The sequence below is a fragment of the Bolinopsis microptera genome, chromosome 5 (genome assembly GCF_026151205.1).
Source record: "Bolinopsis microptera isolate Bmic1 chromosome 5, MBARI_Bmic_1.0, whole genome shotgun sequence".
Lineage (NCBI taxonomy): Eukaryota > Metazoa > Ctenophora > Tentaculata > Lobata > Bolinopsidae > Bolinopsis > Bolinopsis microptera.
Window position 1 is genome coordinate 1986931 of NC_087076.1, and position 70945 is coordinate 2057875.

General features: G+C 39.5%; 7 protein-coding genes and 1 long non-coding RNA gene across 10 annotated transcripts in view; 3 read left to right on the forward strand and 5 right to left on the reverse strand.

Moving 5' to 3' along the window:
* Positions 1 to 12083: 12083 nt before the first annotated feature.
* On the reverse strand, positions 12084 to 14386 carry LOC134815330 (uncharacterized). The gene is made up of 3 exons (XM_063823846.1): positions 13229 to 14386; positions 12959 to 13066; positions 12084 to 12603 (listed from the first exon to the last, which is right to left on the reverse strand). The coding sequence occupies exons 1-3, from the start codon at positions 13701 to 13703 to the stop codon at positions 12509 to 12511; spliced, it is 678 nt and encodes a 225-aa protein (XP_063679916.1). The 5' UTR covers positions 13704 to 14386; the 3' UTR covers positions 12084 to 12508.
* A 426-nt stretch (positions 14387 to 14812) lies between these two features.
* On the reverse strand, positions 14813 to 17705 carry LOC134815584 (uncharacterized). Its single transcript, XM_063824132.1, has 3 exons — positions 16339 to 17705; positions 16082 to 16189; positions 14813 to 15571 (listed from the first exon to the last, which is right to left on the reverse strand). The coding sequence occupies exons 1-3, from the start codon at positions 17456 to 17458 to the stop codon at positions 15477 to 15479; spliced, it is 1323 nt and encodes a 440-aa protein (XP_063680202.1). The 5' UTR covers positions 17459 to 17705; the 3' UTR covers positions 14813 to 15476.
* Positions 17706 to 18972: 1267 nt separating this feature from the next.
* On the reverse strand, positions 18973 to 30364 carry LOC134814610 (uncharacterized). Its single transcript, XM_063822740.1, has 20 exons — positions 30249 to 30364; positions 29926 to 30040; positions 29191 to 29743; positions 28827 to 28988; positions 28363 to 28543; positions 27681 to 27783; positions 27350 to 27439; positions 27077 to 27145; positions 26498 to 26591; positions 25746 to 25910; positions 25448 to 25638; positions 25145 to 25281; positions 24822 to 25025; positions 24311 to 24705; positions 23951 to 24168; positions 21292 to 23679; positions 20594 to 20744; positions 20234 to 20369; positions 19903 to 20041; positions 18973 to 19714 (listed from the first exon to the last, which is right to left on the reverse strand). Exons 1-20 carry the CDS (start codon positions 30335 to 30337, stop codon positions 19370 to 19372), a joined length of 5925 nt encoding a protein of 1974 aa, XP_063678810.1. The 5' UTR covers positions 30338 to 30364; the 3' UTR covers positions 18973 to 19369.
* Positions 30365 to 31090: 726 nt separating this feature from the next.
* On the reverse strand, positions 31091 to 32417 carry LOC134814815 (migration and invasion enhancer 1-like). The gene is made up of 2 exons (XM_063823101.1): positions 32243 to 32417; positions 31091 to 31281 (listed from the first exon to the last, which is right to left on the reverse strand). Exons 1-2 carry the CDS (start codon positions 32415 to 32417, stop codon positions 31091 to 31093), a joined length of 366 nt encoding a protein of 121 aa, XP_063679171.1.
* On the reverse strand, positions 31641 to 34971 carry LOC134814598 (signal recognition particle subunit SRP72-like). The gene has a single exon (XM_063822724.1). It carries the CDS (start codon positions 34959 to 34961, stop codon positions 33033 to 33035), a length of 1929 nt encoding a protein of 642 aa, XP_063678794.1. The 5' UTR covers positions 34962 to 34971; the 3' UTR covers positions 31641 to 33032.
* Positions 34972 to 43796: 8825 nt separating this feature from the next.
* On the forward strand, positions 43797 to 44801 carry LOC134814817 (uncharacterized). The gene has a single exon (XM_063823103.1). The coding sequence runs from the start codon at positions 43797 to 43799 to the stop codon at positions 44799 to 44801; it is 1005 nt and encodes a 334-aa protein (XP_063679173.1).
* Positions 44802 to 45140: 339 nt separating this feature from the next.
* Positions 45141 to 46666, forward strand: LOC134815871 (uncharacterized). The gene is made up of 3 exons (XR_010160319.1): positions 45141 to 45318; positions 46055 to 46271; positions 46379 to 46666. It is a non-coding gene; the product is annotated as an uncharacterized LOC134815871 (long non-coding RNA).
* Positions 46667 to 54054: 7388 nt separating this feature from the next.
* LOC134815640 (uncharacterized) overlaps positions 54055 to 70945 on the forward strand; it is a 21780-nt gene continuing 4889 nt past the window's right edge. For 2 of the 3 annotated variants that reach the window (XM_063824190.1, XM_063824191.1), the window contains exons 1-10: positions 55382 to 55731; positions 56748 to 57004; positions 58715 to 58812; positions 58997 to 59084; positions 63347 to 63417; positions 64723 to 64843; positions 67660 to 67710; positions 67941 to 68018; positions 70516 to 70569; position 70945. The exon at position 70945 is cut by the window's right edge and continues 127 nt beyond it. In XM_063824190.1, coding sequence (XP_063680260.1) covers positions 55596 to 55731; positions 56748 to 57004; positions 58715 to 58812; positions 58997 to 59084; positions 63347 to 63417; positions 64723 to 64843; positions 67660 to 67710; positions 67941 to 68018; positions 70516 to 70569; position 70945 — 955 coding nt within the window. In that variant the 5' untranslated portion in view covers positions 55382 to 55595. Of the gene's footprint in view, positions 54127 to 55381; positions 55732 to 56747; positions 57005 to 58714; positions 58813 to 58996; positions 59085 to 63346; positions 63418 to 64722; positions 64844 to 67659; positions 67711 to 67940; positions 68019 to 70515; positions 70570 to 70944 lie in introns of those variants that run through there. The other variant, XM_063824193.1, reaches the window with a different exon arrangement.

The window sequence follows — 70945 nt, forward strand, 5'->3', positions numbered from 1 at the left end:
ATATTAGTGTCATCAGCATAAAGTACAAATTTCACCTCACTGTCTGAAAAGCATTTTACTATATCGTTCATATACAATAAGAAGAGTAACGGCCCTAGAATTGACCCTTGTGGTACTCCAAATTTCACGTCCATTGTTTCTGATGGTACATCGTTATACATAACATACTGCTTTCTGTTAGTCAAATAGCTTTTTAGTAAGGTAAGTGCTGTGCCCCTAATACCGTAGGAATTTAATTTGCATAAAAGAATATCGTGATCAAGAGTGTCGAAGGCTTTGCTCAAGTCAATGAATATCCCTAGGACATGTTTATTGCTTGCCAGAGACTTAGTAACGGAGTCTATAGATTTGTGTAGAGCATGGGTGGTAGAATGGCCTTTTCTAAATCCAAACTGTGAGTCTGTTAGTACACCTTTAGATGTGAAGAAATTATAGAGGCGTTTATAAATGACCTTCTCGAAGATCTTTCCAAATAAAGGTAATATTGATACAGGCCGATAATTTTCAATGCATTCCTTATTGTCTTTCTTGTAAATAGGAATAACTTTACCAGTTTTAAAAATACTTGGGAATGTACCACTTTGTATACATGTGTTGTAAAGCCTAGCCAAGGTACCAGCAATGAGCTTGGCCGGTTTTTTAACAACAACTATAGGAATGTCACTCGCCTTACCATTTTGAAAATCCCTGATCACCTCTATAATTTCTTCTTCATTAGTTTCTTCCAGGTATATGGAGTCAGATACCGAATTAGACATAAACTGAGCAAATGATTCTACTGGTTCCAGAGAAATACTATTGTTTGACAATACATTTTTATTGAGATTACTTGCAAGAGATGTAAAATATTCACAGAATTTGTTAGCAATTATTCGTCTGCAAGTAACTCTCTGGCCATCTATAACAAAATCGTCCTTACATCTAGACAAATTTTTGCCACGGAGTTCATTTATAATTTCCCAAGTCTTTTTTGAGTTCATGCTGTACTTCTCGAATTTTTGAGTATAGCACATAGCCTTTGCCATCTTTATTGAGCTCTTGAGAAACTTGTCGAATTCCTTGTAGTAGATGTGCTTGTTTGGATCCCCATCAGGTAGTTTTAATGTACAAGTCTTCTTCCATTCGAAATACAACCTAGCTTTCTTGTCGATGGAGTTAATGAGGCCCTGGGTGATCCAAGGGTTGGTTATGCTGTTACGTTTAGTGGTTCTAGGAGTTAGAAGTTTGCAAGACAAATCTATCTTTTCTTGAAATAACTGCACGAAAGAGTCAAATGTGTTACAGCTGTGGTGGAACCTATCTATATCGTTTTCTATTTCAAGACAGAGCTTCTCTAAGTTAGCATTACTATAGTCGTAGTGTATAGTAATTTTGTCTGGTGAATCAGGTGTTGGCACAGTAGTAAGGGGAAAAGTGGCATTCCGTTGGATCGGTTTGTTCACGACGATTTCTCAACGGAATATGGTAGTTAAGACCCTTACGAACATAATTAGACTTGTTGCCAATTTTGTATCTCGCCGCCACACCCTTTTTTTGCCACGCCCATTTTGAGGGTCTCGCGTGTAGTGAAAATCAGAGTTTTTGATAATTTTGGTCGAATTAGTCATGCTATATATCAAACTAGGGGTATTAAGACTCGAGAAACACGTTGCAACTATCTATTTTAGTCTAAAACAATTCAAAATCAACATTTCGATAAATTTTATTGAATTTTGATCTTGAAAACAGGAATAAACAAAGTTTCCCATCTCAAGGTACTGAAATGATATTTAAAACAATCAAATCTAGTATCATTGTTGGACTGAAAAATACTCAGAATACCATAGGCATTTGGTATAATAGAGAAACATCATAAAACAAACTCCTCGCCAAGTGTAAACACGCTGGCAGTGAAATAAACAAGGTACAATATACTGACGAAATATGGTACAATTCAAAATTAAAGTGCACTTCATAACCAAAATATCCATATATATTGTGTTGATGCATTTTGATCATAGTTCATTAAAATTTGTTCATTGTGAAGCACTTCATTTAAAGCTAGTCGACGGTTTCAAACATACTATCTTCGTTATCGCAGTCTATGCATAAACAGGCTTCTGAACACCTTTGATTGTTTTTGTGGCAACCACATTGGTTGTTCACGCACTTGTTCTTTTTACATTTGCAGGTTATCATCTCTATACAAAATTCCGGTGCAGGTAAAATGTCCGTCATGACAGCTGCCAATCTGCCATCTTCAATCTTCCACCCCTGGTCTACAGAACAATCGGGAAGTGTGGGATGAAAGCTTAAAATTGAACGTTTCCACATGAGTGTGACGTAGTTTGCTCGTTTTATATGGAATTTAAGTGCTGCTTCCGTTGGAGGCAGGACTTCTCCATCTTCCTGATGTTTGGAATATAGCTCCCATCTCAAGGAGCCAACGTCCTTGACATTAGAGTATCTATTGAGATCGTCTTGTCTCTTTATATACAGTTTTACAGTGAACAAACTAAGACAGTCAATCACATCATGTGCGATTTCTTCACCTCCACCGAACAGTTTCAGGCCTCTCATCATAGCTTCGTCATCGGCAAACAAACGAAGTGTTTTTAACGCCCTTGATTTGGTGATTTTGTTGAACCTGCCTGTGTAATCACATCCCGTGAAAATGTAAGCTCCAAGGAGGGCCTCGCATAAACTTAATCCAAGAGAATTCACCACCGACTTTATTGGGACTACTTTTCTTCTTTTACTCGTTATCAGCTCAAATATTATGTCCATACCAGTTACCTGCGTTGTAAGATATATAGCTAGTATAAACACATCGGTATCTGGAGATACTATCCGAAATGTCGGAGGGTTCACAGCATCAGAGCTAAGCTGCCTGATAATGCACAGCAAAAGTGTATCAGCTTCGTGCTGGCTATGTGTTTCAATTTCCCACTCTGGCATATTTGATAGTATCTCAGTTCCTTGCACAATGATAAACAACTTGTGCAAGGAACCTAATTCAGCCATGACCATCTTTGAGAAAAACTGACACATGATTTTTTTGTTCTCTGGGTGAGACATAAGCTCCTTAAGTTTGATGTTTTTGATAATGGTCCGCTCTGACAGTTTGTATTCAATTTGATTTTTGTGTCTGTCACACCATGTCTGTTTCTTCGAATTGGACAATGATTGGTCGTAACGATCAAATACTAAGACAACCTTTGGATACAGAGAAGTTTCGTCAATAATCCGTTTAGTAAATTGTTTCGAAAGATCTTCTAGTGTAACAATATCTGGAGACATTTTCAGCTGGTTTGCAATACCCATACCGTCAATAACAATAAAGTCCTGCGATGGGGAATGTGATGATTTCTCTGTTGAAACTCCGACGTGACCAATTATATCATTGAAAAAGTCAGACTTGTCAGTGCACTTCAATAATCTTCCTTCAGAGTTGAACAAAGAGTGAGGAACCACGCTAAACTCGTAAGTCTTCACCAGTTCTGCAACATCCAGGCTTGATCTTGAGCGTGATATTACGAGGAGACGTGTCATTAGCCCTCGCTCCTCTCTGAGTTTAACAATCTTTTCTGTGGTCTTGATCGTTATGGCTTTATTCAGAGTCTTGAAGGTTTTCAGTTTCCGTTTTGTTAATGTTTCCCATATAGAGACGTTTGTTTTCGACCCTTCAAATCTTTCAGTTGTGAAATCATTCAACATTACCTCCCCAATTTCTTTGATGTTCAGTATCTCCATATCGTCTTTCAGTACGGTGTGAGACATCACATTGAACACTATTTTGGTCGTCTTCAAGTCAACATCAAGGAAATCAACTAACGCAGCTTTGTAAATTTGGACTCGTTCGGTGTGAAACTTTTTATAACCATTTGCGTCTTCATAATGAATATGGTTTGTTGTATCAGGATTTGATGTCTCAAACTGCTTAGTAAATTGCTCCCGCAGTAATCGTTTAATCGGTGCAGTTAAAACGTACGTGTCAATTCCTTCGTCTGACAAACCTACTATCCCTCCCATCGACTTAAGCTCTTTGTTAACTTGCTCAAGACAGTGGTCCACTCCTATCGCTACGAAAGGCGCTTCAGTTTTATTACAACAAAAATTTTTGGAGAGGAATAACCACGTTGCTGGATCTTCGGTTCGGAGTTTATTCATTGAGGACAAGTACACAGGTGTCATTCTGGCGTAGTTTTGCAAATCCAAAGCAAAGAAGTATTTTGTGAATTTATCCAATGATACTAGGTGTAAGTTCCAAAGTTGTTGCCTTGTAGCTCTCATAAATAGTAACATTGTTTGTATCATTTCTAACACATTATTGAGAAACTTTCCCTGTTTCGGAAGATCTTCCCTGAATGTCTGGAACTTTGAAAAGATTTTACCCGACTTCAATTCCTCGATGAGCTGATTGTGACAGGAAGGCACATCTTGTAAGCCTGTTCTCATCTTATGCAGAATGGGACCGACAATTTCTTTTACCTTTTCCTTAGATTCATCGTCAGTGTCCAGAAATTGATCGTATAATGTCTGAAAAATGGACGTGTATAATATCAGGCTAGCAGCCACGCACCGTTTCATGTGCTTTCCTTCTAGAATCTTCCCTATGGCTAATGGACCGTAAATACCGCAGTGACTGAACAGCTTCTCGAGTCCACTATTGTCAATATATTTCCCAATAGCTCTACACATAGCAAAAACTACATGTAACTCGCCCATCCTGAATATGAAGTGATCTCCGATATCCCCTTTGGAATACAACTGTATCGCCTTTATGTACAGCTGCAGATCTAAAGTGACGATCGTTTTTTGATCTGGTGTGATTTTTGTAGATATGCCTTGGCACATCTTCAATGCTGTATACAGTGTCGACCAATCTGTAGGCGGTGACTTTATAAGAGGAAGCATTGCAATGTTTGTGACCCCAGCTTTGGAACAAAGTCTCGCGTTGTATGATTTCCAGGTAAGTGTAAACTGATTTTCTTCATCATATAGCTGTTGTAAGCCCCAGGTTTCGTCGTAATGTTGATATCTTTGCTCGTCAACACATACAGTTCCACGATACTTTGGAAGAGGTGGAGATAACATCTTTGGGGGGTAACATTGCTGCAGCTTAACGTTGAGATCGCTCCGTGTGTCATCATTTTGAGTTGATGATACCCTTGACAACTTAATCACTTGTTCTCCCAACTTAACATCATTCTGGAAAACTGTTATCAATGTACCATGGAGCTGACCTTTCCCATCTTTACTGTCCCGCTGGAAATCAGAGTTATCAATGGCAAAATAGGGTCTTGTTTTTTTGCAGATTGTTAAAGGCACGTAGCAGTTGTTTTCATCTAAACAATGTACCTTGGCGTAACTCTCGATGCAATCTTCAATGAGCTTTATTTTTTTGTAGTCTTCAGAAACGTTAAGGCCCTTCGTTTCCGTAATAATCTTTTTGCTCCGAGTACTGTTGTGGATGGAGAGTCCTAAACCAACAGAGAAAGGGGTTTCATTACTGTGGAATCGCTGTTGTGGGCCATTAACATCACCTTTGGCTAAGCTTCTTCTCACAGATCGATCACTTTTCGTGTTAATGGAGATGAGCTGACACAGCATATCTATTGTCTTGCTGGTTTCTTTAGCCTTAAATTGTGTAAGATCGCCGGTAACATCACCATACAGCAGCCATTTCAGAAACGATTTCAATTCAATAGGAGACTGGAATGAGGTAAAATCTCCTGTAAACGTCCATTTGCTTAGCTCTGCGTCCTCCATCGACTTTCGAATCACAAGTGCTGCCTTACGAATATTCCACATATTAAGATCCTCAATCAATGCATCAACTGCAAAAGAGACAACTCTAGTAGAACATACAGTATCAGGACGATTTTTTAGTGTGTTCGGGATGAAGACTATACCACTTAGATTGTCAAGAATCAATTCCTTAATGTGCTTTTTAAACTTATTTGCTCCAAGAACACTCTCATCGACAGGAACATGGTGCGAAAAAATGGTGACGTACTGTTTATGTAGCTCCTTGGTATTGGTCCGAAAGTCTCTGTAACCAACAGTCTCGCACTTATCTAATAGCCAAATAAGAAACTCAAGGTCTACGGCCTGTCCTGGCTCGGTACTCTGCACCCTCTTCTGTTCAATTTGATCGGCATTTCTCTCTGCTTCAACCAAACACTTCTTATGATACATGATATCTCCAGCAACCGCATCTGGGACAGCTCTCAAGCGAATCCCAAGCTGTTCATCAGTAGTGACCCTAGCAATACGACAAAATGATTCACTTACAGGGAGAGTGAGAACGAGATGCAGTGTATCAGCTGTCCCCAGGCAGAACACACACGATCTGCGAACAGAAATAAAATAGAATCAATTGAACTCCTGAATTTATCTTTAAGATTAATAATAATTAACAGTTAATTAGGGTTAATATTTATCAATTACATCACCAGCAACACGGCTAAACGGACACAAGGACAATATCACGAAAATAAACCGAAACGGACTCAATCACGCACACAGGGACAATATCACGCAAATAAACAGACTTTATCACGCACACAGGGACAATATCACGCAAAAAACGGACTTAATCACGCACACAGGGACAATATCACGCAATTGAACAGACTTTATCACGCACACAGGGACAATATCACGCAAATGAACAGACTTTATCACGCACACTGGGACAATATCACGCAAATGAACAGACTTTATCATGCACACAGGGACAATATCACGCAAATGAACAGACTTTATCACGCACACAGGGACAATATCACGCAAATGAACAGACTTTATCACGCACACGGGGACAATATCACGCAAATGAACAGACTTTATCACGCACACGGGGACAATATCACGCAAATAAACAGAGTTGATTACGCACACAGGGACAATGTCACGCAAATGAACAGACTTTATCATGCACACAGGGACAATATCACGCAAATGAACAGACTTTATCACGCACACAGGGACAATATCACGCAAATGAACAGACTTTATCACGCACAAAGGGACAATATCACGCAAATGAACAGACTTTATCAAGCAAATAACGTACTCCTACACGAACAGTTATAAGATAACACAATATGACCTTGTTTTAATTATTATCAATTTAAAACGAAAAGTGCTGCAGTCTTTTAAATCTAAAACTGACCTGAACACTGAAGACGGCAATGCTTGAGATCTTGTTAGTATTCCTTCATGAGGTTCAGGAGAGATGTGCGGGGGATCTTTATTAGCAGGCTTTCCTGGACCACGATTTAGCTGACAGGGTTCTCCTGAGAAAATAAAATAATCAATACGCGTTTTGCATTTAATTCTATGTTTGCAACTGTCAGACAGCGACAGGATGCACAAATATGTAATTTTCATAAATTAAATTTAAAGGACAAAAGGCACCTGTAAAATTTTGAGTCAGTATATTTTTAAATGCCTTAATTGGTAATCAGAATCCAGTAAGAAGATGGTGGCTTAGTAAATACGTTGCATAAACTTTATACAAAAAGCACATAGACCGTACCTGAGTCAATCGATTCTTGGTAGCGCCGTTTGCACCGTTGAAGTTTACTTATGGAGCTGAATTCCTGATAACAGATGCGATGATACCAGCCAGATAGCAGGTCAATAGCAGTTTTGCCAGATTTTAGGAGAATTTGGCACGTCTCCAGTACCTTTTGGTCTCCCCAAGATGCTCGATCATGGACATTCTTAAGAAGCTTGTCGATAATTTCGACACTGCTTGGGCAACCTAGAAACAAACACAATTAACTTATACATATAGTAAGAGGACATAAATTAGACCATGTACGATGTTTACACTGCAATATCGATATTCGGTACTGCACATTTGAAAGACAAAACTGGACGATTACATAGCAAATGTTGTTGCTGATATTAATTCCTGCAACTAGTTATTCGTATACAAAAGTTTTGAAAAAACAAAGCGGGATATATATAGCAATTTAAACTTACTTTTTGTTTGGTTGCCATGCACCTCTTGGCAAAGAATGCAGTTATCTAGTGTAAAGTCGACCCGACGACGTTTCAATTTAGACAAGATCATGTAATAGCAATACTCTGAAAGTGAGGACGGTTAAATTAAATTTAAAAACTTACAAAAGTAAAAAGTAAGTTATATTATTAGATTGAATTCGAATTTCTGACAATTTCTTTGTGCACAAATATTCATGGCATTATAAAAAGTTGAAAAAAGAGCACACGTACCGATTGCAGTTCAAAACGAAAAATGTGAGAGATCTTCGTCTATCGGGCATCCCTGGGGAAGGCAGGGCGGGCCTACGCCCCATACACCTCGAGTTTAAGTCTTCCTCCACAGAGCATTCCGATAGTATGAGCCCAGCAAGTTAGAGATCATCTTATCCCATCGTGCATACACAAATATATGTGTAATATATATGCATATATGCAGCGTGGGAATGCCAGGGACTGTCTTTTGCTTAATGTCTAATTGTTTACCAGACTTTGTGAAACCAGTTAACTTTAGTATTTGAACATTGTAATTAAGTTCTTGAGACTGAATAATTAAACAAAACGCTAAATATGGAAATATGTATTCGCAAAGTACTCATGTAACTGCACCCATTTTATCATAATTTGTTTCATTCTAATCTAGATAATATCAGAGAACGCGTTTCCTGAGCACATTGGCTTTAAACAGATAGTTGCAACGTGTTTCTCGAGTCTTAAAACCCCTAGTTTGATATATAGCATGACAAATTCGACCAAAATTATCAAAAACTCTGATTTTCACTACACGCGAGACCCTCAAAATGGGCGTGGCAAAAAAAGGGTGTGGCGGCGAGATACAAAATTGGCAACAAGTCTAATTATGTTCGTAAGGGTCTTAACTACCATATTCCGTTGAGAAATCGTTGTGAACAAACCGATCCAACGGAACCCTTAAATCGACCACTTTTCCCCCTACAGAGTCAGGGGAAAGTTCAATAAGAGTGAATATAGGGTGATGGTGGGAGATCTTGTCAGATATCACACCAGAAATAAGGGATTGATCTACGACATTGGTATGGATATTGTCAATACAGGTCCTGGAACAGCCAGGCATTTGGTGAGTTGGTACTGATATGGTTGGTATGAAGCCGTTGTTGAATATTATTTCTTGGAATTTGTCCTCTGATGGAGATGGGTCGTTCAAAATGTTAACATTGAAATCACCAAGAATATATACTTTTTTGCCATTCAGTTTTGAGAGAATACATTCATACGCTTTGTTGAACATCTCAAGTGATGCGTTTGGGGGACGGTATATAACCCCTACGACAGTTGGATCTTGCAAGCTAGTGATAGATACAAACAGTGATTCTATGTGTTCATTACAGAGAGATAAGTCAGTGATTTTGTTAAAGTTAAGGGAATCGTGTAGGTAAAGACACACTCCTGACCCTTTACCCTTGAACTGGTTTTTCTCTTGGCAAAAGTAGCGTGATTGGTAACAGGAGGAGTATCCGTTAAGCTGATACAGAGTTCCATTTTCGGGATTAGTGTTTGTTTCTGCAAGGCCGATAACAGAGAAGGAGGAGGACTGAGGAGGACTGAGGAGGAAGAGGAGGATGATGAAGAGGAGGAGGACTCAGGAGGAGGAGAAGGAGGACTGTAGAGGAGGAGGACTGTTGAGGACTGATGAGGAGAACTGAGGACGACTAGGAGGAGGACTGAGGAGGGGAGGAGGACGAGAACTGAGGAAGATCAGGAAGACCCAGGAGGAGGAGGAGGAAGAGTAGGAGGAGGAAGCATCTAAAATCTAAATGTTATTTCCATTTTTGTTATTTTTGTCTATTTTTGTCTATTTTTGTCCGTTTTAGTCCGCTCTATTTTTTGTCCGTTTTGAAAATATAGGGTACCGAACGGACAAAAAATATGACCCCCCCTCCCTAATGTCCCCAATGTGTCCAATGTCCCCAATGTCTCCAAAAACTGTGTCTCCAATGTCCCCAATGTCTCCAATGTCTCCAAAAGCGGTGTCTCCAATGTCTCCAATGTCTTTCTCTTTTTCGAAAAGATAAGGTGCGGGAGACATTGGAGACATGTCATCCCCCCCCCTGATGACAATGTTTATTTCAAGATTACCACTATTGTGAACTCAATAAATGTAGTTATCACTTCTTTATCCTTGTATCAGTGTATCCCTATATCCTATCAGGTACAGTTACTATAAAATGCCATAGCCAAAGCTGTTGAAAAGCAATATAAACATTACCATCTTGAGGATGAACTGATCAATCTTTACTGGTTGAATATAGAGAAGAGGATTGCATTCAAAATCTTACTGCTATCTCACAAATTCTTACTAGGATTGGCTCCAACTTATCCGTTCAGATTTACGTTTGGTGTGGGTAGCTTCTCTGTAGTAGCTTCTAAGATGTACAATCAATTTGATCAATCTTTGGAATCGTTAAAGCTCTTCTAAAAACTGTTCTATTTAAACTGTCCCTTCATGAAATTGTGAAACTTTATCGAAAAACCATTCAAGTCATATATGGTATAAGACCTTCAATTTAAAAAACATAACCTTATTGAATATTTCGAAATGGCCACAGCACACACATAGTTAGTAATCAGATTACACATCAAAAAGATAACCAAATAGGGCGAAAAGGAGTTTCGAAATGCAACAACAACACTAAGAAACATCCAAGGCAGTGGCGTAACGTTGCCTGTTGGCGCCCCCCTGCCGAAAAGGCGCCCCCCTGTTGGCGCCCCCTCCCCTTTTGGTGCCCCTCCCTAAAATTGAACAAATTAGGTGATTTTAGAGGATACGCAGATAAAATCTCTAAAAAAGTGTGTATCTAGAGCAAAACGCGCAGTTTTGCTAGTACTTTAGTTAAGTTTTCGAAATTGTCCCACATTCAAACGACGATTTGGCGCCCCCCTAAGACGGCGCCCCCCTGCACAGCAGGGTCAGCAGGGCCCTTCGTTACGCCACTGATCCAAGGTATTCTTGTGAAATTATGATAGTATTTGCTTTAGCGCTCGATTTTCATACTACGGTGTAAATTTTCGAAAATATGCGCGGCGCACCTAAAATTTTGGTTCCATTTAAAATGAATTTGTTGGTCCAAATTATATTTAATATATTTGAATTAATTGTTATTATATTGCAAGATATATCGTTAAAAATTCCAAAATATAGCACATAAGTACCAAAAATGAAGTGCGCGCAAAAAATTTTGACCACTTTTTGGGGATGATTTGACCATAGTTAATGGTCTGGCCAAGCGCGCGCTACTTCGTAGCACTTGCCATCTTACTGGGCCGCGCTCAGCCTGTCATTCCGCCTAATCTCTATTCGTTTGTAGACATGATAGCCTGAGGTCCCCAGGTAAACACCATCTTGTGCGGATGTGTTTTAACTATCTCCATGCAAATTTTGCCGACATGCCAACAAAATTAACTTGCTCAAAATATCAAAAAACATTTTATCACGTGGTTGTAGCGCGATGCGTTACTGTGCCGCGCCGCGCACTCAATGAGGCTTCTCACAGCGACATCGGCGAGATGCGCTACTGTGCCGCGCCGAGCTGCCATGAATTGACATCGTAAATTAAATCACGCGGTGACCCCCACGGTCGCTTCACTGTAGATGGTAGAGTTTCGACGATACAGGGGAGCCGCGCACTCGTGCGCGGCAAGTCATACAACGTATGACAAAAAAAAGGATTTTGGTCTATTTTTGGCCCAAAAATCTTTTTTTTGTGATTTTACCCGGGGAAACTGAGCCCAATTATCTCGAAATTACTTTAAATCGATTCTACGGTCCAAAAAACGTCTATATTTTACAGTAAGTTGTATATGGGGTCCCTAGCGTATCGAGCAGAAAATGCCATAAGAGCCTCTACTAGTATAGTAGGTAACAACTGTTGTCCTACATTTTTTAAGCAGTCGTTATCAGTATCAAAATATAGGCTATAGAAATAAACCAACTAATTACTAATAGTAAGATAAAGTTTAACTAGATAACTAGTGACTACTTACTCGTTGTTAAGTTAACGATGGAGGTTAAAACTGTAGTCACACTCTCTCACAGAATACCCAACAAACTTGTGAATTTGTTAGTCAAATATAATTACCTTTCGGCAAAATATCCTTACACATTGTAGGTAACAACTGTTGTTACCAGTATCAAAATATTTTAAATGTTATTTTAATTAATTCAATCATGAATGATTAACACATTTTGTACAACAGTGCAAATCCTATCAGAGAATGACGCTATATCTAACGTAGAAATAGAATGTTGAATAATTTCCATCAGGTGGTCTCAAACATATCAATCATTTGAATTGAAATCAAATATTGGAAGTTCATGAGGACGAGTCACTTTAGAGTCAGTATGTACGTATACATATATAAGTATTATTAGTACGATAATTGTTAGAAATCAATGCTGGCAGATGAATAACGAAAAATGTTAAAATAAGTTTGCGAAGTGCAATTGTTCCGGGTGAGCTGTTCCAGTAATCTAATTCTAACTCTCTGTGTTGTTGTTACACGCAGAGTCCTCGTGAGTTTCCTTGAAATGTTTAATAATACCTGACGTCATTTCTACCCCCAGAAAATGTCCTGAAAATAATAGTGAATAGATTACTTTAGTTTAATTTAAATCTTAGCTGGTAGTCTTTATTATCTTATAATAGACAAAAGTGCCGCCACGATGTCACGACAATGTCACGAGAGTGTCACGACAGTGCCATGACAGTGTCACGACAGTTTCACGACAGTTTCACGACAGTTTCACGACAGTGCCGCCACAGTGCCACGACAGTGCCACGACAGTGCCACGACAGTGCCGCCACAGTGTCACGACAGTGCCACGACAGTGCCATGACAGTGCCGCCACAGTGCCACGATAGTGCTGCCACAATGCCACGACAGTGCCGCCACAGTGTCACGACAGTGCTGCCACAATGTTACTTACTAAGCATGCTAGATGAGAACTGCTCAAATGCATCACACTCTGGCTCCTTGTGGTATTGTCTGAAGTGCTCTACCACACCGTCAGTCAAGTTAGTGCCTACAAACTTTCCTGAAATATTAGTGGTAATTATTACGGGGAGATTAGAAAATTTATATTTTCCCTGGTTAATTGTGCTGCAAACTAGAAGATGCTTTACCGAAACTTATAATTCCGACTTGAAAACACAGAGATGAAAGCATTCAAGGTATAAGACAGATAAAACTAACTCACTCAGTGGATCCCAACTGAAGGTGAGCTGCTGAAACAGTTCCTCAGTCAGCACTTTGTTGAAATAAGGTGGGGTGTACAGGACATCCCACCTGCTAATATTCACCAACGTTCTGGCGGTCTCCAGCTTGCTTTGCGTTTCTGCGAGTCTTCTGGAGCAGGCATCCAGTCTTTCTTCCGTCACGTTATGTTGAGATGCCTCCGTCTGTAGGTCACCTTTCACAGCTACTAGCTCATCTTGTGTAGATTTGAGCTGTCCAGTTACTACCTCCAGTTTCTCCTCTGTAGAGTTGAGCTGTCCAGTTACTACCTCCAGTTTCTCCTCTGTAGAGTTCAGTTTTTCAGTTACTTCCTCCAGCGTTCTTTCCATCCTACTCAGTTGTGTCTTTGTTTCATTGTACTGTCCAGTTATCTCTGCTAGCTTATCTTCCAGCGGTTTCTTCAAACGATCTTCTAATTTCCTCCTCCAATCACACATTGTAATCTCTCTCACATTTCCATTTCTTGATCTGTCCAGAATATCTTCCCAACGAAGAACCCTAATTTCTGAGAACTCTTCCAGATCAAAGCAAAGACCCCCTTCTGCTATTTTCTGGATTGATTCAGAGCTCAGAACATCCGAATAAATGTTAAATTGGGAGATCTGCCCTCCAAAAATGAAACTAGAAGTTTTTAGAATAAGAGAGTCTATTGAAGAACAAGGTCCCTCCCATTGTCAATGCTCTCCCAGATGGAGTCTGAGCCGTGGCTATTAGATTACCGTCCAGATACAGCTTGCTTGTTCTCGTGGCTAGTGACCAGGTTAAACAGTAACTAAACCACCTATCTACAGGTGTTGTAAACTTACTTTTCAGGCTATTCAAACCTCCATCTCTTACTACCTGGTTGACTCGCCCATCAGATCCTATATAGATCTCATTGTAACCTGTGTGGTACTCAAACACTACCGGATTGGAGGTGGATGTGTCTACACGTTTCATCCACGAACAGAGAGAGAGCGAGTCTCTGAATGGTGCCATGTCAAAGTTAAACCCGACGTAGTCGTCACTGGAGGTTCCAAAGTGAAGTGCATTGTAATCGTCGGAGGAAGCAGCTGGTAAAAAAACCAATGCGAGTAACAAGATAAACATATCTGCAGTTCACGGGTAAGAAATTATGCTAATATTATCTAGTCAGGGTATGGAGGCTTCAAAACGAAACTAGGGACTTTCTGGTGCAGGGCTTATTACTCTTAACATGAACTAACATTGAACCACAAAGGTTTTAATGTTAGATAACGTAACAAGGTGGCACAAGTTACTCTTCAGAGTCAGTATTCTCAGACTTGATAGGTTATTCCGCATATTGTGTTATCTGTTCGTGTATTCACTTAAAGTTCTGAAACTTTATACGCTCTGGAATCATAGTCCATGGAGCTAGTGGCATGTTATAAACGTGCAATATGTGATAAATTATGAGGTTCTTATTTAAAACAGATTGGTATAAAATTTCTAATGTGTCCTCAGAAGGCAGTGACTCACACGTAAACACGTGTAGCAACTGTTGTGACACATAAACTGTTGTTTTAAATAATGATACACAAACTGTGGATATAATAAATTTGGAAAATAGTCGGTGGGGGTCGTTCACACATTTCGGCTGTTCTTCCTCCACTGTAAGACATTTTACACAAAGTGATAGAAATAAACCAACTAATTAGTAATAGTAAGATTAAGTTTAACTAGATTACTAGTGACTACTTACTCGTTGTTATAAACAATGGAGGTTAAAACTGTAGTCACACTCTCTCACAGAATACCCAACAAACTTGTTAAGTTGTTAGTCAAATATAATTACCTTTCGGCAAAATATCATTACAAATTGTAGGTAACAACTGTAGTCCTACATTTTTTAAACAGTCGTTACCAGTATCAAAATATTTTAAATGTTATTTTAATTAATTCAATCATGAATGATTAACACATTTTGTAAAACAGTGCAAATCCTTATCAGAGAATGACGCTATATCTAACGTAGAATGTTGAATAATTTCCATCAGATGGTCTCAAAAATATCAACAATTTGAATTGAAATCAAATATTGGAGGTTCATGAGAACGAGTCACTTTAGAGTCAGTATGTACGTATACATATATAAGCATTATTAGTACGATAATTGTTAGAAATCAATGCTGGCAGATGAATAACGAAAAATGTTGAAATAAGTTTGCGAAGTGCAATTGTTCCGGGTGAGCTGTTACAGTAATCTAATTCTAACTCTCTGTGTTGTTGTTACACGCAGAGTCCTCGTGAGTTTCCTTGAAATGTTTAATAATACCTGACGTCATTTCTACCCCCAGAAAATGTCCTGAAAATAATAGTGAATAGTTTTACTCTAGTTTAGTTTAATCTTAGCTGGAGGTCTTTATTATCTCATAATAGACCAGAGTGTCGCCACGATGTCACGACAATTTCACGAGTGTCACGATAGTGCCACGACAGTGCCACGACAGTGCCATGACAGTGTCACGACAGTGCCGCCATGATGTCACGACAGTGTCACGACAGTGTCACGACAGTGTCACGACAGTGTCACGACAGTGTCACGACAGTGCCACGACAGTGTCACGACAGTGCCGCCACAGTGTCACGACAGTGCCACGACAGTGTCACGATAGTGTCACGACAGTGTCACGACAATGCCGCCACAATGTCACGACAGTGCCACGACAGTGTCACGACAGTGTCACGATAGTGCCGCCACAGTGCCACGATAGTGCCGCCACAGTGCCACGATAGTGCCGCCACAGTGCCACGATAGTGCTGCCACAATAGTGCTGCCACAATGCCACGACAGTGCTGCCACAATGTTACTTACTAAGCATGCTAGATGAGAACTGCTCAAATGTATCACACTCGGGCTCCTTGTGGTATTGTCTGAAGTGCTCTACCACACCGTCAGTCAAGTTAGTGCCTACAAACTTTCCTGAAATATCAGCGGTAACTATTACGGGGAGATTAGAAAATTTATATTTTCCCTGGTAAATTGTGCTGCAAAATAGAAGATGCTTTACCGAAACTTGAAAACACAGAGATAAAAGCATTCAAGGTATAAAACATATAAAACTAACTCACTCAGTGGATCCCAACTGGAGGTGAACTGCTGAAACAGTTCCTCAGTCAGCACTTTGTTGAAATAAGGCGGGGTGTACAGGACATCCCACCTGCTAATATTCACCAACGTTCTGGCGGTCTCCAGCTTGCTTTGCGTTTCTGCAAGTCTTCTGGAGCAGGCATCCAGTCTTTCTTCCGTCACGTTATGTTGAGATGTCTCCGTCTGTAGGTCACCTTTCACAGCTACTAGCTCATCTTGTGCAGATTTGAACTGTCCAGTTACTACCTCCAGTTTCTCCTCTGTAGAGTTGAGCTGTCCAGTTACTACCTCCAGTTTCTCCTCTGTATACTTCAGTTTTCCAGTTACTACCTCCAGCGTTCTTTCCATCTTACTCAGTTGAGTCTTTGTTTCATTGTACTGTCCAGTAATCTCTGCTAACCTCCTTTGTGATTTCTGACTGGATAATTTCTCTTGTGTACACACCGTAACCTCTCTCACATTTCCATTTCTTGATCTGTCCAGAATAACTTCCCAACGAAGGACCCTAATTTCTGAGAACTCTTCCAGATCAAAACAAAGACCCCCTTCTGTTATTTTCTGGATTGATTCAGAGCTCAGAACATCCGAATAAATGTTAAATTGGGAGATCTGCCCTCCAAAAATGTAACCAGAATTTGTAGAATGAGAGAATCTATTGAAGAACAAGGTCCCTCCCATTGTCAATGCTCTCCCAGATGGTGTCTGAGCCGTGGCTATTAGATTACCGTCCAGATACAGCTTGCTTGTTCTCGTGGCTAGTGACCAGGTTAAACAGTAACTAAACCACCTTCCTAAAGGTGTTGTAAACTTACTTTCCAGGCTATTCAAACTTTCATCTCCTACTACCATGTTGACTCGCCCATCAGATCCTATATAGATCTCAGGGCCACTTATGTAGTAGTTAAACACTACCGGGTAGGAGGCGGATGTGTCTACGCGTTTTATCCACGAACAGAGAGAGAGCGAGTTTCTGAATGGTGCCATGTCAAAGTTAAACCCGACGTAGTCATTACTGGAGCTTCCAAAGTGAAGTGCATTGTAAATGTAATCGTCGGAGGAAGCAGCTGGTAGACAAGTAAAAGCGAATAACAAAATAAACATATCTGCAATTCACGGGTAAGAAATGATGCTAGTCAGGCCGGTATGTAATAAATGCTATAATGGGTATGGACTATGGAGCCGAGAATGAAATCAGTCGCTCGCTTTTGATCCCATGTTTATTGAATCGTTATTGCCGAGTATAGCTGCCTTCAGGTAGTTACTTCTTTATCTCAACCTATTGCAATTGTAAATGAATGGGAAAAGCGAGTGACAGAAATTTAATTTTCGGTATCAACAGACTAGTGCCAGCAGTTACTGCGATAAATGCGGTTAAGTTGAGGTGTAACTGTAATACATCATACACCATTGAATTTGATCATACTATACACTATACAGGGTGTATCAAGTATTGGAACTATTGAATATTGAGACAATGAGATGCGCGGCGCGGCCCAGTAACGCATCGTGATCGCGCTACAAATTCAAAATTGTAGGTTAACAACCTACCAGGACGCGCGCCGAGTTGGACTCGTCGACGGTCCAGATATTTTACGACTACGAGTATCACCCGTTAAGCTACAAACAAATACTGGGCGGCGCACAGCCTGTCATGATTCTGCCGAATCTTTATTATTATGTTTATGGTTTGAACATAATAGCCTGGGTGAGTGGGATGCTTATATTTATTTATTAGGTAAACTGTAAAGCTTTAAGGGCTCTATATCCAAAGGGCTCTTTATCCAAAGCCCTTGACCCTTGTGCTTGCAGTAACGCTTGCCCGCAGCGGCGCGAAAGCACATGGTTAGGTGAAGCCTTGCTACACGTTGCACACCGGCCGGCCGCGTGCGATCAAAAAGGGTTGCAGCGTCACAGCGTGTGCAGTGTGTCAAGTTAACAGTGAAGCTTTAAGTTCCTGATCCTCTCACATACAACAGTCCAATCACTTACTCATACTGGGCGGCGCTCAGTCTGTTATTCTGCCGAATCTCTATTCTAATTCTATATGTTTTGAACATTATACTTATAGCCTGGGGTCCCCAGGTAAACCAATCACAAGCCTTTTTGCATATAAATGCACTAGCAACTTGTTCATATGTCATAGTTAATGTTATCCCATGATAATGATAGTTTCGAGTCTCAATTATTGGCACGCATATATTCAATATTAGGATGCAGTAAAGCTATCGGACTACGATAAATTGGGACTTGCCACCCCATGGCAATATTAAAATATATTGACTCTGTTACAACGTTTCGGTTCCTGTTAATATAAAACTTCGTTACAAATTGAACAAATTGAACTGGGATATAATAATAATATGGCAATACTACACCTCAGATCAATAAAATATGATATGTATACCAGCGCAAATGACAAAGGCTGTGATGGTAATGAAACATACTTTTGTTTTTTCTTACTATTGTGATTGGCCAAATTTATCACATCGTTACCCCCATTATCGTTTCACTAAGTATCGTTTCTACGATACAGGCGGGTCATACAACGCATGACAAAGAAGAGCTAAGTGTGAACTGTAAAGCACCAAGAAAGAGATTAGAAGTAAAACGGAGCATTAATTATGGTGCTTACTTGAATCAGTAAGCGAAATGAAATACTTCGTATATAAATAAGTTCATCGTAAATAATTACTTTTAAAACGTCCTATTATATTCATAGAAAAAGCAGAACTTGAGTGAGTTTCAAAGAAAGACGTGTTAAATTAAATTCGCTACTACGATCAGTCCCTCGGGCTAACAAATGGAATAACTTGTACAACCAAAAATATCAAGCTAAAAATACCTGAACGTGCAGTATAAAAGCACAAATTAAAAAGAAATTACATATTATTACGTCTGCTTTCGATTTCAATATACAAATTAAACTGATAATAACTTGAGAGAAAATAAAAATCGAGTGCATATAATGCTAGGGGGTAAAAAGACAGGTGAGATGGCATGACCATGGTATCATCACCTAAACGGTGGCAGATGGGTGATGAAAACACCTTCTTCTGAGTCCTCTGTAATACCAGAAGTGAGGGCCAAAACGTCTGTCAGCACTCTGCCAGCTTCTTGAGAAGACATTGCTATCATAGCAAACACTCCCTCGAACCTGGACACATCGCCCACTAGCTCGGGGGTGAAAAACACCATGTTCCGGATGATAAGAGCGATGAGGAGATGGAGGGACTTGGTGATGGGCGTTTCTCGTGGATCTGTCCAGGGTAGCGTGTTGGAGAGAAGCAGTTTTACTTTCTCTCGCGTGTATGAGCACGACGGGATGTGGGATAGAAGGGGAGCTCGCGCGTGGATATTCTGAGAAGTTAAGTTATTATATCACAATATTATATACAATAATAAGAGCTAGAGTTAGCACAATTGTGACGTATAGTAGTGTTACTACTAATAATTTAGTAGCAATTTTTGTGTTGTCTAAATGGCAAAAAACTGTGCTGATATTGAGCTACAAAGTCAGTCAGTTGGAATTATAAAAGCAAACTAACCTTGAGATGGAATATAAGAGAATATCTAGATCTAGCGCCAGCAGTCTCGGAGCAGGTAGCCCACATGCAAGCAGTGGGGCTCTCTGCTACATGTTTACTTAACAAGTGGTTCCTCAAATCTACTTCTCGCTCAAAACCACTGGAAGATATTAATATTTTATTAATGTTTCTGCTCTATAATACAAAATCATAGAAACCTTTTCGTATGTCTACATTTATATATTAAACTTGTATTAGGTTATTTAACTTGTAATAGGTTATTTAACTTGTATTAGGTTATTTAACTTGTATTAGGTTATTTACTGCAATTAACTTTAAAGACTCTGCTCACCCGGAGCAGTTTTTCCAATGACAAGGATAAGAATGGATGGAGGGCGGGAGGACTAGTTTACGTTTCCTCTCAGTAGGAAGTGATGGGCCGCAGGGGGTGGTGTTGGTAGTTGGGACACTTCCGGCACTTCTTTCCACTGAAAAGAGAGGAAGTAACACTAACATCTCATTTTTATGGTTCACTATATCATATAATATAACTTATCGCAACACTACAAATCTATTAAATTTATTGAGGACGTTACAAAAGGAATTGAGTTAATGTAGTCCGAGGAGTTCTAACTCTCCTGGCGTCCTAAGATGGCGTTTCTTTTGTCTCATATAATATGTATATATGTAATATGATTTCTGAAGTTAGTACCTGTAGAAGTAGTAGTTGTAGTAGCAGGAGATGAAATAGTAAGAGCAGTGGAGCAAATAGGAACAGGACGGGGAGCTATCCGAGTTAGAGGTCGTTTACCCCCGGGGACATGGGCTATCTGGGGGGACACACTCCCTCCTCCTACTCTTTGCTACAGGGATAGTAAGTTAGCAAACAACACTATAAGCTGACGTAATTAAACTCATTATATGTACTAGCAGGAACCCGTCAAACCTTTAAGACTGGTGTCAAGGCTCTTTGGTGGCCGGATCAGTTTCCTACCCTAAAGTCTCCCAGTAAAAATAATTATTACCTATTTAATTCGCGTTTTTGACACCACTTGGGGGTCCAAATTTTGGGTACTAAAATTCTTATTCCTTGGCCGATTTTCGATTTTTTCATGCTGATTTGAAGGCCATTATAGCATTTGAATCAGTTTAAAAAGTTTCAGTTTTATATCTTGTACGGTTTTTGCGGAAACCCGTGTTAAAGTTGATGCCGTGGTGTCAGTAAAATGGTGCGGATAAATAAATATATATTATATATCGTCTCGCTTTATATATAGTAAGATTATACTAATCAAATGTTTAATATTTCTCAGAAGAAGACCGTATGTAAATGTGATCAAATAATTTAACACTTGAAGACATACGTCTACTAGACGGTGCGTCTAAACAGATAACCGTTGGGATATTAACCTGGTTATTAGACATGAGAGCGACTGTACCGCCAGAGCCGTTAGTCATCAGTTTGAGGGGGGAGAGGTGAGCCATCTTGATGGGACTCAGCTTGGCTGGGGAGAGAGTGTAGGTGTACCTGCCAGGAGCCGTGCACACCACTGGCTCAGAGTACACAGTGGTGCAGGAGGTTGTTACTGATGTGTTGGAACTGACTGAGGAGACACGCCCTCCGGAGAAGGAGGATGAGGAGAGAGGAACCAGGATTTGTTTAGTCGGGGACCCTGTTTGGGAGGAGATGATGACAGGGTTAGGGGCGGAGTTGATGAAGACAGGAGCTGAAGAGAAGAGAACCTGGTTAGAAGGGGGTTCAGAGGAGGGATGGTGAGAGGGTGGGGAGGTCTGGGTGCCGATAACAAACTGTTGCACTGTATTGTTAGGGGTCTGCTGGGGTGCCAGCAACACCTGGTTGTTGGTTTGTTGAGACTGGGGCAACACGAGGACCCTAGTGTTGTTCTGCGGAGAGAGGATGACTTGACCTTGAGGGACCTGGCCTTGAGAAGCTATCAGGATCTGTCCCCCAGAGTTAGGGGTCTGCATGATAACTTGACCGTTACTAACGGATTGCTGGGTGATGAACACATGTTGAGGGCCAGTAGACTGGTTTTGGGACAGGATTATTTGCCCGGGGTTGCCAGTAGCTTGAGGAGCAAGGATAAACTGGTGACTACCAGCGGTCTGTGACTGAGAAGTCAGGAGGACCTGGTGACCACTCTGCTGCCCCTGATTTTGCTGAGCTATGATTATCGGCTGACCAGTGTTGTGTCCTGATGTTGCTATGAAGATTGGCTGTCCGGAGAGGTTTTGAGGTTGTTGAGGTTGGGATACGAAGACTTGCTGGGCAGTACCCTGATTGTGGGGAGCTAGCAGGATCTGTTGTGAGGTGTGGTGTTGGTTGTGAGGCAGCACCAGAACCTGCTGAGCCCCACTATTTGGCGGGGACATTATCAGACGCTGTTGGGGAGACTGCGGTAACACGTACATCTGCTGAGAGGATCCCGCCTGCTGGTTAACGACCATCAAATTCTGCTGTTGACCAGGCACTAGCACTTGAAACTGCGGACTTGTGTTAACAAACTGAGTGTTTGGTTTCTGGGGTGATATCTTAGCCAGACGAACTGTGTTGTGGAAACTGTTTGGTGTTGTTGGGTCAGTTGTCATGGTCTGGATTGTGGGGGACATTTGAGAGACAGATCTGGAGTTGATGTGACCTGAGATAGATATGGGAATCAGAGAAACGGCAGACATAGGTTCTCCTGATTGGTGGTTTGATACCACTGTCTTCAGAACAGTTTTTCTGGAGTCGGGAACTGGTGAAACCAGCACTTTTCTTTGGTTACCCGGATTATTTAGGATTTGAGGACTTGGGCCCAAAACGGGAACGTTTGACTGGATAGTTTTCTTAGGCGAAGTCAAAGGACGAATGTAGTTATCCACTTCAGCTTCTGATACAAAGATATCGTTATCGATTTTCAACTTGTCTGATTTTCCGGTCGAGTTTTCAGAATTGCGGTCGAATATCGAAGAGTCAGGTTGAAAATGAGGTAGAGGGGAGAAGGCGGGATCATCTAACACGGAACTGGAAATATAGTTGAGATGGTCCGCAACCTCCGAGGAGGATTTGGGAGTCGGTACTGACACAGAATCATAGGGTTTACATCCAGGCTGCTTCATAGCTTGATCTCCATGGTTTGTAATAGTTTTTTCTGAAGTTTGCGATCTTTGCTGTTCAAAAATTGAGGAATCAGGCTTATCAAAAGTCGGAGATCCTTGTTTCTCGAAGGTTGGAGATCCAGGCTTGTCAAAGGTTGGAGATCCAGGCTTATCGAAGGTTGGAGATCCAGGCTTATCGAAGGTTGGAGATCCAGACCTATCGAAGGTTGGAGATCCAGGCTTATCAAAGGTTGGAGATCCAGGCTTATCGAAGGTTGGAGATCCAGGCTTATCGAAGGTTGGAGATCCAGGCTTATCGAAGGTTGGAGATCCAGGTTTATCGAAGGTTGGAGATCCAGGCTTATCGAAGGTTGGAGATCCAGGCTTATCGAAGGTTGGAGATCCAGGCTTGTCGAAGGTTGGAGATCCTTGCTGATCGAATGTAGAGGAAGTGGGCTCGTCCTTGTAGGATTTTATCTTCTTAGAGTCTGGCTGAGAGCGTTTGAAAACAGGGGAAGAACATCTATCAAACGTCGGAGATTGTCCATCGTCTTTTAAAGAAGAATTATCTTTTTGTTTGTCGAAAGTGGGAGACACTACCCTCTCGAAGGTCCTATCATAAGTTGGTGAGTTAGGAGTGTCGAATACTGGCGAGGTTGGTTTAGAAGTGTGGGCTCGTGCTGCATTCTCTTCAATCTGGGCAAACACAGTGTTATCCAAATTGGAAAGAGGAAATCAGTGTCAGAATGTTATGATTATATTCCTATTAATAAATGCATGTCTGAGCTCTTGGGTTAAGAGTTTATAGTTGAGAACTCCCAACATTACAGGGTAAAATTAACATTACTTGTCAGGTGATCTGGCCAAGGAAGCTCTGATCAGAAAGTTAGTTTATCCTGTTTGAACTTTATGCAAATCATCGTATCATTTACGAATCACTTATGAAGACAAAAAGCTGAAGTTTTACCCGCTGTTTTTTCTCTGGAGTAGTGGATAGATCGAGCATGAGAGTCTTCTTATATTGACTGTACTCGCGGGGCTGCTGCAGGTTGAACCGATTAAAAGCGTTGTTTGGTCGATTATAGGGCGACTCTCCAGACAGCCTCCTCTTAGCACTGTACGTCTTGACAATCCGGGCTGGCTCTGGCGGGTTGGGGAAGTCGTTGTCCTCTGGTACAATGCGGCCTGGATAACAGTCATGGGTTGATAGTCGGCGGTAAATTGTAATTGTACCAATATTTGTTGAAATAGATTATAAGTGATAATTTATTGTGTCATGTAAAGATTCTCAGGTTCTATCAAAGAAAAATTATCTTATTTTTCTAACCATCAATATCTTCGCATTCCTCGATGATTTTCGGGTCAGATTGGTCCAACTCTTCAACAATGATTTTAGCCACTATCATGGCACCTTCATATTTCTTCTTCCTCCGTTTTTTCTTCCCAAACTCCTCATCTTCATCATCAGAACTCCTTATCTCCTCCTCCGACTCCTCCTTTCTCTCCGAGACGAACTTGAAGGCATCGTCAGCTATGTCGGTTAAAGGGAGAGGGTTGATTTTGACTTTAGTGGCGAAGGGAGGCTCAGCTTTGAAAGGCTCAGGTTTGGAAGGCTCAGGTTTGGGAGTACTGAACTGAGTTATGGGCGTGTTGGGGCGGGAGTTTCCTGTTTTAGGGGCTATGCTTTTTATTTTCATATAATATGCTTGTCCGTCTGAACTCCTGAGAAGGTTAAACTGTTATTATGTTGGCCGAACTGGGATTTAAAATTAATTTCAATTTATAAACTGCATCCAGGAAGGAATGAAAATAGCACAATACGAAAAGTATCTTCTCACGTGGAGGCGGGCTGAGCGGGTCTTTTGAGCCAGTCCATGTTCTTCACCACGAACTTCATAGTAGAACCTACACTGATCTTCTGTCTCAAAGAGCCGGGGAAGGTGTTGGAGAGCAGGGTGAAGAGCTCTGCAGGAGACACCACACCGGTCTGGGGTCCTGGTCTCACATTAACTGCCTTCACGTACTTGTTATACACAGCACACCTGCAAACAGCAGGTCAGTATCTGGCACTGCAGGTTTGCGACTTTAGGTAGCTGTCAAAGTGTGCAAGTTTATAACTTTATAATTTTATAGGTTTATAATTCTAACATTTCTGACTTACTTCAGTAATATGCTTCCAGGACTAAATTGGAGATTTTGCTTGACCCAACGTTCGGCAAATGAAACAGGTCCCTTAACTTTACCTACATCGACAGATTTCTGAACTTGGTTTTGCGTAATTGAACCACTTTTAATTTCCTGAAAAAAATTATAGTCAATCTAATATCCCCCTAAAATCAAATTTAACTGAGGATGACTTAAAGTTTTAGGTTTGTTACGGACAATGACATTTGACTGGTCGTAACGGAATTGTAATAATATACATAGTTAATGTTAAACAGTGAGAGATTCATGCCAAACATACCGCAGCTGTAACTCTCACATCGGTCCATTCTGCAGCATTCCGTTCCTCCAGCAGCTTCCTGGGTTTCCGTTCCACGAATCTGAGAACTTTAACTCCGCGATGTTCTAACCTCTCAGCAGTGCAGCTGAACAGATCAACCAGGGTGGATAGGATATGGGGTTTTGACAGGAATTGTTCACAAGGGTGTAATCCTGCAAGTAGTATTCGTTACTGAATTGGTTGCGGAAGAGCCTGACTAGACAAACTGAATATAATGGTTCAATTATTACAACAGAAAGGGCGTTTGGAAATAACATACCCAAACTTGTCAATGAATACATAGACTCGAGTGCGGAGTGAAGCAGCTGTACATCAGGCACAAGCAGCAGCTGACAGATCAGTTGATACTGCTCTGCACCAAGATTGTCTATCAGGTGAGTGTGATTATCGGCGATGGAGCACAAACTAGTTATCACCTCGAGGCCTGAGAGTGAATTTAGGGTCAAAATGATTTCATATCGTCATGAATCATTGTTGTTAGATGAACGGAAAATAATGAAGATCGATCTAGTGTTTAATAAACTAGCTGTCTGTTCTAGTTAAGAAGGATAGGCAGACAGCTGCAAGCAGGGCCAATGACAGTCGCATCCGCATTCATGTGACCAGAGTCGAGTGCGCGGCTCAATAATGCGCGCGCGCCAAACATAAACACAGAATGCCCACTGCAAATGTACTTTACTCCCAACTGAACGACAAAATTTGTGGAAATTGTGCTAGTAGTTTGCTACGAAAAGTTCCAACAGGGCATATTGTCACAAACAACACAATACAGACACAAAATTCCGACCATGGCCCAAGCAAGTCCGTCAGATGCCCAATTAAAGAATTTAGTTCAGTTCAATCCAAAGGAATAAGACGCACCTCGATAGTTTTACTGGATAGTTCTCCACAAATAGCGCGCCAAAAACACGTGAAACAAACGCGCGGCGCTCGGCGGCAAACATCGTCAACAGCTCAAAATGAGGGTTCAAGTCCTTAGGAAGTAAAAGAAAACTGGGAAAGCCAACAAACCTGAAGTTACAAGGAATCTGTCAGATGATGTGAGATACAAAGGAAGCTTCTGGAAAACTTGAGTTGAGAACAATGGTACATGTTCTAGTTCTACCTGCGGAATTGTGGTTTGAAGTTTCTCTTGTAGGATTAATTCGGAGAAATCAGACATTCCAAAAGAAAGATTAAGAGCTCCTGCTCTACGTACGGTATTAATTCTATTCTTGTTAGAGTCAAGTCGAAAAAATACATGAAGGTCACTAATCTGAGGAATATTTACAAATGTAGACACTGAGTCTGAGGAATGATATTAATTTTAGTTATTAAGTTTGAAATGTTTAATCGCTTATCCCTAACATCACAGCGCCGGTCTAGATTATCTGGTCTGTCTACGTACATATACATAACACATAATTACACGAAATACCATAAAATTCATCATACAACTGTACATTGCAGAAACTATTCCAAATATGTAGATCTGAATGTGCCTCGAGGCTCTTAAAATACGATTCATGGGAAAATAGCTGTTGTTTTGTTACGCAATAAATATGAATGATTGTACGTAATCGGTTTTAAACAAAGCAATCACACTGATACCTGATTAGCAAGCACTGCTAGGATCTGAACTCCGTTATTTCTGATGGGTACACAAGAGGAACTTAGACACTGAAAATAAAGAGATCAGGGAAACTTCAGACAGATAAGTAATTAATGATGACCATTAATAGTAATTTTATTAATATGTACTACTTATCTGTTAAATTCTCAGATATAAGGTAGCAGATATCTCAACAAACATTGTATATGTACTAAATACTTATTGGGCTTATTGTACGTGTGCAAGAGATATTTGGAGCTCCAGTAATTTACCTGAACTAAATACTGCATAAACACGTCACTGTGCAGGAGAAACTTAGCGTTACTTTCAACGTGAGACAGGTTGCCAAGTATAACACTGATCTGAAATTCGTTAAGTCTGTTAAATTATGGGTAAAACATTTAGAAGTTGTTAATATGTAATATACACACTAATTAATTAGTCGTAAACACTAAACAGGCCGTGGTGTACATAACAGACAATGTACAATGTCCATTAGAAAGTAGTCTAATGCTTCAAATAACGTCACTATCTTGATATGTACATAGCTTTAAATGAACCTCTTTCCCCTCTTTTGAGTCTTTATCCCTTATAATAATTTACCTGTATAGCCCTTGTTCGCTGAGCCTGAAGTCCGGTATTAAAGAAGTGAGAGTCTCGCTGAGTGTCCTGCCAGAAGTCGCACATTCCATCGTCATCCCAATACCTGAAACACAGTGTAACAACACTTGAATACACTACATTGGTTATTTACAAAGACTGTTAATTGTGTAATTAAGGACATGTCAAGTAACAAGGTTGCAACATAAATAATTAATAGCACCTGAGCAGCACACGTCATTATAAGTAAAGGGGGTTATCAGTCAGAAAAGTAATTGTAATTAACTGTTATACATTATGTACTCTGTGCACATGCAGTGTATAGTGAATATAATATAGTTTACCGAGTATAGTATACATTACACAATGTATACCATGTATAGTACAGTGTATAGTGTACAGTACAGTCTACACTGATCAGTGACCAGTGTCATGTGTACTATTTAAAGTGTACAAAAGGATCCAGTAACGATGTATTAGTAATAAACCATGTCATTACTTTACTTTATAGGTACTTGTGATTGACCATGTTACTGCATTACATTACTTTATATGAGGTATACAATTGTTGCAATACCTTGTCGATTTATTAGGAAACATATTTGGACATTGAAATCCTAAACTGTAATTAAATGTAATTACATATTAATTACATATTAATTACATAATGAGGCTAATCACTCACTGTTCAGTGGCTTTGTCGAGGATTCCAGTGTTTGCTACAAGAACAGGTAGTAATCTGGGGTATTTGGGGAGGGGCAGGGCCCAGGACTTGGTCATCCAGAGTAACATATTGAGACCAAACTGCACTTCGTTAGGCAGCCCACATTCCAGCTGTCTGATTACCGGGTTCACCTCGTACTTCTCTGAATATATATGTGTTATACTGTTTACATTACAGTACCAGCTGCTTTATTCATAATACGTATCTCACGATTAGAATTGAAGGATTATAGTTGGCAGTCAAGTCCATTTTAAATGAGATACTAGGAAAATTTAGGAACTTTGAACTGTTCATTCCGTGAGCCTCATACTCCTAGAATTTTAAATTAAAGAAAATAACAATTTCTAATGGAGAGTGTAAGTAAGGAAAATCCTCGCATTATAAGACTAGAGGGAACTAACTGAATTAGAAGGTTCAAGACCGACCTGGTTCGCCTGAAGGTTTGGGTAGAATGCCGTCATCCACAATGTAAGAATCTGATCCTTTACCTTCCAACACACAGCCATCAGGTATCTTCTGTTCTTTTACAGGGTCTCTAGTCGGTGTGACACCCGACACTTTCCCTTTCTCATTCGTTATTATACTTCCTGGTGAAGTATTGATAATATTAGATAGCATATTGAGACACGCCACCTTAGGACGAGAGGAGAATTAGGATTCATCAGACTACATTAAATCAATTCCTTCTGTAACGTCCTAAATAAATTTATTTAATTGTAGTTGTGAAAATAGTTTTAAATAAATAAGAGGCATCTATAAAGTCAAAACACTGTCCATAAAATAACTAACCTCGAAACTGAGCTGTTTTATCCCAGATGTTGTCCACAGTTCTGACTATAACTGGCGGGGTAGCCCCTCTAGAAGGTGACATTCCTCTGGATCCCCTAGCAGGCGATGCAGCAGAGCCCCTAGCAGGCGAGGCCCCTCTAGAACCCCTAGAGCCCCCTACTTTAGGGGAAGCAGGTCTGGTACAGGTTGAGAAGGTCTTGTTGGTGTGAATATTGTATCTTATAGGAGCAATATTATAGCGAGATGGGTTTAACTTAACAGGAGTAATAGTGTTTGTTATGCTGGGTGGAAGAGTGAGAACTGATCTGTCCTTATCCTTGCGCTTCCTATAAACACGTTTCTGTCGCGGCATCTCGCTCTCACTGTCCCGGGGAGCTGCTTCTTGTCGAACCTTCTGGCTGAAGGGCATCGCTTTGGGAAAGGGGACTCCTGATAGCTGGGAGGAACTCTTCTCGTAGCCCTCAGCAATGTATCTGTTGTAGATCTTAAAGAGGACGATAGCGTTTATATCTCCCATGTAGCCCATTTCCTCTGCTACCCTCCTCCATTCCTCCTGATCGAGTACAAAAGTTTAAATTGTATCCACACTCATTAAGGAGTGACTTAATTAAATAGAGAGACAAATCATGACCCAAAGAGAGAGAGAGAGAGAGAGAGAGAGAGAGAGAGAGAGAGAGAGAGAGAGAGAGAGAGAGAGAGAGAGAGAGAGAAACTGTGTCTAAGATGAGAACTGACCACATTGTCAGCGTAAGAGAAGTCGCCCTCAGTCTTCAGCTTTATTTCCCACACCAAACAGTAGAGCTTGTAGAGGTCTACTGTGCGGTCCTTCAATAAACATGGATACACCAACCTGGGAAATTAGGGATTACTTCACTTGCTAATTAGTTGTTGCTTAGCTTGATGCCTAAGATTCTAAGAAGTTAATCCGATGTTATTAGGTAAATATTTAGTCAATACCCGCTGTGCTGAAAGAGTTCTTATCCAAACTGAGCTACTGCCACATCAAGCTGCTTAGCTAATTAGCCTGTTAATTAGCTTGCTAATTAGTGATTACTTACCCAAACTGAGCAACTGCCACATCGAGCTGCTTCTGAAAGATCTCCCTAGCTATGGGAGTATGGCGGGGTGGAGGCTCCATTATCACCATCTGTTGATTGCATTCCTAACACTACCTACACAGTACACACGTGATTAGCAAGTTTAATTAATTAACTAATTGATTAGTTTGGTAAGGTCGAGGGAGTTAATGTATAGAAAGGAGAAATTTGATATTCAGCTATTTTCGATTATAGAAGTTGCAGATACTTAAATTAGTAAAAGACAAAAATATTTTGTCTTTTAGAATCTGTCTTCACTGAGTCTATTCAGAAACAATCAGAAATTTGAATGAAAGAACTATCAAATCATGAGACTCAATAACACTACACGAATCCACCAGATTAAAAAAATAAATGTAACGATAAATCTCTAGCTCTGTCCAAAAACGAACACTTAAACAGTCAATTACAAATTTAATTAAATATGTCGTCAATCATAAATAAACTTCCCCGTGTAAATTTAAGGTTTTACAATTTATAAATTTTATCGGTAATAAAAGGAAACAAAAGAGACATCGTAAAAAGCTATGTGACTGTAAGACTCTGAGGTAAAAAGCTAAATTATCATAATTAGAAACACAAATTAAATCCTAGAACAAAGCTTACAGTTCGAATATTGCGATATCCCGATATCTCGATATATCGGGTCACGGCAATCCGGAGTTTTACTGTAACATCTCTTGCTGACAGTTCGTAAAAGTTAGCAATTCAAAGCAGAGCTCAAGTCTCATCATCACTGGACCACCGACAGGTTTAGGCCCAACAAATCATATCCTAGACTTGTGCTCCCTGGAATAGCCCCTCTACATGATAGAACAACTAGACTGCTGACCAATAGCAGGTATGGAAGCTCCACTCTTTACAGCCTCAATAGCCTTCACAACATCCTCAAACTGAGGGAAGCCGCCAGACTGTAGCTTGCTGTAGATCAGGGTCCCGTCCAACACCACTTCAAAACTGGAGCGTCTGCCCACGGTTCCGACACACTCTGCTTCTGGCAGAGCTTTAGTGATGGTACCAGCTAGCTCTCTGTAACGAGGTCCATACCCTCACGCGCCGCAGTACTCCACTTCAACCTTCATCTTGGGGGACTGCAGTTAACTATTGTCAGGGTGATTACTTGAGCTAGGGAGATTGTGTGTGAGGATTTAAACTGGAGTTTATCTTAAATTGACGGATATTTGAGATGTTTAATCACTGAAATGGCAATTATAGCATAAACTCAAGACTCTTTACTAAAGACGTTTTAGTTATCATTTACGTCTATATTTTAGACTAGATATTTTCAAGGCAGTTTAGGTACAAATATGTTCAATTTTAAATTTCACAACAAGCGAATAACGAAGAAGCGCATTTAAGGCATGATGAGTAATGAGACACATAAGTTTCATTCATCTATATGATCCAAATATATATATAAAATACTAAAAAATAAATCATTAACTGAAATCCTATAAAAGAATTGTAGATTTATTTCCCATAAATATTCCTAACAATGGAAGTTAACTTACAGTAATACCCCGGTCCCTGATTTACATTAATAATAAATAAATTTAATTGGGGAAGTGTAAATCGGGTCACGGAAATCCGGGGTTTTACTGTTTTACATTTAATAAAATGCAACAAATATTAGAGGTTACAAATCTATCAAAAATTCAGATAAATTTGATGAAAATAAAATAACATCTCTTGCAAAGGACCATCAGAAAGCCAACAAACTTCCCGAAAAGTACAGTTCGTATCGTCTAGCCGCCTCCCTTGCGGTTTTAGCAACCAAAGTCATATCAACCGCACTCTCCAAAACAGTGTGCCGCCTCCCGACAAATCCTACTCGCGATGCAGTGCTCGCTGAACCGCGCTCACATCATCACAGCATCACGCTACAAGTCATATAGAACACGGAGTCTCAGTTGCACTTTATTGAGAATCAATCTGACACTTGTCTGGGGAAGCACCTTCAGCTACTTCCCTGACAGCGGCCACAACGTCGTCGAAGTTAGGAAAACTGCCCTTGGAGAGCTTGCTGTAGACCAGAGTGCCGTTTATCTTGATCTCAAATGAGGTGTTTCTGCCAACAGCTCCAGGAACGTCAGCGGAGGACACCTCTTCTTTGATCATTTTAGCTAGCATTTTCCACTTTGGGGCGTACCCTCACCTGCCGCAATATTCCACCTCTACTAGTACACTCATCTCTACCTCTGACGACTTGGAGTCACTTTCTTAGTGCTAGAATAGTGTCAGTGTTAGGATTAATTGTTGCACATTTCTGTAGACAAATTATATTAGCACAGAAATTTAAAACAATTTCAGAGCGAGTGAATAATTAGAAAGACCATTGTATAGTATAAGTAGTGAGATATATGGTAATAATAATAGTACGTGACCGCCAGGGTGATAGCAAACATCTGTGATGCAACTATTTGTATATGGTTTGCCCTCAAACTGCCGGTCACTACCAGGAGGGGTTTATTCTTGGTCGTTCTGTACTTCTTGTCAGTGGTAAGCAATAAATCAACTGGTTACATTTTAAAACACCAATTTTAAGTTAAACTAAATGATACATGTCATGTTATTCTTTACAAACCCCCTTTAAATCTAAAACTTAAACCAATCATGATTAATCAATTACTTTAAACAAAACTAATCAAAACAAAACACCACAAATCCAATTCTTAAGAATCGTCAAGTCAAAGGAAACTAAGTTGTCACACAATGGAAATATGAGGTCTAGGACACTTGCCTCGTTTACCACTTACCCTTGCCCTTCTTCTTGGATTTAGATTTAGGTTTAGAAGACTGCTGTTTGGGTTGGGGTGGTGGGGTAGGCGTGGGCTTACTCTCCTCCTCAATTATCTTCTTAGGTTTATCTGACATGTCAAGAGCGGCCTCAGCTGCTTTGTTTAAAGATGACAGACCCTGAGAACCCTTACCGATAGCCTCGTTCCTGTTCCTCTTCTTGCGTCGGTAATAGCTTCTCTCTTGTCTTGGAATCCATCTCTCAGGATCAGGACCTGCTTCCACCAACTCCTTCGGCAGCTTCCCTTTCTTCTTCTTCCGTTTCTTCTCTTTGGTTTCGAATCTGCGGTTTGCCTCGTTAATCTTCTCCTCCTCAGGCTGGATAACTTTCCTCAGCCCCCTCCCAGAGGTAACACCCACTCCTATCTCCAGTTGTTCCAGATCTATATCAGAGGGAATGTCAATGTCTGGCAAACGGAGTGCCACTTCGTGAGCTCGTGGGGCGTCAAACAGAGAGTAAGAGCGAATCAAGAGAGCCAGTGCCTTGATGTTAGTGGGGTCTCGAGCCAGCAACTTCTCTAGGTTCATTGCAGCCTTCTCCGGCATGTTAGTAGCCAGCATGAATTTAGCACACTGCAGAGCCCAACCTGTAATCTCCTCGTTAGTGTAATCTGAGTTGGTAAGTTCTTCTAACGCTTCCTCGAGATAATCAGCGGCAGCAGTAGGACCTCCGCCTATCAGAATAAGAGAAGCAACCAGAGAATAAAAACCAGGTCTCCCAGATATCGACACAACTTTCTTCAGAGAAGCAGCAGATTCACAATATAGTCCTGTCTTCTTCAGAAGCTCAGCAATAGACAGCTGAACCACCTCGTCGGTAGATTCACCTTCATGCAGAGCCTGGAGAGCCTCTTCAAACTTCTTGTCCCGAACTAGCGAGGTAGCGAGGAGAAGCGGTGCCAGAGGACTGCCTGCTTTCTGCAGCTGAAGGCTTTTCTTCTTGAACTGATCAAGTTGGTTCGTGTAGAAGCTCAGAAGACACGAGTTGAAGTCGATACTGTTAATCTGAGAGGCAGCCAGTTTTGCTCTGACGGTGTCGGTTGTTGCTATTTTCAGCTTCTTTTTGCTGTCAAACATGTTCTGGTCCTTGTTGAGACATATAATGTTGTTGGCTGCCGCAGCCAAAGTCTGGCTATCTCCTGATTTCTCCTTCAGTACCGTGTTGTACAGTTCCAGTGCCTCTTTAGAGTAACCTGACTTCTGTAAACAGAGTCCCTGCATCACATTTATTGGAGCTAACTCAGCTTTAGTTTCTGCCTCGTCGTCCTCGAACTCTTTCTTACACAGCTCGCTCGCTTTCTCCAGTTTCTGCTGAGCAGCATCAATATCCCCGGTCGAGACGCTGTGGCAAGCAGCGTTGTAGCAGAGTTCGTAAGTGCTTTCTCTGACACCAACCCACTTCAAGGGTTTGGATTTGAAGGCAGAAGAAGAGGCCAGAGCTGCCGCGAGGTTGGTCTCACGCTCGTTGGTGTAAGAGTCTACTGTGTTCTTTACCAAAGCCTTGTAAATGCTGGCAGCTTCCTCGTAGTTCTCTAGTTTGTAGTAGATCTGAGCCAGCAGTTCGTCTACTTTAGGGGAGGGCTCTGCGTTGTTTAACTCGGAGATAGCTTCCTCCAGTTTGTTCTGCCGGTATAAACAGTAGGCTCGCTCATGCCACATGGGAATCTTACTCAGCTCCTTGTCAGTAGTCATGGTGTGATAAGCTTCCTTACACTTATCTAGCTTTAGCAAACACACAACTTTACATTTCAAGGCATCCATATCCTTGGGATTCTTCTTAAGAACCTCCATAACAAGAGAAAGAGCTTTGTGGTGAAGACCATCCTGACCAAGTTTACGGATCTGAGTGAAGAGTTGTTCCACCGTCTTCTCTGACATCTTATCTGCTAGATTACGACTTGTCAGTTGTTGTGAATTAAAAATATGTGTGTCGTGGTGCAAATCTGGTTTTAATTTCAGGGAAAATATCTAGAACTCCCTGTTCTAGAACAGCGAGTTTTTTCAGAACAATTATCAAGAATATCGCATTATTTAGTGAATATTCTAAGTATTTTATTATCAAGAATGCAGCCAGGAAGCAAGTGCTACACCCAGGAGATTTGCTTACAATATTGAAATCTTTCGATGTGATTTATGATAATTCTAGCAAATACATTATGCCAATTCTTCGGCCAGTACTAAACTAGTTTTGGAAAATGTACATCAACAGATCCAAAGAGGGTGTAAGGAGAGAGATTTCGAAAAATTTCCGTAAATATGCTTTAAGGAATGAACTTTGGCAGTGTAGTGAGGAATGTTAATTGTAGCATGAATTGTATTGTGTCAATTTCGACACCAAGAACCCTGGAAATTATGGAATGGAGTTGAGCAACAAGAATTATAATTACAGCTCGTTGTACTTATAGCGCATATCTTGAGGAAAACTCACATGTTCTGAGGAATGAATTCTAAAAATCAGATATGAAATATGTAGCAAAGAAAGATTGTGCTCAAACTTAGAAAATACACTTTCGGGAATATAATAGTGAGTAATTTTAAGGTTGGAAATTGTTTTCTACTTGGGGGGATGTCGATGGGGTGACCTCTTTTGAGAATATAATACACCCATACCTCAAAACCCACATACAAACTAGGTTCACAGACTAAGAATAAACTAAGAATACAGAGCAGAAGGTAAGAAAACTTCAGAACAACAGGTTCAAATCGCAATGACTATTGATATATACCGAAAAGTGCTTCATCTTGAACAAGCGAAACTGACTATCATTATACTCAATCTTGACGTCATGAAAAGGTTTAACGCAGAAAAAAAAAACAAATTACTCGGAATTTGGAGTCTGGGATCATGTTCGAAAAGAGGGATAAATGTGTAGTTGTGAAATACCTTCAAGGCTCCGTATTATTCTGAGAACGATTCAAAATAAGCTCTAGTTACACGAAGGCCTTGGATAAACGGCAATAATAGAACGTTAAATCTAAATGAAATAAGTAAATATCGAGTGCACAATTTCTCGAAGGAGAACGAAGGTGATGAAATGTAGTCCATGAAATGAACTACAAACAGCTAATGTGAAAAGCAAGTAGAGTGTACCAGGAGGGTACATGCACATTGCACAAGGCCATCTAGTAATCCCTGTAATGTCCTGGCGGAAATTACTCGACTATAGTGAGATTCATCCGAATCTCACTTTGATTAACGGGGACAACCAAACTGGTTGAATGCGGTTACCACCTGTGCTAGCGTCAGAAATAAAATGTGTACCGTTTGAATCCAAGAGTAAGTCGCACTAGTACGAAAGTCTACAGCCGTAACGAAGTCCACAAAAGCTGAGGCCTTCCAAGCGGAGCAGAGAGGGAGATGAACGCGTCCCTACGGCATTTTGGCGCGCCACAGTCCCAATAGGGGACTGTCGGCCATATTGGAAAGGACAGCAAGCAAGAATCTCTCTAAGAGAAGAAACTGTATACACTCGTTAAATTCTCGCGCAATGGCAGAAATGAAAATGTTTGCGGAGTAAAATAATTTTTCGCGACGCGCGCAGCATTTCGAAAATTTTACATTTTAAAACATGTACGATATAATTATAATTTGTAATCACCATTAATAATATAATCAATAAATGATAATGTTATTCATTATTAGTAGAGGCTCTTACGGGCTTTGTCTGCTAGGTACACTAAAATCACCAGACCCATCTTAAAAGACGTATTTTTGACCGTAGAATCGATTAAAAGTGGTTAGAAGTGTTTAAAATGGGAGTTACCTGGTTTTATTTTGAAAAAACCGATTTATGGCCCCAAAAATGGCCATTTTTTGAGGTTTTTTAGAAATTTCGACAGGTCAATTCAATCGAAAAGCTTAGATATTTTGGGTTCTTGTACATTTTTATTTGCCGCACTAGTTAATAGCAATATAATAGGCATACACAAGAGTTTACCTGGTCAAAATTTTAAAAAACCTCCCAAAAAAAATGTTTTTTTGCGCGCTAAATTTTTTCGGCTCTTTACACACCCACAATGAAATATTTTTGCCCACAAAGTGTTTTAATACTGTTCAATAATACTATTTGATAGTTTTTCAGCGTAAAAACAAGTTTTGAAAGCGGAAGAAAAAATAATATTTTTCGTGGTGCTGAGCACTTTGAAATTTTTTGAATAAAATCGAGCGCTACCATAAAATTTTAGTAACCCTTCCCTGAAACTCATTTAAATTTTGTACCGGTAGTGTTTTGTCCTTTTCTGAAGTTCATGCCTTAATTTCATATAATATTGTTTAAAACAGCACAGTAAAGTGTTTTATAATAGTAGAGTGCCATTTCTAATACTTCAATGTTATATTGTTGAGATACCTTTACTATACTTGGCTGATTACCTTTTGTTAATACAATTTCACCAATTTAGTATTGCATTGCTTATATGACTATTTGGATTTATAATTTATCGATTGTGGGTATGAATTAACTTTTGGTTCACAATCAACAATAAAATGTCTACTGTATGGTACCCTTACAAGATTAATTATAGATCTTTTGACAGGAATGCCTGACTTAAACCCCCTCATCCATCACTCATTCCGTGTTACCTGTTGGATGTGGAGGAACCCTACCACAAACTGAAGTATTGTAAAGGTACCCTCAGGTGATCCCAACAAGGACTTTGCAGTAGTACTGGGTGAAGTTCATAAGTCAGCTGCTGAGACCCTAGGCTACAGGAAGGCTAAGAATAAGTGCTTCTTCTCTAATGACCCTACTGTTGTTGCCCTAGTCGCAGAACGACACAATATACGCCTTGCCCTGGCAAGCACCAACAAGCCCTGTGATAGCTCTGTACTGCGAGGACGGAGAAATAAGCTCGGTAAAGACATCAAAAAGAGACTGAAGGAGCTAGAGTGTGCTAAGGCTGACCAGTTAGCTGAAGAAATTTCATCAACTGACGACACGCGTCAAATGTTCGAAGCTGTGAGATCCTTAGCTAAGACCAAAGAGACAAAGCCTATAGTTGTCCACAATAAGGATGGGTACCCTATTGGTACAGACCTCGCTAAAGCTGAAGTACTCCGTGATTGGTACGAAGAACAGCTGACTGGAGATGAACCTGCCTTCGATCCGTTTGAAGGTCCCCCTTCTCCCCTCGACTGCCCTATCACAGAATATGAGGTAAAAACCGCTGCTAAACGCCTCAAGAACGGCAAAGCCAACGGACCTGACAATACCCCCAATGAGCTCCTCAAATATGGTGGGAGTGCGCTATGTGTCCATTACGCCAAAATCATCAACACCTGCTTTGAAGAGAACCTGTTCCTTGACGCTGTCGGAGAATGTTTCATCACCCCTCTTCAAAAGCCTGGCAAGACTCCTGGTGAACTGAAAAGCCTCAGACCCCTGACATTATGTAACTGTGCTCGTAAGCTGCTATCCCTCATTACACTCAGGAGAATTGAAGCAAAGGTAGACGCTTACACAGGTCCATGGCAAGCTGCCTACAAGCAGAAGAGAAGCTGTGGAGACCTGGTATGGTGTCACCGTATGTTGATCAGCATCGTAAAAGAAAGAGAGTGGTCTTTCCACAAGATGGGCCTAGACATGTCCAGTGCCTTCGATACAATCAGTAGGCAGACTGTGCTCAACCTCCTAGAGGACGCAGGGTGCACAAGAGATGAGATCAGACTAGTGAGATTCCTCCTAAGCAACACCAAGATCAAGGTGCGAGTCAACAACGCTACCTCCCTTGAATTCATCAGCACCAATGGAGGACCCCAAGGTGATAGTGTTTCAGGCCTCTGTTTCACAATCACTCTAGCTGGTGCCTGCTACCACCTGCGTGCCGTGACGCTGCGCCCAACCCCTCCTATAAGCCCTAGTGGCATGCCTGAAGAAGATGCCTACTCTGATGACATCGACTATCTTGGTGAAGACAAAGATGCTCTAGAAGCCCTCCTCCCTATCGCTACTAAGGTGTTCAAAGAGTGGAATCTGAATATTAATGAATCAAAGACAGAGTTTGTACACGTCTACATAGCTGGGAAAGATGAGGTCATGGATGATGGTAAACCCCTTAGAATGAATGAAGAATGGTGCAGTAGCAAGTTATTGGGTTCTCTGCTAGAAAGTAGGAAAGATGTCACCAGAAGAATCATGTTAGCCAATGTAGCATTCCAGAATTTCAAGAAGGTCTGGTGCCAGAGTAAGATCCCCCTACAGAAGAAGCTGAAGGTCTATGAGGCCCAAGTAGTATCTATCCTCATGTATAACTCTAGTTGCTGGGGAATGCCTAAATCGTACTGGGACAAACTAGATGCATGTCACCGTAACCACCTCAGAAAGATCATGAATGTCAGCTGGCCACGCAGTATGATGTCCAAAGATACCCTCTACAAACAGAGTAACTCTACCCCTATGTCTGAGCGTGCTGAGTTATCTAGGTGGAAGATGCTAGGACACATACTGAGGAGCGATGAAAGATCACCAGCTCAAGCTGCGCTGTGTTTTGCTGTCGAGATGTGTAGTGAAGTTGGTAGACTCGGGGCTCACAGACGTAACCTCCTACACCACCTGAAGGTTGACCTCTGGAAGCATTTCATCTTGCTTGAGTCGTATGATGATATTCTTCATTTGAGAGAACTTGCTAGTGACCGTAGTTATTGGAGTAAACTGTTCGACTTTATACTTGAGTACAAGTCAATTTGACTTTTGGGACATATAATCTTACAGAGGATCACATTTCGGTTCTAAATTATTTTAGGATTGTTGACATTTGTAAGATTGACATGTTTGATAATAATAATAATACACTTCAGTACATAAATAGAGCACTGTAAATAATATAGATTAGTTACTGCTATCTTCTCAATGCAATTTTGAATACATGTCAGGAACACCTGACTTAAACCCCCTCATCCATCACTCATTCAGTGTTGCCTGTTGGATATGGAGGAAATCTACACCACAAAGTGGAATATTGTAAAGGCACTCTTCAGTACACATAAAATAGAGCACTGTAAATAATATAGATTAGTTGCTGCTATCTTCTTGACATGATTTTTAATTTATAAATAGTAGTAGAGTAAATGTCAGGAATGCCTGACTTAAACCCCCTCATCCATCACTAATTTCGAATAAATGTATAGATGCTGCATTGAATTCATGAAGATATCATTCGTTTTGAGCAATCATTCCCTTAGCTCCCCCATTCTTTGATTGTTTCAAAGAAGTAGTCAAACTACAATATGTATTGTTTAGTTACATCTATTGCTTGTTATTTAAGCCATTTCATCTCTAGTAGATTCAAATAATTTCTGCAATTCTGAATTATGTTGCTGAACAAACTTGACAATCACCATTAGAAAGAAGGTGACATGTTTATGGACCCAGAACTAGCTAAGACAGCTAAGACTCTGTGTACATGCGAATCACTTCAAGAATCTTCTTGATGAAAGAAGCTTGTGTGGTTTGTTAAAAGACTTCGATCCGCTCACAGCCATGCAGATTAAGACGAATCTAGATCGACATTATTTTGATAACAATGAAAACTCAAATGGTTTGATTTTTAGCTAAATTACCATAATTATTATAATTAATTAAATACGTACAGGCTGACAATGTTTCATTTCACAAAATGTATCTGAATAATGTAATTTTAACTGAATCTTAAGCTGTTCAAAAAGCTTTGTTAGATGATGTTATCGATGCTGTATAAGTTGAAACCTTTTGATGATGAGAGGTACATGAACAAACCTACACTAAACAATACTACATTCCAGCTTGAAACGAAATGAGTGGAGTTGAACGACGCCTGTTTATCGAAACTACATCAATCAACTTTTCAACTATGCAGGTTATTAATGAAATGAAATGAAATACTACTACTTTATCGGAACTAAGTCCGATCTACGCCAGATAACCCCCTCCATATATCCCTGTCCCGCATCAGAGTTCACAGTTCCTCTTTTGAGTTTGTCCCAATTTCCTTCAGTAACATAGACAAGTAGCTTTGTCTTGGTCGGCCTTGCTGTGCTCTACAATGCATAGGTTTCCATAAGACTAAATCACTGGCAAGTAGCTCAGGATGTCTGATGCAGTGTCCCGCCATTTTTAGTCTCCTGCTTTGTAACTTGTTTGACAGCCTTGGTAGACTACCATACAAAGTTATATTGCTGACCTTGTCCTTCCATGAGATACCCAGCACCATACGTAGCATCTTTGTGTATGTCCCGTCCAATACAAATGAAATAAATTATTTTTATCACGCTTATATCAACAATCAAAATTAAAAACTTATGGACGTATATCACTCATTATTATGTATCACTCTCTAACATCTTGTCCTCACTACAAATATTACCACTTCTGATATAATAATGTTTTTTTGTGTCTTCTTTGGCTCAGGCATGGCTCCAGCTCAAAATCTTTGGGTGGGTGCAGCTTGGCGCACGGTGGGGGGGGGGGGGGGGGGGTGAAGCCCCCTGGAAAATTTTGGAATTTTACTCTCCTAAACATATTTTAATATCTCCAAAACAGTCTCAATTGATTACAGAAGTCAATTGACCCTTAGTTTTAAATACAAAATTTGACAATTTTTGTGTGAACATTTTCAAATCGTTTGGGTGGGTGCAACACCCTTTGGGTGGGTGCGCACCCACCCGAACCTACACGGTGGAGCCATGCCTGCTTTGGCTATCTGTTTCATTTCCAAGACCAACCGCTGATGGATAACTCGATCTTCAGGTGATCGATCTGGAGAGATGAAAACAGTCTTATGATCTTCACACAGTCTCAGCTTTTTGGCATTTACTAATATCTGATGAACGGTAAGTTAGAATTATCTAGCGAAACTTTGACTGGTCTAGTCTTGTTGGCTGATTTTCTCCCAACCCAGATAGCTCCAAAACGTGGTTTTTCTTCAATCTGCTGAAAAATCACGGTAACTTTATTGCACAGTTCCTCTTCATCAGTCTCCTTCAAACCAAAGATGAGCACATTCCTACTGCGATCCTCTTCCGATACACCATTCTGTACAACCTTTTTTAAATTCTCTTCTGCAAGCACAGGTGCATTTTTAGTCACAGCTTGACTGTATGACTTCATCTCAGCTTGGACAGTGTCTTGAACGGCGGTCTTGACGGTGGAGTGCATGGATTCCAACTGCTTCGATTTAGTTTCCAGAAGTTCAGCCTGCAGCTTGATAACAGTACTTTGCGATCGGATAAGATCGCTCTTCAACTCCTCCATATCTTTCTTGTTATCCGGAAACGTACTTACATGATTATCGGTAGTCTGATACGCAGAATACAAATTATAAATGTTTTACTGAAACTGACTTCACTGGCTTTTTGAACGTTTCAACTGAAAACTCAGATTTATTGTCACAGTTCGTAGCTTCCGCGAGTTCAGTGATCCAACCGTTATAGACCTCATACTCTTCAGTAATGTAGCTAGGTAGAATAAACTGACAATCTTTGAAGAGTATCCATTTCCTCCATCGATTACTTGTACTTGTATAAAGTAAAAACACAGTACCAGCAAAATGGCAGTTGTAATGTAGCGATAAAATAGAGATATGAGCTAGATTATCAACACGTAAAAAAAACTGTAAAACGGTATCATAATATTATTATGCTTTTAACATCATCTGTTGTGATATACATGACAAAGGGTTGGAAATGTACAGTAACCTTACTATATTGCAATTACACAATATTATGTGAACGACCCCTAACCCCTTATCTAAGGCTCTATAAGTATTGAATAATGATAACTGCAGGATTTCAAAATGTACAAGGTATCATATCAAAGATTGCATATGCCCGAAAGAAGGACAAATCCAATTTGGCTCTCTGGATGTATGGAAAGCTCTCAACCTTCCAGAAAAGGACTGTTCAAAGGAACACTTAAATCCCTCCGACAGGTAATTATTATAAATAATAATTTAGTCTACACTTCATTATGTCAAATCACCTACCTTAATGAAGAACTAAAATTGTTGTGTTACCGTAACCAAGTTTAATGTGACTCAATTTTGGTGGAACTTTAGAATTTGGACGTTATATCTATCATGTTCATCTTAAATCCCATATTATATACTCAATATTCAATTAAACAGACAAAGATAACCTCTCTAGGCCCTCTGGTGGTGATGTATAAGTGCTTTCTCAGTACTTTCTCTCGCTTTTGGACAAATCCAGTGAGTTAACTTTTTATCAGTGGTCGACCGGGGGCAGGATTCTGACCGGGGCCGGGGAGCCCCAATATAGCCGGGGCCGGGGCTGACCACTGAGAATTGGCCGGGGCCAGGGTTTACCCCCGGAGAATTGCCAATTTTTGGCTGGGGGTTGTGATTTTGGCCAGGGGGCACCGGGCGACCACTGCTTTTTATGTCACAATTTTAAAACTTTATTCATAAGTTTATGAAACATCAAAACTTTGCATGCTCTGCATTATGTAAAGTCAGTCATGCACTAGAGCACAGTTCACATATAATAACCTAATCCAGCCTAGGGGAGGGGGTTTGAAATCGCTTGTGCTAGAGTGATTTATACTCAATAGCTATGTGAAAAGTGGCTCAAGGAGGGGAGACCGACGTAAACAATTTTGAATTGGTAGAAGTTAAGTTTAGGCTTTAATAAAAAACTTCACCGGACCGTTCCAAGCTGCCTACAAAGCTGGCAGGAGCTGTGCCGACCTAGTTTGGGCACAGAGCATGCTCATATCTGTAGTAATGAAGAAGGAGTTTGAATGGAACAAAGTGAGTATTGACATGTCAGCTGCCTTCAATACCATCCGCAGAGGTACAACAATCAGACTACTAGAAGCTGCAGGATGCTCCAGAGACGACCTGAGGCTTGTACAATACCTCATGGCTAACACCACTCTAGTAGTCAGAGTGTGTTCTACTGACTCAGAGATGTTCTCTTTCAACATAGGAGCCTCCCAAGGAGACAGCACAGCTGGTAAATTGTTTACCCTCAATCTAGCTGGAGCTGTAGTGCACATAAGAGCAGTCCTCCCCTCAACCCCCAACCCTCCGATAGCTGATAACCACATGCCTCTTGAGTCCGGCTATTCAGACGATGTAGAGGAGATTGGTGAAGATATGGAGGAGTTACAGGATATCTTTCAGATCTCCAAGAATATTCTCAGTGAATGGAGTCTCTTTGTCAATAACACAAAGACAAAGTTTACCAGAGTGTATTTAGAAGAAGTTGGTGCATGTAACGAGTGGGATAATGAACTAAGAGGAAAAGAGGAGTGGAGAAACGAGACGCTTCTTGGTACTAAGCTTGGATCAGAGCAGGATGTTACTAATAGAATGAATAAAGCTAACACCGCCTTCTGGTCATTTGACAAGCTGTGGTGCCAGGGATCAGAGAGGAGTCAGATAACTGAGAAGAGAAAGATCAAACTCTACGACTCACTAGTAGTATCAGTACTCCTGTACAACTGCTGCTGCTGGGCCGTACCTCAGCATGTTCTAGAGTCTGTAGATGTTGTTCAGAGGAAGCACCTCAAGCGCATCCTACACATCTATTGGCCTAGCTCAACATCTAACAAGGCCCTCTACGCTCGTACCCAGACCAGGCCCCTTTCCGAGAGAGTGGAAAAGGCACGGTGGACAATGCTAGGTCATGTTCTACGCAGTGACAACGACACGCCTGCCTACCAGTCTCTGTTATTTGCTTCACTAGGATGTCAAACACTAAAGGGACGAGTGGGTACTGGGTAGACACAGGACTAATTTGTATGATATTATTGTGAAAAAGGACCTATTTAAGAGACAAATTTATTTGAAAAATGAAGATGATTTTACCAACTTAGTGAACTTAGCAAGAGATAGAGTAGGATGGAGGAGTTTATTTACTTTGAGACATATTGAACGAATGAGTCTTCGTAAGCGTAAATAGGCCAGCACTTTGCTGAGCCTCTTTAGGTGCTTTTTTGTTTATAGATGTTATTATATATTTAAAGAATATCATTCTTTTACCACATACATAAGACTTTGCCGTAGGGTATACAAAAATGTGACCATTCATCAATTTTCAGAGTGTTGTATCTGTACCCGAATAGAAATAAAGGATTTTAATGACACAGTTTTCTTCCGCTCTGAAAGTGAACGAATTACAAAACAGTCTAGAGAATTCCTCGCCCTGCTGCAGAAGATCAATCCTGGGTTGTGCTCACCAAAGCAAACCTCTTTTTTTGTGTATTCAGTGTCTTAACTATGTAAAAGACAACTATAACAGGTTGAGTGGTTTCCTCCTGTTTTACTAACATTTAAAAACATCAGGAGGTGACCGGGATTCCCGGTACCGGGATTGGCAATTTTGAGCTATCCCGGTCCCGGTCCCGGTCAAATGCTGATTTATTTATTTATGATCCCGGTCCCAGTCCCGGTCCCGGTTAATTCGGGATTCTTGGTCCCGGTCCTGGTCCCGGTCAATCACTCAAATTTGCCGGGATTTTGACCGGGATCTTTTACATAATTTCATTCACTGTGATTTTAAGTTTTTCCTTTCATTCATTGTGAATTTCATCTTTAAACATCCTCTGAGCCAAATACAACAATGTTTAAAATTGCTTAACAAGTTTGAGTAATAAATTATGATCATGAATTAACCAGTAATCGACCGGAATTCCCGGTACTGGGAATCCCGGTACCGGGATTGGCAATTTTGAATTATCCCGGTCCCGGTCAAGTCACATTTTTCATCCCGGTCCCGGTCCCGGTCCCGGTAAATTGATAATCTCAATTTTGAGCTATCCCGGTCCCGGTCCCGGTCAGGCCTGAAATCATGTCCCGGTCACCTCCTGAAAAACATTATTATTCAAAGGTAAATAGACAGCGATCAGTAGTAATTTTTAATCCATTTCTATCGGATTTGCAAACTTTTAAAATGATATAACACTTGTACGATCTCAAACTTATGTGATATAATGATACTGTTGATATAAATGTGGGAAGTAATAATATATTTGCAGGTGTACAGTGCTGTTTCTGAAATTGACGAATCCTCTTGTGATGAAGATTGAAGAAGCTATTGCCATCCAAGTGGAAAAAGTCCCGCCTCTGTCACCCTCCTCGAATAGAACTAAGAAAATGTGGAGACTTTCTTCATTTAGTTCCAAATCAAGTGGACCAGATGTTGATTTGTTTGAAATGGACTGAGACTTGTGTTTCATATGCCAGGTTGAACAGGTTTGTGTGAAACTTTTGCTCGCAAATATAATTATTATTCATATTATCTCGATTTAATTTTAAGAGTATGAGAGGTTATTCTTCTTTAACAATACGAATTTCCCTAGACGTTAGAAACGAAAAAGGATAGTCTGATTCAAGGAAAAGATAATAGTTTCTTCGTCGATTTCGCAACATACTATCTGTGGACATCTACAGAAATCGTCAGGATCTGTGCAACATCGATGTTAATCCTGATTCGCACATGAACAAGTGCCCTGTTCTTAACCCTGAGAGTCTCGGAAAATATCTCTATAGCAAGCTAGGTAGATATCACAAAACATGTCGTTTGAGGTACAGCAACTCGAGGGTGAAACAATTGAAGGGTAAATTATCTGAAGCTGTAAGTTTAAAACCTGTCTCTAAGACAGGTTTTAAAATGGAAAGACACGTGTCCACGCACGACAACACCAATGCTGCATTAATGAGTGCAGGTATTGATACGGACCTTTTAACTGGAGCAGGAGAATGTTTTACCAGAACTGTACCTCGTGTCTGACCTGAAGCTTAAATACAATGACTATGTGACGTCTAATTTATCTGAGAACGCTGCAAACTCCAGCAATGTTTAATCTGATCACATCAGTTTTCAGAAAGACAATGTCGGTAAGACGAGTTTGTTTCGACAGCAGGATCGTATCTAATCTAGCTGCAACAATAGATGCGGATAGAGATGATAACACTTTAACAAAGACAGCACTCTTAAAGGAGATTAGAAAAGAAATCTTTCAATGTAGAAACGAATTCTATCAGAAGATTTATCTTCAAAAACATGTTCGATTTACTGATCGGACTGTAGAAATATAGTTTTTATGTGGATTAATCTGTTAAAGCAGGGCTATTGTATAATTTTAACATTAACTTTGCATAGTGATGGTACGTTTATTGTGTCTCTTGTGATTATCTATTTCTACAGTGTTACGGTACCACGAGGTTTCTGGCGCAGTGACGCGCTTTCGAGCAAATATCGTGCTAGATACGTCACGCGCCGCAACCGAATCAGATTTAAGTGCACTTTTTCCATTGTAAACACTACATACGACGCGCAACACGTTCTACGAGGTCGAAATTTTCGAGGTCTCTAACACCGGAATGGAGCAATATTTAGACGATCTGACACTTTCTAGGGCTTAAGCAACCTAAGAGAAATTAGGGGAACAACTCAGAAAAAATTTTTAGTCGATATTCCGGTGTCTGTAGATGTCCGAAGTTTTGGCAGTAAAGTGCTCACAACACAGCTTCTGAAGGCTCTAGAAGGTTCCCGATACCGTCAGAGTGTTCAGTACACTCCATTCTATCATATAAGAACCCTAAAAGAAGTCCCAGGGCTCGAGCAAAGAAGCGTGATATTTGCCCGTAAGAGCCTCTACTATATAACGCATCGTTTTCGAAATAATTTGAAGCGTATTATTTGTATTTATATATCATCACATCAACAATTTAACGGGTGATATTCGTAAAATATTTGTGTCCAACTCGGCGCGCGTTTTGGTATATATAATTAATTATTATTATAAAACAGGATCTTACCGACAAAAATGATTCTTAAAAATACCTTAATGCGGTAAACTGTGGCTCTTACTAAATCGCTCGCCCAAAAATTTCATGTGACTTTGGTTTTTTTGGTTTTGCAGCCGTAGAAAACGGTTTTACATAAACCCTAATCCCAACCCTAACCCTAACCATAACCCCGAAGCTATCCATAATCTTAACCACAACCCTAACCCTAACCCGAGCCCTAAATAATCGAATTCACGTTTTACTAGCCTGTCACGTGACCAAAACGGTTTTTTGCCCATAACTCTCCAGGGAAGCATTTTAACCCTACGTCATGGGGGGTGATTCGGAATCAGCGTCCAAAAATACACCGATCTAGATCACTTTCATGCCTAAAGGGCCTTTTCACAAGAATTTTCTTAAAATTTGGGCGAGCGATTTAGTAGGAGCGGTAAACTGTACCCTTGATAAAGATTTTCCCAACATCTGTTGCATGCAGCTATATCTCTAATTTCGTTCAATTCATGCAAGTTGTCCATTTGCAAATTTCTACTACTTAAATCACTTCTTAAAACCGATAACAAGTTCATTCTAGGTCTCCCCAATCTACCAATGAATAAATATATTATATTTATAAACCTACAAATCAACAATCCATAGTCAATAAATTATTTTACATATATTTGACAAAGCGACCATAATTTTAATTGAAAAGATTAAATTGTATTGTATTTAATTCAAGATTGTTGCTTTGCGTAGCAAGCAGCATGAGCAACAACAAACAAGCAAAAATGACGGCTTTTACTATTTCGCTCGCCCAAAAATTTCACGTGACTTTGGTTTTTATGGTTTTGCAGCCGTACAAAACGGTTTCACATAAACCTTAATCCCAACGACCCAACCCTAACCGTAACCATAACCCCGAAGCTATCCATAACCCTTACCACAACCCTTACCCTAACATAAGCCCTAAACAATCGAATTCATGTTTTACTAGCCTGTCACGTGACCAAAACGGTTTTTTGCCCATAACTCTCCAGGGAAGCATTTTTACCCTACGTCATGGGGGGTGATTTGGAATCAGCGTCCAAAATACACCGATTCAGGTCAATTTCATTATCAAAGGGCCTTTTCACAAGAATTTTCTTAAAATTTGGGCGAGCGATTTACTTTTAGTATGTAGGACATAGGAGCGAAAAATGCTGATTCCGAATCACCCCCCATGACGTTGGGTAAAAATGCTTCCCTGGAGAGTTATGGGCAAAAAACCGTTTTGGTCACGTGACAGGCTAGTAAAACATGAATTCGATTGTTTAGGGCTCGGGTTAGGGTTAGGGTTGTGGTAAGGGTTATAGATAGCTTCAAGGTTATGGTTAGGGTTAGGGTTGGGATTAGGGTTTATGTAAAACCGTTTTGTACGGCTGCAAAACCGTAAAAACCAAAGTCACGTGAAATTTTTGGGCGAGCGAATTAGTAAGAGCCAAAAATGACTGATGATTGTTCGCGCGGCGCGTCAAAGCGGCGACGTCCTTGTAGGTTTAAAAATGAATAATTGATAATACATTTTTTGAAAAGTTGTATTTGAAATTGAAAATGAAGTTCTTAAAAATGAAATTAAGTTACTTTTTACTTTACTGGGCCGCGCTCAGCCTGTCATTCCGCCTAATCTCTATTCGGTGTTTATGAACATAATAGCCTGAGGTCCCCAGGTAACTTTTTACTATATTTTTGGCTTTATCATTAATTGTTTTTAAAGTCATAAATATCGATTAAAAAATCTTCAGCGTATTAAAAAAGTGAAATGAAAAGTTTGCAATCAAGTTTATTTAAATACCCCGAATACCCTGAATACCCCGAATACCCCGAATACCCTGAATACCCCGAATACTCCGAATACCCCGAATACCCCGAATACCCCGAATACCCCGAATACCCCGAATACCCCGAACACCGAACTTCATGCAAATCCAAATGTTTTCCGAACTATTCGGTAACCCTAGTACATATGTAATAAAGCTTTCAGCTGCATTTTATTTCGGCATTGGATAATCGAAGATTTTATTGGGTGTTAGTGTCGGTCAAACAGTTGAGCTGCTTCGAGGGGGCGTGTAATAATCAGAGTAACATTTACACCACATGGGCTCCCTGTTTTGTGTTTATACACCAGCTTCTTTCTGTTATAGTTTCTAACCCAATGGTAAAGGCAAAGCAGGTGTGTGTGATTGTGATATTTGTTAGGCAAGTTATCTTCTAGAGTCTAGACCAAGAAAGAATTGCTGTTCGTTGTGCTGTGAAATATTTATTGTCAGAGGAATGTTTGTGATATGTGCTTTTATCATATTACTTTTATTATATACAATAATATTAATATTAATATTATGTATTAATATTACATTTATTATATTGCTTTTATTATATTACTTTTATTGTTATTATTTGTCGCATGTTTCATTTAGAATTTGTCAGGTGTAAAAAAGCGACTTCTTACCATAGTATTACTGATTACGTACGCATATACAACGTTGTATTTATAAGAAAGTCAGGGTGTCAAGTTTTTGTTGCGGTATCTTTATTGTCAGCTGACCTCGGGTCTCAGCTTAACTTAAAGTTTATTGGACAATTCGCTCTCTTTAACCAAGTGATAGAGAAGCTTGACTGGGATCTATACTATTTAAGTTATTCCAACATTTCAAGAAGTTATATTCATTACATCTGTAATATTTTGGCGCAGAGCTGCTTGTGTAAACAAATTTTCTTTTATCAATATTAAAAGTTCTTTTAATATATTTATAATATTAATTGATTCTGTTATAAAATTGTTTTATTACAGGCTTAGATATGGTTACATCCTCAACAAACCTCTCGTTTAAAATCTGTGATCTCAAGCAACTCTGATTATTAACAAAAGATAAGCGGGATGAAACGCTCAGTTTCCATTACTCAGGAGTTATACCGTTACTTTTTATATCTCACACACACTTACACACTTACACTCACATCCTTTATTCGATGTTAACTCAAACTAGATTTTCTATGTTTTATATTCTACATTAGTCGTTACACTGCATAAATAATCGGTTTTACTGATTATTTCGATATAGTGATTTCATTCTTCACAATCCGCGGGCACTTTTGAATGTGGGTGCAAATCGAAATTGAATTAATTATCACAAACATTAACAGCGTTACCTTTATGTGCTCTTTTTCGTATATGCAATATGACAACTGAACATTTTCCAGTTTCTTTATTTTGAATGATGTGCCGGTTGATTTTGCTAAAATATTTTCCATGTCTTATTAAATAATGGCATATGCAAATAGCAATTAGTGGTTATTGTCTGAAACTGATCGTTCATTGTCCAAGAGTTTTGTTGCGCTTATTCTATATTTCTGGACCGAATCCTAAATACTTAATGGGAAATCACTTGAAAATATACACAATAAAAACTCCTTCCCATAAAAGACAGAGAGACGCTGTAAATCCAATGTGGTAAGGTTACAAGCCTCTGTTGACTGTTCTAAGATAGCTCTGTTGTAGAGTACTAATTAGTCTGTTATTAACTCACGACCTCTCCCGTAGCCATTATCTGCTCCGCCTAGTTGCTGCTGTCACGGATTGCTTGTCTGTTCGTTAGTCCTGACGCAGACACGCCGTATCCCTTAACATGTTATGCCAACTGTATGTTAAATGGAGGATCATTTACTGAATTATCCAACTCTGATTTTATCTGCTTTATTGTATGCTGTATCCTTAACATTGTCTAATCTTATGTTTCATAATTGATTGAGATTTGTAAACCATCTCATTCCTTAATCCTGAGAGTGAAAAGATATATTCACCAGAGTTTTTATATAAGACTTGTTGTTGTTTTCGCTTCTCAATATTAAAACTATCAATAAGATATAGGGTATCTACTATCTACGGTTAATTCTTCCGCACATTAAGAAATTTGAAAGGTATGAAGTATAAAATATGAGTAATAATTATTTGATTTTGGGTTAACTGATCCGCGGTCTTCAGAGTCTAGTTTTTACAGTGCATCAATTTCACTAAAAACACTAAAATCTAAATAGTTGATACCTAAACCTTTAAACTCGGTCGGTATTTTGTTTAGAAACTTAGTAGTACTATACAAGTGATTATAAACCTGCTTTATAAATATGTGGATTGAATGTGCAAGCCAATTTCTTGTTAATTTTCAGTGTAAGTGGATCTTTGTAGTTTCTCTTACTCCATAATATCATAAAATGTTCTCATCATGTTGTTTTTATTTCCGATGTTAAAATTTCAATCAATTGTTTTAGTCCAACGTGAGTCATGTAGCCAGTTGTTTTTTGCCGTAAATTTGTCAAAATTGCCGATTTGGCAACTATCCAGCTTGCATTGAGCTCTAAAAATGGTGCTGCTTAATAAATGTGAGGCCGATTTTCACAATTTCTGTTTTCCAGCGAACTCCTCTGAACTACCGAGGTGAAAGAGTCGTTTATCTGTCGTCTTTCAATTAGTGGTATTCCTTGTTTCTCCTAGATGGAGCTGGTTGTGGTAGATTATTAGTGTCACCATAGTGTAACAGTAATGACACCACCGTGTCACAGCAGTGTAACAGTAATGACGCCACAGTGTCACAGCAGTGTAACAGTAATGACGCCACAGTGTCACAGCAGTGTAACAGTAATGACGCCACTGTGTCACAGTAGTGTAACAGTAATGTTATCAGACTACCAGCTAGGATAGTATCTCAGGTTACAGATAAGTAGTAACACGCATTTGTCTCGTAACCTGTTCATTTCCTACTCTGCAAGCAATCCAATCATTCTTGTTAGAGCAGAATAACTAACTAGGTTACAATAATATCAGGTTACTAAATACTGTTATTACAGGCGTGTCTCGATATTATCATTGTCTGGTCTTTGTTCTGTTAATAGCTCTTATTGGTTTTGATTATTTCTACTAGAAATTAACAATCTCTACTAAACATTAATTAGTCTGTAATCCTAGTAAAATCATAAGTGCGTTCAAAATCTACTTTCCAATTTTCTGTTAATTATTCTTATTCGTTGTGAAATTAAATTTCCAGTTTTCCGTTAATTATACTTACTCGTTGTTGGAATATTTACAATTATCAAAATTAGACTGCCATAATCTAAGCGGGAATAAAAGTTCGTTCAAGTCGAAATTTCTGTTATCTGTTATCAGTTAGAGCTGATTATTATTATATAAAACAAGAGACTCTGTCGTTTGTAACCATAGAGATTCGTTATAAATTTAATGCTTGCATATATTTTGTAGCATTAGCATTTTATTAGTTCGATTTACAGTTTGATTGTACAAACTGTAAATAACGGGTTGCTAGAGCAACCCAGAAATTTGTCTTTTTGTATTGCAACAAAATTATCTCGTCGACAATTTTAGCATAAATTTTAGCATAAATTTTAGATAAATTTCGGCTGAATCGAAAGGGTAACACGATTGTACTCCTGTCCGACAGCACTATTTTCTTGTGTTTGAAGTGATATCTCAAATTTTGCACATAGAAGTTCATCCAAACTTGCACAGATTATTTGTCCTATGACCATCATACTTTATGGAAACTTTCAAGAAAATCGTATGGTAGGATCCGACATAAACTTTTGTTCGGAAAACCTATTTTCGGAGTCGGTAGTACTTTTGTAAAAAGATTATAAAAAATCCTGGCGAGTGTGTAGTTCACGCGTGTGTAGTTCAGAGGACGGCCAAAGTATATAACAGCTCGAAATAGTGATACAGGACCCTTATTAAATTTTGTCGAAGAGTAAAATCTTTTGTAATTTTTTACCGTATATTTTACCGAATAATTTAGATACATTTTTCACTTCTATTCTGATTAGCTGAACGTTTCTAATGAGAACAACTTTTCTCTACTGTTGAATTCTAGCACACTCCTGTTATATCAGACACACTTCTGATACGATCAAATTTTCCTTTTCTGTTTCTGATAGTGGGACACTCTTCTCACTTTTACTTTGTCATGTCGGGACATACCTTCCGATCGCCTAGTTTTAGTAAGACTCGACTTCTGTACAAGTTAGGTACAAATTGTCATAATTATTGCCTTTGAGTTATAGAACTTCTAATAATGACCAGTAATTTTATTAGGATTACCTTTTCCTACTAGCCTACGAGTTGTATTTACCGTCGACAGAGAATAGATTGGTATATTTGTTATTTATCTGATAAAGATTTGTCGATAAAAACCGATTATTACTCAGCTTTAATGCGAGGAAATGTTCACTCAAAGAGACAAAGAAACGGAATATACTAGCAACCCTTCAGCAGCCAGTAAGTGATACTTTCCTGAACAACTATAATCACTATTTGAATACTATCATTGTAATATTCTTATTTTCTCTTTGGTCTTTAATATCCTATTACTTGGCCCTTGCGCTGAAGTTCTTTCCACTGAGTAATTAATAATATATTATAAGTATATATATTGTAAGTAATAGGATTAATAGGTTCAGCAGTTTGTTATCTGGGTAGTACTTCTTCTTTATTGTATCACCTATGTGTCTAGCAACTAACACATATAAATATTAATAACACCATCAGTGTCAACATTATAAGTTATATTATGGTTGTAGAATGTAGATTGTAGGTATATAACCGCACCGATGCTAACTCTAAAATTAGCCCTTATAGCTGTTATCCCAACCCTCAACACTACAATTTTTGTTTTATTTACAACGCTCAGGGCCTCAGCCTGTCACTCCGCCATATCTTCAATGCAACTGAGCGTGCTAAATCACTCTACAGTCGATCTTCGAGATTTTTCTAAAAGCCCCCCCCCCCCCCCGACAATTGAAACCAACCTGAATCGCGATGTATTTTCGAACGCTGCTTCCGAATCACCCCCCCCCCCCCATGACATAGGGTGAAAATGCTCCCCTGGCGAGATATCGGCGAAAAACTGTCTTTAATCTTGATTACGTGATAATTACGAAAGTTGGTATAATTTCTCCTTAGGGTTAGAGTTTCAGTATATGCTTCAATTAGGGATTGGGTTAGGGTTAGGTTTGGAATCAGATTAGAAGGTTAAGGTTTTGAATAGTCATTCAGGGCCACCCGGCCACCGTGAGAACGTGTTAAAAAAGTCACGTGACCAGTGACAGTCGAGTTTAGAGTGATTACAGATTATAAATCATCGCATCATCCTAATGCAACGCGGGTCCCGAAATAACGTAAACGACAACGTTTCATTCTAGTGACTAAACCACTTTTTCTCGCAATTCTTCAGTAATAGTGTTTTTAGCCATTATCCATTAGCCATATCATTTACCTGGGGACCTCAGGCTATCATGTTCATAAACATAGAGATTAGGCGGAATGACAGGCTGAGCGCGGCCCAGTACCATATTGCATATCTGATATCATCTGTCATGAACTTGAAAAATTGAACCTTTTACAAAAAATTACGTAAAATGAACCTAAATATACAACATAGTGGTCGAAAACTGATCGCTACTATTTTAATTTACATAAGGTTTAAGTGCATTTCAACCCACCGGCTGCAAGCTTGTTATCCCAAATCACTGAATATTCAAGCATCTATAAACAAGAACCTTTCACTTCTGCTGCGTTTAGGATCATGACTGCGCGGCTCAAACTTTCATCGAGTAATCCAGTAGGAAAAAAGATATTTTCGCGTTGGATAAATAGTAAATCTCCCAAAATCGGTCAGTTCTGCTTTAACGTTATTTTGCATCGCTTTGACACTACGAGTCTGTTTATTTAATGTTGTATTGCGAACAATGGTAATTCTACAGAACAGCCCCGACTCTATTAAGTCTAAAATGAAGTCTTACTTCAAAAGGGTGGTTTATCGGCCCGGAGGAAAGAAGATTGAAAAAAGGAAAAGGAAAAACTCTAACAAGTGTGGCTACCTCGGTAAATGTGAAAATCCATCTTAGTTTTACTTAGCATTCTTATCTTCTAACAATATTATCTATCTTGTGGTTTGTTACACTCATTTTGTGCGATTATTTCATTCCTTGTAACAGGCTGGTTTTACCATTTTGTGAGCCGATTATTTCTGAATGGTCCGGTGTTAAGTTAATAAACCACCGTGTTAAGTTAATAAACCACTAGCAGTGAACTATAATAGCCGTAAATTAAGTGGAGTTACCAAATTCAGTTGAGGTTTGAAAACCTCTATATCGCCTCTGTCGAACACTTGTCTTACTTTATTTTTGTACTCATAAGTTTGTTAAAGTGATTACAACTTTTGCTCCATTCCTGAACTCGGTGCATTTGCAGATATCGTATTGTATTCGGTATACCAACTCAGTGTCCCTCTCCTGCGATTTTCTACGGAGAGTAACTTAGCATTTTGGTATCTTTCCCACTGCAAAGTTCTCTTCGTATTTAGAGCGAGTCATTACGAAACACAAGAAGTCATTATGTAGGAGCCCGGTCAATGATCACTGTAGACTGTAAGCAAGTAAACGAAGTATTAGTAACTACTAGTAACTACTGCATAGTAACTATTAGTAACTACATAATATGTGCGTTGCATAAAATAGCGATTCACAATACGAAGAGAATGTGAGCGTACAAAGCTAAGCATTCATTACAAGGGTGTAAGAGTGTGTACACTTTGTACAGTGTTCTGCAAGCAGCTCACTGAACTGTTTAAACTTGCATTATTTTAACGTTTCAGCCTGCGGAAATTATTTTTTAGCCTACTAATACTGCTGAACATACAACTGACACGGCACAAATTCTGTTGAATAAGAGAACCATATTTAAGCGATATATCTAATCTCTAAATGCTAGTGTGCCCTTAAAAAGTATACATAGTAGGGTACGTTGATAAAGGCAAGATTCAATGTTTGGCATGGCCCCTATTTCTGACACAAGAAGTACAATCTCAGCACTAAATCTCTAACACACATGTGTTTCAGGTGATGACGAGAGAGCCCAGTTAACACGCACCTTCTCGCCCCCAACACCGCGGTCTCGCCTCTTTCCCCTGATCATCTCCCACCAGAGCGAGGAGACCCTTCACCACATCAACAGTGATAATATCGGCAGTGCAGGAAGTATTGGGAGTGCAGCAAGTAGTCATAGTTCAGGGTTTAACGAGAGTATGTTGGACACGTTGGACAACTCTCTTCTCAGTGCTCCTGGCTTCAATCTAGACTCCCCTCTTGGTAGTGAGGTAAGATCTGAACTGTCTGTCTATTTGTCTGTTTATTTGTTTGTTTGTTGGTTTGTTTGTCTCTGTTAAAGTATTATTGTTCCCTTATCGTCCATGTTACTGGCACTCTTCCAAGTTCCTCTATAATCTATACATAATATAATCTATATATGATATAACGTAACAGTTTCTATGAAAATATGTTTGTTTCTCTACCATTCGTCCAAGACATCAGATAAAATACCGCGTCAGTTTGTTTCCATGCAATTTCTTACGCCAAGACCTTCCTAAGAAAGCCAATATTGGCCAATTAAACGATAAGAACGTTTAAGTCCGCCTTGCTGGCTACTGAAAGTTAGCTCATATATTAGTTCAAATAAGTAATAACCCGTTAACAAATATTTGATAACATCGCTCAATTAGTGTAATAACTAGCCTATATTAGTGTTATCAGCTATTTGTATGAGCTGCTGTGTTGTTAAGGTAAGTTTGATTACGTGCTGTTTACTCCAGCTGTTATAGCTGAAATATTCACATAATCAGTATATTGTGTGTTATCAGTAGTCTTTGACTAAATAGTAATTACACTCCCTCTACTGTGATAGCCCAGTAGTACGTACTAGGTTATCCTTTGTTAAGCAATGCGCAGTGGTCAGTTTACTTACTCACTAATCTGCCCCACTATATTGTACTCAGTAATCTGTCCCACTGTATTGTACTCAGTAATCTGCCCCACTGTATTGTACTCAGTAATCTGCCCCACAATATTGTACTCAGTAATCTGCCCCACAATATTGTACTCAGTAATCTGTCCCACTGTATTGTACTCAGTAATCTGCCCCACTGTATTGTACTCAGTAATCTGCCCCACTGTATTGTACTCAGTAATCTGCCCCACAATATTGTACTCAGTAATCTGCCCTACTATATTGTACTCAGTAATCTGCCCCACAATATTGTACTCAGTAATCTGCCCTACTATATTGTACTCAGTATTCTGCCCCACAATATTGTACTCACTAATCTGCCCTACTATATTGTACTCAGAAATCTGCCCCACAATATTGCCCCACAATATTGTGCCCTGCTCAGTACTGACCCAGGGGTTTCCTGGTAGCTGACAATAACGATATAATGGTGTTATAATGACCCCCCCTCCTGGTATAATGGGTACTACTGTAAAGCAGCTACTATTATACCTGACAGCTTGCTTCTCAGCGCACTTAGTGGGCCTTGTCTTACATTCCCACTGTTAGCTTTGTGTTGTGTTATAACCTTATCCGGGTATAATTCTTTTTAAATATTTGTGCAATTTGTTCGTTCCTGTAGTAAAAAGTATGAAGTGTTGAGGAATTAGGGCGTCATAAGATTAGGTTTAGAGGTCTTATCATTGTGTTAGGATATCTTGTGATTGTGTTTTTAAGACTCACTTCTAAGTCTGTTCTATTTTACTTCGGTTGATATTTGTTCAATACTTTTCTTTGTTCGTGTTTTTCTATCAGCCCTTAAAATAAACTCTATATTTTAACTATTTTATCCAGTGCATTATATAGTCTTCAGTATTCAGTCCTTTCATTTCCCTTCTAGTTGGCGTCGTTGTACCCACCAATAACATTGTGTGCGTATTTGAACTTCATTAGACTGCACATTTTGTTTATAAAATGTAATAATTTAGATATATGTAATGTGAACCTACTAGAGTATAAGTGTGTAACTCATCCCACCTCTCAGTACAATCTGAACCAGATGAGAGATGAGGAAGGAGTTAAGATATCCTCATCTAACTGCGTATTTGAGGGGTTCGGGGGTCCTGACAGCGTCGAAACTATGTGAGTATTACAATATCCGGCTTACATTAGATAAATTCTTTAATTTAGACTGTTCGGAATATCCTATTTGCAGTTATGTTATTTGCAGTTGCAGAAATAATTATACATGAATGAAAAGTATCCGACATTAAACGGAAGATTGGATGTCACTTGCACTCGTGAGCTGACGATTAAAACATTTCAGGGATTGGAAAGATTTGAACCAGCTGACCAAGTCCCTGACACACAAAAACAAAGTCCTGACTCAGGAACGTCGCGAACTGGAGATGCAGGTTATTACTATTTAGTGACTTTTTCTTTTGTTCAACCTACAGATTACAGCAGAATGTTCATTTTAGACCCCCCTCAACCCGTTAAACATGGCTATTGTGTAGAAATTACACTAAGCTTTGCCAAATGCCTCCCCCATAGCCCCTAGGGCAGGCCTAGTTATACGTGAATATACAATGTGAACGATCCGTTAGTCTGTGTAATGCGACTAATGCGGCTACAAGCATCTCCCGCCCTTAGTTTAAATTTACCGCGTATTGTTGTACCTCACATAAAAGCGGGCCGGGCAAACCTCTCACAATGGAATCTCAATATTACACTGGTATGTTTAGTGTGTACACATACCAGTCGGTACTGGTGGTGTGTACACTGGTATACTGGCTACCAGTACCAACCTACATTCTGTGTCTTCTAGGCTCCTGGAAAACGGGGTACTAGATTGGGACACAGTGGGGTCAGCGTGACAGTGTATATTTCCTTATCTTACACTGACGTAAGACACGTGATAATCTCCTAATTGATATAAACATTATTGAACCAATACGGTGCTGGTCGTGGTCCTAATTAAATTAACACATGTAATCACTTAATCCGGGATCCTGTACAGTAGAAGGGGTCACAGTTTAAAATTACCGCTTTTTTCCTTGATTTGATTTGATACATCCATTTTGGCTGAATATTTGAGATTTTTTAGACGTGAGAAAAATATGCGCTAGTCACTAGTTACATTCACTGCCAAATTGTAAGGTTTAATGCAGGATCGCTAGCTGAATGGGTATCTACAAAGAAATATGCATTATCATAAAGCGATTAAATCACCTTTGTTATAAGTACAGTAACTTTGAAGTCTATTTTAGGAACGTGCACGTGCCCCACCCTACTTGGTACGTGTCCAACCAAACCTGGCACGTGACCAACCCTGTCTGGAATTAGTGTGCGTGGTCGTCCTGCCGAATACTTGTCCACTGTCGTGAGATTGCAATTATTCCAAATATTTGGCACCAATTATTGGCTGGTTTGTCCGGATCACCCATTAGATACTGTGATTATACACTGTGCTGTAAGCTGGATCCGATCGGAATGTTGCAGAATATCTCAATTCTGAAGATTACATTTCGCAATTCAACCGTCATTGTGACTGATGAATAAATAAATTGAACCATTCTTATTTCTTTAAGGGGGCAGGGGGGGGTCTTCATGGAAATTTTCTCAAAATCGACTTTTTAGTTGTTTCTGATAGAGGGGAGTAATATCTATCAGATGCTTTTGATCTCGTGGAAAAATATCGTTCCTAGCCGAAATTATTGCTGGTCAAAGGTCAGCGCGTGTGAGTAATTGTATTGCGCGAGCGATTTTTGATCGCGTGCCCTGAAAATCGAGTCTAAAAATCTATCTTCTCCTACATTTTTTGAGCAATCACCCTGAAACTTTCAGGATATGTTCTAAGGATCATTTAGAAGAGATGAGCCGGGCAGAATTTTGAGATAGGCCTTTAAAAAATTTTTATTCGATTTTGAAAATCGTGGACCTCGAAAAATCATCAAAAAACGAGGTCCACGATTTTCAAAATCGAATAAAAAAATGTAAAAGGCCCATCTCAAAATTCTGCCCGGCTCATCTCTTCTAAATGATCCCTAGAACATATCCTGAAAGTTTCAGGGTGATTGCTCAAAAAATGTAGGAGAAGATAGATTTTTAGACTCGATTTTCAGGGCACGCGATCAAAAATCGCTCGCGCAATACAATTACACACACGCGCTGACCTTTGACCAGCAATAATTTCGGCTAGGAACGATATTTTTCCACGAGATTAACAGCATCTGATAGATATTACTCCCCTCTATCAGAAACAACTAAAAAGTCGATTTTGAGAAAATTTCCATGAAGACCCCCCCCTGCCCCCTTAAGGCTGGTAGTAATAAATACCCTTATGATTCATCATTTAAATCTTTCATCTTTCTAATTCGTGAATATGCCATACAACCACTGACAAAAGTAAAACTGGCAGTGATATTAACTTAGTTAAAGTTATCCCAAAATGTTTACATTACTTAATAATATAAAGATAATTGGACATTGAGCGTGTTTTTGTATCTGTGTTGCCAGCTGGCCTCCGCAAGGTAGCCTGAGAGAGATTCTACACAGAGTTTACACGGAAATGTGACAAGGCGATGATAGGTTCCTAATTCTGCAGCTGCACAAGAATGCTCTGTTAAGAGCACGTGGGCACCTCTTAAGAGCACGTGACCACTAGCCACCCAATCAGTGTCTCCTATTCTGCTTTTTTAGGGTTTCTATTCGTCTGATTGGTTCTTTTTAAAGCAGCTAAAAATGTAGTAATTGTAAATTATTAGAGCGCTGACGTCAGAGTTCCTTATCCAATACATTACTGGTATAAGGGGACACTTTTAAAACTGCTCAACTTAACACTGTGTAAAAGGTTAACATTGCTCCTGTCAGCTGTACAGCTCACTGCATTACAGTGACACAGCATTACAGTGATACATCATTACAGTGACACAGCATTACAGTGATACATCATTACAGTGACACAGCATTACAGTGATACAGCATTACAGTGACACAGCATTACAGTGATACAGCATTACAGTGATACATCATTACAGTGACACAGCATTACAGTGACACAGCATTACAGTGACACAGCATAACAGTGACACAGCAGTCACAGACTCTTCCCTCAAACTTGAGGAAGTTCTATAAATTTGCAGAGCTATGTTATAAACATGACAGTAATGAAAATAATGTCATTTTATTATTGATTATGACAATTCTGGATGCCAGGAGTATTAAAGTATTGAGCAAGATCTTGCTCAATAAGTTTAATAACATTTTCCTGTCAGATTTTGTCTTATCATGGCGATATTCAGTTATGTAGTTCCGTTCAAAGTGAGTATTTAATAAAGCCTCTACAAAACTGACACATTATATCTACCTGTATTAGGTGCACTTATCACACATACCTCCTGAAACACACGTGATCTCTCACACCAACTAGTAGTATAGTAGTAGTAGTGGAGATAGTTATTATTGAAATGTGAATCTGAAGAAAGAGCTGTTTAAAAATCCGCACACTCCTGCCTCTGTGAAAATGTAGAGTTTTAACTGACGGCCTGTACAAATCCTAATAAGAAGAGTAGGTGTGACTACTAGTAGTATATTCTATATATATATATATACTAGTAGTAGTGTGACTTTACCAGGAATAGAATGTTCGAATGTAGGGAGAATATGTATGTTAACAATTATAGTGGCTTCTTGTTCTCTTAGAATCCGTACCCATTAAAAACTGTTGGGTTGCTTTTAGATGATTAACCCTTTATCTTGTCTCCGTAGTTTTCAAGTGTCTCCTTATCTGAAGTATTTCTCGTTAAATAAATAGTTTGTTATGCGTGTAGTGTACGTCTGTAGCACATTAACAATTAGAATATGATAAAACTCTTTTCCACCCTTGCTGTCTTGTTGACAAGCCTCGTGTAACCAGCCCACCTGATAACGCGCTCTCGTCTCTGATTGGCGTATTAGTGGAATACTGCTCTCTGATTGGTTGGCAGTGTACTAACACACACTGTGTAGTGCCAGCCATATTGAAGAGGTATCGCTAATAAGGCTTCCTTGGTTGTGGTTATTACACACTACTCTCCTGGCTTTGTTGCAGAGTGGAACTGCTGCTAGGAAATGATTGCCCTGATTTAGGTATTTTGCTTTGCTTGCTCCTTACTTTGTACGCCTGATTGTTGTGGATTTTAGTGCAGGAATCTAAGGAATGTGCTCAAGCCCCGGGGTTGAGAGAGTTGGAGCTGGTTTTGAGAGGAACGTCTCTTGCTTAAACTCTGTCATCCATAGGGTACGATACTGTCATAGAGAAAGAGGAGAGAAATATATAGAGATGTATAGAAAAGTAGAGAGATATATATAGAGAGAGAGATATAGAGATATAGAGATATAGAGATATAGAGATATAGAGAGATATATAGAGAGCACTATAACTTAAGTGTCACGTGGAAATGTTCTGTATAACTTTTTATCTTTCTGCCGAATCCATTAAGAGTGATAATACTGTTATACAGCTGTTTTACTTTCAACAACTTGTTAAAAGTCTCGCACAATATAGCCATGAGAACTAAATGGTTTTATTTACAATATCAGTAACAATAAAACAGGTCGTAATTTATTTATTATTGTTAAAACCTGTTACTTACTTAAAGTGTTACTACTATTTCTTAACGTGTTTCTCTTTCAGTTGGCTCACCAAGAAGACATCCTGGATAAGATGGAGCTGGAGATAGGTCTCATTAAAAGGGAAAAGAAAGAGTGAGTCAGAGAATATTTAGCATTTTTCCATCCACCCTTTTGTAAAAAAGAAAATATTTAGCATTTTAAAATATTATAAAAATGATATAATCTTGTCAATCTATCCATTACACCACATATTTACTCAAGCTACAGTATCCAACCTTGCTTGTAGTGGCTCCAACCTTGCTTGTAGTGGCTCCAACCTTGCTTGTAGTGGCTCCAACCTTGCTTGTAGTGGATCTAGCCTTGCTTGTAGTGTGTATTGGCTCCATTTTCAAAAACACATAACAACAGAGCAAATTGAATGAGATTCTTCGCCGAGATTGCATGTAATGCTTGACATTCTCTAATAGCAGTATAATGCTGAGAAATGCTGAAAAGTGCACTGTTACAAACGACACTTCTTGCTTATTAAATGTACTTAAACAAGCATCGGACTGTGTATAATTTATTATACAATACGACATGTGCAGAAAGAAGCTTAACCTTGTTGCCTGCACAGAGCAATTCTGTTATGCCATCAGCAGTTAAGTTATCTGCGGTGCAGTTATGCCATCTGCAGTTAAGTTATCTGCAGTACAGTTACACTATAATCACAGTACAACACAATATATCTGTTATACAGGGTGGGCCGTGGTTACCAATACACACACAGTCCCGTCGAAAGCTTTGTCGATATTTTAGGTTTAAAAATTCCCAAATTTTTTGAAACGAGCGTTAGTTTTAGTTAGTTTGCTCTAGTGGTACGAAAACATACCGCATGAAAAACTATTGCTCATAACTGTCGAGAATTCGAGGCCTCGGTCTTTAGAAATATAGATATTAAACGCTCATCTTATTGGTAAAACTGGCTTCAAAAGAAATAGTGATTAAAGTTGTGCAATAAGCTCTGACTGGCACATAGACCATCATCTGAACATGTGCTAGTTAATATGTTCAGTTCAACCCTGCACTGGCGGCGAGGAAATTACTTAACTTACAAATACGAAACATTTACTTACTAACTTTGAATATGATTCGGTATAAAATACCAGACAACTAACGGTTTATGTGAAGATTTAAGGTTGCAGACTTGATTTACTTCCGCAGTTTAGTATTTAATCTTTGTACCGGAGTATTCGCTAACCTTGGAGGTAATTCTGCTTAAGTTGTAGTATTTGGTATCCGAATATTGGTACTGGCACTTCACCAGAGTTCATTATACTCACGTCACTACGCCCACTTACCCATCCCACTTACCCATCCCACTTACCCATCCCACTTACCTGCGTGCTAATAGAAATATTAAACAACACACGACGTGACTAACACATTACCCCGCAGTATTGAGAGGCTGAGAAAGGACGAGGGAGGGAGGATGAGGTCTGAGAATAAGGAGCTGGAATATTCACTAGACAAACTCAGACAACAGAGAATAGAGGCAGAGAACAAACTCGAACTCATGGTACGTGTATTGTATTAAGAGGGAGGGGGGGGGGGGGCGGAGGCAAGGGGGCCGGGGGTTCAATACGAGGGGGGGGGTTTCTATATATGACTAGAGAGATTCTCCCGTGATCCCGGAGGTAGTTTAGTTTTCTTATGACGTTAAAGACTTTGTAGTTATATAATATATATCACTAACTCTTTTTATAACTCTCGTACCTGTCATAGTTAAATACTTAACTTGAAATTGCTAGAGACTTCGTCAAATTAAATAGTTGCAGAAAGTTAAAGTATTTAGTAATTCTCAGACGACTCTCGACAGTCGTCACATTTGACAGATAACCGCTCAAAACCTTGCTAAAAATGCTATTATTAGCAACTTGAACTAACTTATATTGAAGGTACTATTAGTAATAATGATGGATTAAGACATACCAACTGCATATCGTGTGGAGAGCCTCTAGTAATTCTGCAAGAATTATGTAGCAATTAGGGGCAGTCGGTATTTTGAGGAAAACCAGTCGAGCAGAATGATTTATTAATTGGATTTATAAAATATTACCTGATTTCTCTCAAACGGGAAAATGCAGTGTATTAGTCTGCTTTTGGAGGGGTCACATTATCACAGCTGGGCATCACTAAAGTGGATCAGTAAATGCTAAACGAAAGCCGAATTTGGAAAAACCCATTACACATTATGTAAGTGTGAGAAAATTTCAACTTTCTTTAGATTTGGCAGATTTAATTATGATGGATATCTCCAGACCCCGCCAATTTGGTCCGCCGTAATTACGTCACTAACGGTAGTTAAGAGAAGCTGTTTTTATAATGCGCTAATCAAAAGTTACCTGTACAGTCCTCTCTCTCCCGGGTCATTGCCGCCACATTTGCACTGTCTGATATCACCTGACCCACACCAGCAGCCAATAGCAGCTCTCTATTTGTACCAGCAGCCAATAGCAGCTCCGTATTTTTACCACGTGAACTAAAGCAGCCAATAGCTGCAGAGTATCCGCTACCTGGTCATGGTGTAGCAGCAGGAAAGCCCGATTAATTATACACTGTTATATCTGATAGCTGTGAAGGAAGCAGGCTTGTGTTGAGCAGATATCTGACTGTCTGTCCAGACCTACCTGTCTGTAATTACTAATTAGCTAGATGTTTCCAGTATCTTCGTGGTGGGAATATCCGGTAATCTCTTGCAGTGGTGCAGAATGAAGAAGTCAGTCATAAAAGTAATATAATTATGTTGACCTGTATCTGGTGCTAATGTTGATCTGTATCTGGTGCTAATGTTGACCTGTATCTGGTGCTAATGTTGACCTGTATTCTAGTGCTAATGTTGACCTGTATCTGGTGCTAATGTTGAACTGTATCTGGTGCTAATGTTGACCTGTATCTGGTGCTAATGTTGACCTGTATCTGGTGCTAATGTTGAACTGTATCTGGTGCTAATGTTGACCTGTATCTGGTGCTAATGTTGAACTGTATCTGGTGCTAATGTTGAACTGTATCTGGTGCTAATGTTGAACTGTATCTGGTGCTAATGTTGACCTGTATCTGGTGCTAATGTTGACCTGTATCTGGTGCTAATGTTGACCTGTATCTGGTGCTAATGTTGAACTGTATCTGGTGCTAATGTTGACCTGTATCTGGTGCTAATGTTGACCTGTATCTGGTGCTAATGTTGACCTGTATCTGGTGCTAATGTTGACCTGTATCTGGCGCTAATGTTGAACTGTATCTGGCGCTAATGTTGACATGTATCTGGCGCTAATGTTGACCTGTATCTGGTGCTAATGTTGACCTGTATTCTAGTGCTAATATTGACATGTATCTGGTGCTAATGTTGACCTGTATTCTAGTGCTAATGGTGGTATATATTGCAACTCTCTGATAAGTATGATGTAGTGAGAGAGTTAGTCTTGATAATGGTTACACAGAGCTCTCATTCTTCAAGTACATAATCGTTCTAGCGAACAACACAATACATGTTTGGGTACAGTGTACAGTGTATACAGTGGTACGTTAAGGGCACATACTGTACAGTGTAACAGTGTTGTTATCGTGTAGAGTTGAGTAAGACCTTTACACTGTACTGTACAAGAAGGAACGCAATCTGAAATTCTGCATTTTCCTCTAAATTACATTTCTCCTTTTACATTCTGGGAGGTTTTTGAATTAGGTGTGAAGACGTCCACACCACAAATTCTAACATTAGTTCCTGACACTTGTAATCAGTACTGCTGTTATTATACTATCCAGAAAGTATTGTGCATCTTCATTAGTCGACATGATGGAAATTCATAAAGAGGTTTCAATGGTGAAATAAATAAATTCATACTAATTAAAATTAATTAAATCTGAATAGTATGAATAGTAGTAGAAGAATAGTTCTCATATATATAACATAGAGCTACATACCTGGTACTATGACAAGACATAGCTTGAAACTGGCTGGAGGGGGGCCGGGGGAAGGGGGGGGGGGGGGGGGGGGAGGGGTTCGTAGTCCCCAGCATAGCAAACCTGTGTTTCATTTGTTAATGTTCAAGGAAGTCGTATAAAACTACTAACTGGTTGCAAATTGTTAAGGAAAACTGACAGTTTCAGGTGAATAAAACAGTAGCTCTGATATGAGTGTTTACTGTTTTAAATTAACCCATCAAAATTGACGTACTGCACATTGTACCACAATCCCTGCAATATCCTTCGTCATTTGATACAGATTTTAGCGACAGTTTAATTAAAATCATGATTAAAGGACAAAGAATGCCCACTTTAATACTACTACTACTACACCTATAACACTGTCAAAGTTAAATGATCTGCAACTTTCAGGAGCGAGAAAGGGAATCCAACAAAATGCAACTCGAGGAAGTCAGATTACAGGTGAGCAACTTCTACAAAATAATCTATATATATCACATTTTATAAACTCCACAATTCACATGTACAATGTACATACCAAATGTACATAGTACATACCAAATGTACATTGTACATACCAAATGTACATTGTACATGCCTAGTACAACTTATACCCCAGTCTCGAAAGCTAGTAATTACAATGTAATAACACTTAAATTAATAGCTTGATAGTTAAATAACGTGTTTCTCAGCTACAACAAGCTATAGACGAGCACGTGATACAGAAAGAGAATAACAACGAACTCATCAGACAGTTGGAGAACAAAGAGGTTATTATTTATTTTGTAGTTTTTTTGTTTTATTTTTTACTATTCATTTATTTAATTATTTTTTGTTTAATTATTTATCTATTTATTTTGTAGTTTTATTTACTTTTTCTTATTTTAATTATTTTATTTATTTTATTCTGGAAACCAGTTAATTATTTTAACTCTTTTTCTTAATGAACTTCATGACGTCGCGACCCAAGGAATATAACGGCTGGCTTCTGCTTTTGACACCGTAATCACCAGTACCATCTGCACCAGTTACCAACTGCACCGCTCTCACTAACCAGAAATGATTTATGTAATGATCCTCATAAATCCACGTGATAATGCGCCGGAATGTTCTGGAAGAAACCACCCAAACCTAACGTTTAGTACTCTATTACAACTCCTCGTCTACTGAAATAATGTTATATAACTTTGCAAAGTTTACACTACGTAATCCGGGGATGTATGCACCAAAATGCGAGTTTAAGGATGATTTGTTAGCAACTGTTCCTCTAATTTGTCTCCTGTGTAGTAAAGTGTATAATGGTAGTATAACGTTACCTCTAACCCCCGTCTTGTGAAGATACACTAATCTTCTAACGTATCAAATATCTGTCTCTATGTTTTAACGATAATATCGTGTTTATAATATTAGGAATATTACGTTTTAATTAGGTACACCTTATGAGATATTAAATATGTGCTGGCTAAAGTGGTCGTGAGCTGTGTAGTTATCTAGATCTTTAGTAGTACTAATACGTAGCAGCTGTTTTTACCACATGTTCAACACCTGTTTTTTATAATTTAGTGGCTCCTCAATATTTACTTAATTTTGAATTCATTCTCTAACGTGAAATTCTATATTATCGTGGTCCGATAGTTTCATTGCGTCTTAATATGATATCGCAGACTGTATTTAACAAATCCAGTTGAATTCTTGGCACTTTTGGTCGTTATTTTCAAGACACGACGATCTTTTCTTTTAGAATCTTCTTAAAGATTTAATATAAATTCTCCCAATTTAATATTAAACATCTCCTAAATGTTTCAAATACCCCCTTGCTATCTCCCCTGTTTAACTTAACTATGTTACCAAGCTGAGCACACCCTGAACACTGAAGTAAGATGGTGAACTCTAGTGACACAGAGCTTGGCATAAGTTCTACAACAGAGCGGTACTTGTGGGCTGGTCTGAACCTCTTCATCCTCATATCCTCCTTATTTGGAGATACTACGATCCTGATATCTTCCTGCAAATACCATGCAATCAGACTACACCGCATCACTCTAGCTATCATTCAACATCTAGCTGTTATAGACCTCATTCTATCAGTCAACAGAGTCTTCCCCATCACTGTCTCCTTGGTAACCAACAGGTGGATATTTGGAGACCTCCTCTGCACGTGTCAGCAGTATGTTGATAAGATGTGTTACAGGACTATATTCTCCCTGACCTGCGCACTTACCACCACCAAGTTCCTCACTATTAAATACCCGCTGAGATGTGGAGTTTGGTCCACCAGGGAGGCTCACAAACTGTGTTGGTTTGTGGAGATGGTATCTCTCTGTTTTGTGTTCCCCTTCCTGGTCCTCTACTATCAAGCTGGGAAACCTGCCCTCTCTTTCAGTTTCCTCACTTACAATTGCAATATTGAGGCTGAGTTCCTGTCCTCACAGCTGCCTGCACGGAGGTTATTACACATCCTGTTGGACACGGTACTACCTGTTTGTATCTACGTGATTCCCGCAGTGAGCTCAGGTATGATGCTGTATGAAGCTAGAAGAGTAGCTCACTCTCACAGACAGCATCTGCGATGGGAAGGTGTGGTGACTGTTCTACTCACCTGTGCTATGTTCTACATATCCTTCATTCCACACAATCTAACTACAGTCATTACCAGCAGGAACTATTACAAGGCAGCTGAGTTCCTCCTCAACCTCAATGTCATGGCTAACTTCTACATTTACACTCTCACTGTGACAAGTTTTAGGAGCTTCCTCAGGTCCTGGTGTAGGTCCTGGCTAGGATGGTGCACGTGTGGTGTGGGTGTCAGACGTGCAACTCATCTAGAACTCACGCGCCTCCGATTAGTTCACTAAACTTGTTTATTTACCTAACTAGTTTAGTTCGCTTATCTCTCTGTTGCCTTAATTCACTGAATATACATTAATGTATTATTTTGATTTGCGGAATTTTTTGATGTGATATTTGAATATTTGTGGTATAAGATTATCTTGTTTTTAAATATTGTTTAAACTTTGCAGTTCCGTCTTTTTATGTCGGATGCCTAGCCAGTATATGACTAGCTGGTAAAACAATGGTGTCAAATTAATGGATTGTTTGATCATCTGAACATAGAGATCATCTGAACATAGAGATCCTTAGGATACATTCTTTGACGGTTAGAGAGGGGTAGGGAGGGGTAAAGATTGGCAGAGAGGGTATAAGGAGGGAGTAAGAAGGGGCAGGAATTGAAACTTATTTACCACGCTAAACCGATCACATTTTCAGAGACAGTTGAGTTCGTTAGCAATCGACTACAAACTAGACGCTGACCTTAACCTGGCAAGTTTTATGAACCTCCTTATTTCACGCGACCTCTACAAACCTCATCTTAACCTCAATAAACCTCATCTTAACCTCAGTAAACCTCATCTTAACCTCAATAAACCTCATCTTAACATGGACCCACTGTCACAACATCACTCACTCAGGGTTCCCATCAAGGTTACAGCACAGTTAAAGCAATGTACACAGTTAGTGCTCACGTTATCATCTCCAGGAATTTGTGTGTTAAATTTTAAAACAAGTGTCAAATTTCCTAATCAAATCTGCTCTGGAATGTTACTCGATTTTTGTACTAAAAACACAAAACTTATTATATTACTGTAACCACTTTAAGTTAACAGTGTATGTTTTAGTTAACAGTGTATGTTTCAGG

What these genes read in the sequence shown, in the direction of transcription:
- LOC134814817 (XM_063823103.1), top strand. Translation starts at nt 43,797, where the DNA reads ATGAAGAAGGAGTTTGAATGGAACAAAGTGAGTATTGACATGTCAGCT.
- LOC134814610 (XM_063822740.1), bottom strand. Translation starts at nt 30,337, where the DNA reads ATGGTGATAATGGAGCCTCCACCCCGCCATACTCCCATAGCTAGGGAG. An exon ending in CTCCAGAGAAAAAACAGCGG is followed by an intron (nt 23,680 to 23,950) that starts GTAAAACTTCAG and finishes GTGTTTGCCCAG; the next exon opens with ATTGAAGAGAATGCAGCACG. An exon ending in TACAACTACTACTTCTACAG is followed by an intron (nt 20,370 to 20,593) that starts GTACTAACTTCA and finishes CTCTCTTTTCAG; the next exon opens with TGGAAAGAAGTGCCGGAAGT.
- LOC134815584 (XM_063824132.1), bottom strand. Translation starts at nt 17,458, where the DNA reads ATGTTTATTTTGTTATTCGCTTTTACTTGTCTACCAGCTGCTTCCTCC. An exon ending in CTCCAGTTGGGATCCACTGA is followed by an intron (nt 16,190 to 16,338) that starts GTGAGTTAGTTT and finishes CTGATATTTCAG; the next exon opens with GAAAGTTTGTAGGCACTAAC. An exon ending in GTTCTCATCTAGCATGCTTA is followed by an intron (nt 15,572 to 16,081) that starts GTAAGTAACATT and finishes TATTATTTTCAG; the next exon opens with GACATTTTCTGGGGGTAGAA.
- LOC134814815 (XM_063823101.1), bottom strand. Translation starts at nt 32,417, where the DNA reads ATGCTAGCTAAAATGATCAAAGAAGAGGTGTCCTCCGCTGACGTTCCT. An exon ending in TGTCAGGGAAGTAGCTGAAG is followed by an intron (nt 31,282 to 32,242) that starts GTGCTTCCCCAG and finishes AAGCTCTGCCAG; the next exon opens with AAGCAGAGTGTGTCGGAACC.
- LOC134814598 (XM_063822724.1), bottom strand. Translation starts at nt 34,961, where the DNA reads ATGTCAGAGAAGACGGTGGAACAACTCTTCACTCAGATCCGTAAACTT.
- LOC134815330 (XM_063823846.1), bottom strand. Translation starts at nt 13,703, where the DNA reads ATGTGTGATTGGAGGAGGAAATTAGAAGATCGTTTGAAGAAACCGCTG. An exon ending in CTTCAGTTGGGATCCACTGA is followed by an intron (nt 13,067 to 13,228) that starts GTGAGTTAGTTT and finishes CTAATATTTCAG; the next exon opens with GAAAGTTTGTAGGCACTAAC. An exon ending in GTTCTCATCTAGCATGCTTA is followed by an intron (nt 12,604 to 12,958) that starts GTAAGTAACATT and finishes TATTATTTTCAG; the next exon opens with GACATTTTCTGGGGGTAGAA.